At 40.2% G+C, this 71,672-nt stretch overlaps 4 protein-coding genes across 6 annotated transcripts in view; 3 read left to right on the plus strand and 1 right to left on the minus strand.

Moving 5' to 3' along the window:
* Window positions 1-7,034: 7,034 nt before the first annotated feature.
* Window positions 7,035-13,979, plus strand: LOC146978093 (chitin synthase chs-2-like). Its single transcript, XM_085790813.1, has 19 exons — window positions 7,035-7,914; window positions 8,135-8,318; window positions 8,455-8,550; window positions 8,962-9,123; window positions 9,205-9,379; window positions 9,519-9,620; window positions 9,701-9,842; window positions 9,925-10,125; window positions 10,222-10,337; window positions 10,494-10,662; window positions 10,834-11,013; window positions 11,094-11,372; window positions 11,461-11,620; window positions 11,704-11,732; window positions 11,828-11,892; window positions 12,139-12,249; window positions 12,342-12,556; window positions 12,644-12,737; window positions 13,602-13,979. Exons 1-19 carry the CDS (start codon window positions 7,092-7,094, stop codon window positions 13,803-13,805), a joined length of 3,507 nt encoding a protein of 1,168 aa, XP_085646939.1. The 5' UTR covers window positions 7,035-7,091; the 3' UTR covers window positions 13,806-13,979.
* An 8,521-nt stretch (window positions 13,980-22,500) lies between these two features.
* LOC146978094 (formyl peptide receptor 2-like) lies at window positions 22,501-31,382 on the minus strand. The gene is made up of 3 exons (XM_085790814.1): window positions 31,268-31,382; window positions 25,193-25,370; window positions 22,501-23,543 (listed from the first exon to the last, which is right to left on the minus strand). The coding sequence occupies exons 2-3, from the start codon at window positions 25,361-25,363 to the stop codon at window positions 22,653-22,655; spliced, it is 1,062 nt and encodes a 353-aa protein (XP_085646940.1). The 5' UTR covers window positions 25,364-25,370; window positions 31,268-31,382; the 3' UTR covers window positions 22,501-22,652.
* Window positions 31,383-35,848: 4,466 nt separating this feature from the next.
* On the plus strand, window positions 35,849-51,152 carry LOC146978095 (myelin-associated glycoprotein). 3 transcript variants are annotated; one of them, XM_085790318.1, is made up of 12 exons: window positions 35,849-35,952; window positions 36,214-36,270; window positions 37,399-37,607; window positions 38,478-38,631; window positions 39,937-40,094; window positions 41,049-41,202; window positions 45,238-45,374; window positions 45,479-45,617; window positions 48,693-48,795; window positions 48,955-48,973; window positions 50,719-50,796; window positions 50,894-51,152. In XM_085790318.1, the coding sequence occupies exons 2-12, from the start codon at window positions 36,222-36,224 to the stop codon at window positions 50,963-50,965; spliced, it is 1,272 nt and encodes a 423-aa protein (XP_085646444.1). In that variant the 5' UTR covers window positions 35,849-35,952; window positions 36,214-36,221; the 3' UTR covers window positions 50,966-51,152. The 3 variants fall into 3 exon arrangements, with proteins under 3 accessions (XP_085646444.1, XP_085646446.1, XP_085646445.1); XM_085790320.1 differs by having other exon boundaries at window positions 35,857-35,952; window positions 36,151-36,270; XM_085790319.1 differs by lacking the exon at window positions 35,849-35,952 and having other exon boundaries at window positions 36,027-36,270.
* A 9,436-nt stretch (window positions 51,153-60,588) lies between these two features.
* Window positions 60,589-71,672, plus strand: part of LOC146978096 (uncharacterized) — an 11,120-nt gene continuing 36 nt past the window's right edge. The window contains exons 1-5 of the mRNA XM_085790321.1: window positions 60,589-60,679; window positions 69,453-69,619; window positions 70,388-70,480; window positions 70,590-70,757; window positions 71,333-71,672. The exon at window positions 71,333-71,672 is cut by the window's right edge and continues 36 nt beyond it. Coding sequence (XP_085646447.1) covers window positions 60,673-60,679; window positions 69,453-69,619; window positions 70,388-70,480; window positions 70,590-70,757; window positions 71,333-71,506 — 609 coding nt within the window. The 5' untranslated portion in view covers window positions 60,589-60,672 and the 3' untranslated portion in view covers window positions 71,507-71,672. The remainder of the gene's footprint in view (window positions 60,680-69,452; window positions 69,620-70,387; window positions 70,481-70,589; window positions 70,758-71,332) is intronic.

A 71,672-nucleotide genomic window follows, 5' to 3' on the forward strand; every position in this document is an offset into this window, starting at 1 on the left:
CCTCACTGGAGAACTGTCATGTGCCAGCTTGCTTCAAGGCCTCAGCCATTGTTCCAGTTCCCAAAAAGACAAGGCTCACAGGCCTTAATGACTACAGACCCGTTGCTCTGACTTCTGTGGTCATGAAGACTTTTGAGTGCCTCGTCTTGACCCACCTTAAGGACATTACAGTTCACCTACAAGCCAACAGATCTGTAGATGATGCTGTAAACATGGCCCTCCACTAGCACCTGGACTCCCCAGGATCCTACGCCAGGATACTGTTTGTGGACTTCAGCTCTGCCTTCAATACGATCATCCCAGCTCTGCTCTGTGACAAGCTCTCCCAGCTTAATGTACCTGACTCCATGTGCAGGTGGATTACGGACTTCCTGACTGACAGACGGTAGTTCGTGAGGCTGGGGAAGCATGTCTCTGACACCCAGACCATCAGCACTGGATCCCCCCAAGGTTGCATCCTTTCTCCTCTGCTGTTCTCCCTGTACACCATCAGCTGCACATCTGGACACCAGACGATAGTGCTGACGACACCACCCTCATCGGCCTCATCTCTGATGGGGACGTGTCGGCCTACAGCAGCGAGACGGACCCTCTGGTGTCATGGTGCAGCATGAACAACCTGGAGCTGAACGCTCTGAAGACAGTGGAGATGATAGTGGACTTCAGAAAGGACCCACCTGCCCTCCCCCCTGTCATCCTCTGTGACTCTACAGCGACCCTGGTTGAGTCCTTCTTCTTCCTGGGCACCACCATCTCCCAGGAGCTCCAATGGGAGCAGAACATCAGCTCCCTCACCAAGAAGCCTCAGCAGAGGATAAGCTATACTTCCTGCTGCAGCTGAAGAAGTTTCACCTCCCTGTGAAGATGCTGGTGAACTTCTACACAGCCACCACTGAATCCATCCTCACATCCTCCATGACAGTCTGGTGTGCTGCAGCTACAGCCAGAGACAAGGCCAAACTGCAGCGTGTCATTCACTCTGCCCAGAGGGTGATCGGCTGCAGCCTCCCATCTCTTCAAGAGCTGTACATCTCCAGGACCCGGAGACCAGAGCCAGAATAGCTGCTGACCCCTCTCACCCTGGACACAAACTCTTCAAGCCCCTCCCCTCTGGCAAAAGGCTCCGGTCCATCCGGACCAGGACCTCACGCCACAAGAACAGTTTCTTCCTCTCTGCAGTCAGCCTAATGAACAATGCCCCAGTTCCCCCTAAATAACCCTAAACCTATGGATGTAACATGCTATAATGTTAATGTCATCTTTACTCACTACATCTTAGCCTTCTTAACCTTGGATGTATATATAAACATTAAAAATGTTCCCTGTATAATGTGATTTCACAAAAGTCCTCTGCTACTTCCTGCTAACAGCAGTATTAAAGCCGATTTTCCCCCTCGCTCCCTCATGCACCCAGTGGAATTAGCGTCAACTAGTGGTGCAAACAAATATTATCTGCAGGGCCTTTCTGCAACTGCAAAGGCACTCTAAATCATCAGTAGTGGCACACAAATTATGAAATGTGCAACATCGGAGAATGGCCATAATTGGTGTATATGGCATTTTTATGGTCAAAATAGTGAATGCATGATAAATATTGTTAAGCTACTCTTGTGCGAAGGTTATCATACCAATTAATAATCTGGACATATATAGGAATAATAAAATAGCAACAAGAATTTGCCCACCCTTTCGATTGCGATTGGTGGTCTGGCTCATGGACTACTTCTGGTGGGCAGGAAAGACAGGGAGAGCAGGCCAGCTGAAATCTGCTCTATTTTTATTGGTTATCATTCAGAAAACAGTAACCCAATCAGAGGAGAAGCTCAGAGTCTCCTCGCTTCTGATTGGTTGATACCGACCTCCAGACATAAGTATAGAGAGCCTAAGCGGAAGCAGGAAGTAACGGTCACCATGGGACCTCAACTCTGAAAAACTCGCCATTCAAATGAACGGGACGGAAAATTTTATTTCGTGATCCGTTTGAATTGTGCCATGAGAAAAAAATATGTCCTCTACCTGTTTAAAACATCACGTTTCATCCCGAGAAATCAGCCGTTTGTTGTAAAGCTATTGTAGAATAAAATTCAGAAGAATCTGTAAGCAGAAAGACTACAAGTTGCGTAGGTGACGTCACACACCAATTGCCGCCCTTTCCCATGTCAGTTGGTGACGTATTTTTTGTGGGACACAGATCTGTAGTCCGTAGAGCGGTCTTTACACAAAATACATTCTTCTGTTGCCGTTTTATGATAAACGGCTGATTTCTCCTCATGAAACGTGATGTTTTAAACAGGTAGAGGACATATTTTTTCTCATGGCGCAATTCAATCGGATCAAGAAATAAAATTTTCAGTCTCATTCATTTGAATGGCGAGTTTTTCAGAGTTGAGGTCCCATGGCGCCGTTACTTCCTGCTTCCGCTTAGGCTCTCTATGGCAATAGGCTTTCAATTTTAGACTTGGACTTCAGCTGTACTTAATGTAAAGCAAGTCAACTTACAAACTCATAGCTGTTAATTATTATAATTTTCAGAAACGTATGCTTTTTGCATCTAAAACAATTTGTCTTGATGATCAGTCATCATATTGTGACCCATGAGTGGCCCACAGGGTCGGTATCATGACATTACTTAGATGTTTTGTGACAAGAAAACAACCTGGGGCATTTTCAGTTTGCTTGTAGGGGGAACTGTTCTGTCAGGTCTGACTGGTTATGGGAGCATAAACGCAATTGTATGTGTTCAACACATTGTCTGCCGTTTCCTGATGCTGCCCTCTAGTGGTGTGTAGATGTTGCTGAATTCAAGAACATGTATGCTGAATTCAAGAACATGTATGCAAATGTATAATGTGTAGTTCACTTTCACATCTGTTGAATTTTATTTCCGCAGCCACTAGAAAACTGTTGGTGAATTTTTATTTTGATCTGTCTTTGGGGAGAGGCGGAAAATAGCAAGGCTTTAAAACAACTATGTAATTATTCATCATTCATACAGCATTCTTCCTACATTAATACTAACCAGTATGTCATTGTAAGTGTTTAGCAGAGTTAATGTCTAACTTTAGGTTGACACGCCCTCCTTTCCATGAACCAGTCTGCCATCCAGTGCTGGCCTGCTCTCTCTGCCTTTTCTCCCACCAGAAGCTGCCTTCCTCAGCTCTTGTTAACATTTCTGTTTTCCATATTCTGTGTTTTAAACTGTTTTCTTGTCTGTATACAACATCTATCGCACGTCTGTCCGTCCTGGGTGAGGGATCCCTCCTCTGTTGCTCACCCTGAGGTTTCTCCAATTTTTCCCCGTTAAAAGGGTTTTCCAGGAAGTTTTTCCTCAGTCGATGTGAGGGTCTAAGGGCAGAAGATGTTGTTTAGATGCCATGTAAAGCCCTTTGAGACAAACTGTTTGTAAAAATGGGCTAAATAAAATTGCCTTGCCTTGCCTAATAAAACATCTATTAACACATTCACTAACCATTAGTACATGTCTAAATCATTGTACATATAAATTTTATTATTATTATTATAACCTTTATTTAAATGGAACATACATGTTAATCTAAACTATCTGTTAATCATTTTCTTATACTTTTAAATAAATATTACATTATAATACAATTTTTTATTATTATATAGCATCGTTCAAAACCAAAGTTACAAAGTGCTTTACACTGTATATACTTCTCAGGTGTATTGTTTGACTTATTTTTGTGATATTATTTATGTTTGTGTCATTTCAGTTTTTTTTTTCATTCATCATTATCAAGATTTCTAAATTCAGCTGTTTTTCCTGTTTGATTGTTTCATTTTTTTTTCTTAAATATATTACTTAGTCTTGTTAAAAAAAAGTATGTAAATATATGATTTATAAATGTTGAATGAACCATCATTTATCTATACTTTACAGACTAACTTGAATCAATGAGGGAAGAATACATTATAACGCCTAATATTTAATTAAAATGTTTTATAATGCTTGGAGAGCAATATCAAGTGTCAGAAAGAAAGAAGAAAAAAAGAAAAGTTATGAAATGACTGCACCTCTTAGCCATAAATCTATTGTAATGTGTCTATTTTCATCTATTCTCAAAAGTAGATTGAAACTTTAGTTTTGTATCTCTTGTTCTGAAATCACATGGCACCGTGAAACAGTGACACTGCTAACATGCTTTTCATGCAGGCAGAGCTCATTTGTATCACATTTGTCATTTCTGCATATGATTTGTATTCACTACACGTGAATCTGATGACGCTGTGTGTGCAGTTAGAACTATTGAGCCCAAGATAATTTAGTTAAATGATACATTGGAATTTCCTGAATGTTGGACAGCAGCAGCGTTGACAATAAATACTTACCAACCACGAGAGTAACAAGGCTTGTGGATGTTGATAAAAGAAAATAAATCAATACAACCAAATGAGGATTTGTAATAAAAGAAGAGCCAAAAGAAAATTTCATACAAGCAACTAATAAATGCATCTGGCCTGTAGACTTACAGCTTCCATTTAGTTCATTTAGATGCATGTTTTTAGTCATTACAAGGCAAATAACCCAAAGAGAGCATCATATTACTCTCAGAAATGACTACTTCAGCATCGTGAAAAGATTATTTGTGATTCTGACCTGTTTTTCTCTGAATCTGTGTTGAATTGATTCAAAACATTGTGTGTGTGTGTGTGTGTTGGCGACTATACTATTATGGGTGCATCTCATGCTACTAAATGTACAACGCTTATGGCACACAATTGTATACTGAACCAGATCAGGTCACTGTACAGAGGATGATTTATGATTTTAATCTGAAAATCTGGTTTGGAGAATGACAAATACAGTTTGTTCCATGTGAATTTGCTTTTGGAGTTTATTATTTTGTGCTCAGCATTGAGTATTCAACAGTTTTCCACCATGTTAGCATTAAACATGTGATATTTGTAAAATCACAGTAATTTGAAACTTTTTTTCCTCTGACAAGTTACTCCACAGTTACATCAAGGTAACTGTTACCTCACAATTGCATTGATAATGAAAGGGAGATTACAGTAACATGTTTGAGATTACTGTAAAGTAACTAGTAACTAGATCCTCTGATTTTGCAAAATATGATTTATTGGAAATTTATTACAATTACGAAATGTTTTTATTAATTTATATTTGTAGTTTTTTAAAGAATATGAAATCAACTAGAAATGGATCTGAAAGACAGTGAAATATTTAACTCACTGAGTAACGCTTGAAAACTTTTTTTCTGCATTAAAATTTACTTTGTGTGTGTGCACTGAGTTGTAATTTTGCTGCACGTAAAAAGTGGGAACATGTGTCTGCAGCCATGTCGGTGTACCAGGTTTACTTCTCAACACGTTTACAGCTCAAAGGTATTCAGAAACTTTGGTTCCACTTTACCTCGTCCCACTTCCAACATCCTTATCTTGAGGGTTGGCTCTTAATGAGGGGTTGAGCTTACTCTACTGTTATGGTGATGGCATGTGGATGAAACACAGTGCTCAGCAGCAGTCAATCAAAGTCATACAGTAGTCAGAAACATGGATGAAGACAGGACGCTGCTCAAGTGAGTTAATACTTTTTCTTTTAAAATGTTTTATTATATATTATTGATTTCATTTTTCTATTACTTATGGTGGAAACTCATTGTGAATCTACACTTTAACTGAAAGAAATACATACTGTAATTGACTGAAAAATTTGTGATTTACTTTGACATGCTTAATTATCTCATTTAATTTTTTTAAGCAGAACACACAAATGTTTAGTAGAATGTGGATGGGGTTGTATTCTTATAATCTTACTGGTACTGTATGGAAGAAAAACTGTGAATTGAGATTTTAAATAGCGCATTGTGGGATGTTAGGTTTTTTGTTTTGTTTTTTGGCTTTATATAACTGGTCTGGGGTTCACAGAAGTAAATTTGAATATGTATTCCAATCTAATGTATTAGGCTAACTTTGTGTAATTTGTCCTGATGTTCATTAACATTGTATTGTCTCTATCGAATAGACAGTTTACCGCTATATTCTAGCAATCAAATGGTTGACGATTACGTAAAGCCTATATTTTGCACTGTTCATGTGGTTTAGTTTCTCATGTTTGCTTTTTTGGATGCACAGAATTCAAACTCTTTTGAGTAAAATTCGTTGCAGGAGCAGTTGTGGCTCTAGATGTAACATGAACATAATGAGAGATATAAATCCAGCTTTACATTGATTGTTGATAGTTGCAGTAATTAACACAGACAGATAGTTAGATGGACAGATAGATAGTATCTACCTGCATCATTGCTACCTTCCACTATTATGTCTCCTGATGTTGGTGTCCTTCTCCAGGAGACCGTGGGACACCTGTCGAGAACTCCCTGTCATTGATGATGAACAAACGCCCTGGAAACTGATCAAACTACTGAAGACCCTGTGTCTTTGTGTAGTGGCTGTGTCTGTGTTTGGTTTGGCACTGTGTAGCAAGGTCTGTAACTTTTTTTTTGATGTGTATATTTGTTTGTGTGAAACTTAATCTATAGCCAAGTAAAAGAAAAAGTTGATATAACAAAACACTTCTAGATTATCGAAATAAAATATATTTTAAAAAGTCGCTGATCATAAATTGTGATTCCCTTTATCATTTCATGAAGCACTTATCTGCTCTGGTCTTTGTTTGCTTATTCAGACGTCTCTGCTGCTCCTCATCACCTTGGCCAATGAAGGAACAAAGACTCTCCCTGCAGAGCAGAAACCCGTCGCTCTTTTGTGCATCGGCTGCTCTCTCATCGCCTCCAGTGTTCTGCTGCTCCTCAAAAGCCTCTGGAAGACGTGTCACAAATCCGCAAAGATGCCAGCCAAAAGAACTGTGACTTTGGTGAGAACCCAGACAAGAAGTTGTAACTTTGTGCCTCCTTCTCAACAACCGAGAAATATGAAATATGAAATATGTCAATAACAATTTTTTTTCCTCTTCTTTCATCACTGGAGTAACACAAACCAAAAACATAATCTGATGTTGTAATGTAAATGTAACTCTGCTCCTTTTCCAGGTTCTGTTCTTTGAGTTTGTGGTGTCTGCGGGTGCAGCAATCCTCACCATCGTAGCGATGCCGCACTTGGACATCGTGACCAATGTGACGATCCTGAACAGCGTAGCCATCCTCTCTACCTTCCTACAGGTGATCTCTCAGTGCAGTGCCAAGGAGAGGAACCGCTTCCTGCTTCCGTCCATCACTGCCTTCCTCCTCCTTCTGATCGGTCATGGCGTGTTCCTTGCCTTATACATTATGAAAGATCCTACTGATATCAAGATGATCATTTGGGTGGGTCTGGCTGTTGGTGGGTCCTTCTTGGTGTCCTTCAACTGGTGGGAGAACTACTTCAGATTGATCGGCGAGAACAGCAGCTCCATCTTCCTCAAAAACCTTTCAATAGACATGAGGAGAGGCCAGAACATCCTGCACATCCTCTCCAGCCTGCTCAGGATCGTGGTGACTGGTAGTGTGCTGGGAGCCTACGTCCCTCTGTCAGAAATGGACTGGGAGGTGGTGAAATCCATCCCTAGTCGTGAGACAAGGATTATAGCCATCACTGTTGGGGTGCAGCTAATCTCCTCAGTTCTCTGCCACTGGTTCGCTGTTGCGGCCTGCAAGATGCATGCCATGCGACGCTGCTTCATCATGCCTCTGTACCTGGCTTCTCTGGCTGTCATGGCTCTGCTGGTCGTCCCTGTCATTGTTTACTATGAGGACTACAAAAACAGTGTGAACGGGACTGAAGGCATCAACTTCACAAGCTACTGCAGTGTGGTTGTGGATGGAAGAAACCATAGTGTGAATGGCAGCGTGTTCCCACAACTGGTCATGGATGTTACACACACACTGTGCTTCCTGGACATGTCCAACATAGCAGACATTGGAATGCTGACAGGTAATGAAACGTAGCCAGGTATAAGCTAATTTTACATGTAGACATGAAAACAAAGCAAACTACTTAAGAGTACCACATGCTGACCTGTCTGTCACAGTGCCGTTGCTTTGAAGAAGAAAAATCCATCTTTACAAACTTTCCACTGTGATGTTTGTATTGTTTTGTTTTTTAATCAATTGCATACACATTTCATTGGTCTTCTGTTTCTGTGTTCCCTCAGGTTCTGCTGTGGCATGGTGGCTTGGGCTTGTGTTGGCCACTCTCCACCTCTGGTACCTCAATGTATATCGGATTCAGAGAACGCAAGACTTGTTCGTCAGGAGGCTGTACGAAGGAGCCTTTATTGAACAGTCACTGCTACTCAACACCCGCTTTGACATCCAGACCAGGAACAAAACGAAGAAGTAAGTGTATTTAATGCTGGTGTGGGATTCTGTTCAATCAGTTTGTCAAGGTCTGCTTGGACTTGAAACTTCGCCTTGAGATTGACTGTGGATATCTATCAAAAATCAGAATTTACAAATCTTTTTCCATGTAAAGTTCCAGAGCATTTGATGCATCGATGGTCTATCTCTGTGCAACCATGTGGCATGAGACCTATGATGAGATGATAAACATCATTGTGTCAATATTTAGGTGAGTTTTTTGCTCTCATTTTTGCACTCTGACTCTACAGCAAAAGAAATGCAACCCCAAACATACTTACAACATTAACAGGACCAGTTCTGATGTACTGTACACACAGAAAATGTTGTGGCTGTCAGACAAGATAACTGCTGGAATCAACCCACATGTGGAAGTATATGGTCTCCCAGAGAATGAGTGTGAATTAAGCTTGTTGCTTTGCAACATACAAATTGCATTGCTTCTTATTTTGGATGAGTTGTCATGTCCTTATCACTGTTTAGACCAAATCCACACCCTTAAAACCCAGTTTGTTACTGTCAGATTTTAATTTTTCAGAACTTTGTATCCTCAGACCAGGCAGAAGTGTATTCTTCTTAACCATAGTAATTATCCCTCTTTGTGTTTTCACATCCTTTGCAGACTGGACAGGTATAGACCAAAGGAAGAATCAAAGATCCAAGATTTCTCCTTTGAAGCTCATATCTACTTTGATGACGCGTTTGAAGATGCATGCGGTAGTCAGGAGCGTCTCCTCAACAGTTACGCAAAGAACCTTGTGGAGATCATCACAGAAGTTTATGGGTAAGAACTTCAGCTCACAGATGGTTTAGAGTCATGAAAAATGAATTGCTATCAAAATGATTTATTGTTCTCTGTCATCAGCATCTTCACAAACATAGATGATAAGTTCTTCACAAAGAAGCAGCAAATCCCAGATCAGACAGTCATTAGGACACCATACGGAGGTCGCCTTGTTGTCACCATGCCTCATGGGAACTCCATCGAAGTTCACTTCAAGGACAGGGAGCTCATCCGCCACAAAAAAAGATGGTCTCAAGTAGGAAGATGTCAAACTATGAACGAGTCCATTTATAATCCTTCCATAGTTCAAATGAACATTATTTTGTTTCATAATCAGCAGTATTTGGACACATGCATTGTGAGAGATATACATTTTGGTGATTCTCATTTTGCAGATCATGTACCTTTACTATCTTCTGGGCTGGAAACTCATGACCAAATATTATGTGCGCTGGCAGGAGAGAGAGAATGAGAAGTATCTGAGAGCAGAGGTCCAGGTGAGATTAATAATGTGATGATCTTGAATAGGCATCCACCTAATTTCCCAAAAATGAACCAATTGTTTGTCTTCCATCAGAAAGAGAAGCACAACACCTACCTCTTGGCTTTAGATGGTGACACAGACTTCCAGCCAGCTGCTCTGATGCTGCTCATTGATCGTCTGAAAATGTACCCACGTGTTGGGGCAGCATGTGGAAGGATTCACCCCACTGGATCAGGTTGGCACCAAGTACAAAACGGAAAAAACAAACATTTGGCAAAATTGAGCTGGGATACAATACATCTTTGTTTCCTCCATAGGTCCTGCAGTGTGGTTCCAGAAGTTTGAGTATGCTGTCAGTCATTGGCTGCAGAAGACAGCAGAGCACGTGTTTGGCTCCGTGCTTTGCAGCCCTGGCTGCTTCAGTCTGTTCAGAGCAGAGGCGCTGATGGACGATAACGTGATGAAGAGATACTCCACCAAATCCATGGAGGCAAACCACTATGTCCAATACGATCAAGGTAGCAGTTGGTAGATCTTCCTGTACCTCACTCAGATTCTCAAGTCTGGGACCAATTCAGCATTTACCTCAAGAATGTATTTTCTGCTGTGTTCAGGTGAGGACCGCTGGCTCTGCACTCTACTACTGAAGCAGGGATGGAGAGTGGAATACAATGCTGCATCTGATGCATACACCAACGCGCCTGAAGACTTCAAAGAACTCTACAACCAGGTGAGAACAGCCTGTAGCCGATAAGAGGTCATTTAAAAACCCATTAAGATTTGGCATCTAAATAACTTCCAATCACATTAATGAGTGCTGCTCTCATGCTCTTATAAGTTGTCATGTAGCCATTTAGGCGTGCTAACGGCTATCTGCCATTTACAGCGTCGCCGATGGGGACCATCCACAATGGCCAATGTTGTGGATATATTGGGCTCCACCAAAATGATTTCCAAGAGGAACCCATCCATGTCCAAAGCCTTCATGTTCTACCAGCTCTTTGCCTTGATGTCAGCCATTCTAGCACCGGCTACCATCTGCCTCTTGGTTGCAGGTTGGTGTCAGTGTTGAGCGTGAGGCATTCATCTATAAAAGTGTTCCCTGCGCCTGTAGTTGTTTTAAATGTTTACTGAAAGTATATAATGCACATCAAATGAATGTTAAAGGCAAGAACAACATCTGAAGTTCAGCTCTGTGTGTTTTCTTCTACTGTTGTGTCCTCCAGGTAGTTTGGCCTTTGTCTTTAACATCCATGCTGCCGGAGCTCTGGTTATATCTGTGATACCCCCGTCCATCTACCTTATCCTTTGCTTTAAACTCAAGGCGGACACTCAGATCACTATTGCAGGAGTCATGAGTGTAATATATGCATTCCTAATGCTGGTGGTGATAATGTCTATTATTGGTAAGTTCTGTTCCAAAAGGTCCAACTTTATTACATTGTGCTTGAAACTGCTTTGATCCCAAAATCTTGCTCTCTTTCAGGTTCAATGGTGAAAGACAGAACCATCCTGACACCGACCAGCATGTTTGTCATCGTCATGGCCTCAATTTATATCATCACTGCTATAATGCATCCTCAGGAATTCCCCCTCGTGTTCTATGGCCTTCTCTACATCATCTGCATCCCCAGCGCCTATCTCCTCCTCACCATTTACTCAATGGTCAACCTGAACAACGTGTCCTGGGGCACCCGGGAGACCAAACCTGCTGGTGGGCCCCGTGCAGCGCCAGTGACCACCCCACAGACAACAGTGCAGAAAGGTAGGTGGCAAACTCTTGGTATATCTTACAGTGAAACACTAGCTCTGTCCGTGTAGGGCCAAAGTTAATGTTTACTCAACTTTTGCAGCCAGAAACATCGTCCAGCGGTACTTTGCGTGCTGTAAATGTAAAAGATCCACTCCTCCGAGTCCCAGTGTTGGCCAGGAGAACATAATCCAGGAACCTGAACAGCCTGAACCTCAAAATACAATTGTAGAAGATGACAGGATCACAGCAGAAGAGCAGAGGTAAGCTCTAAAGGCTGAACACTTAAAATTCATCAGTAATACAAACTTTGTAATAACACTAGTAATTTTTGTTTGTGCTTCAGCCAAGTGCCCCCTGTTTTTGAGGCCCAATGTAAGTTCCAAAAATTTGGTAAAAATAAGCATAATTTTCTCAATATTGGTAAAATTCCAACACAATTTAACGGTAACACTTGCTCTCTTCTCCAGGCTGGGTCACACAGCTAAAAGAGTTGTCCAGTGACATGCAACTGCAAGAGGATTCCCTTGACCAGGTGCTTGCATCTCATTTTATCAGTTGTATTGACTGTTGACTGCTACTGAATCCTATTTGAATTATCACTGTTCTACACATGGCAGTGATATGCTGCAATACTGTTTGCCAAGTGCTACAAAAAGCAGACGAAGAAAATTCAAGAACAGGACCAGGAGCTGAAGGTGCCTTTAAGAATGAGGAGTACAGGGGTGTCCTGCCCCATTGAGAGTAATTAAATAAGAAGGTTTTCTGTGTTTCTCTGCAGGAGGAACAGGAGTTCTGGAAAGAGCTTCAAGAGAAGTACCTGAAACCTCTTCCCGACGACAAAGAGAAAAAGAAAAAGATGGCCAATGACTTGCGGGAGCTGAGAAACAAGGTAGGCATGAGGAACTTGAATTGTGCTTTACGTCTAACAGAAACCTGCTGTGCAGTTGATTTTAAAGTAATCATATCGTCCTCATTAAACAGGTCAACTTTGCCTTCTTCATCTTGAATGCTCTGTGGTTAGTGGCGACCTTCACCCTTCAGATCTTTGATGCCGCATTTGCCATCAAGCTACCAAAGGTCGATCACAACCTTGAATACACCGGAGAAGACGTACAGATCGATCCCATTGCCTTCATGTTCATCCTGGGGTTTGCGACATCAGTGGTGATCCAGTTCTTTGCCATGTTCTATCATAGGTAACCACTTATACCTTGGATGTTTTTCTCCAGAGTGTTGTGAAGCTGATGATGTTCACTCACTGATCAAAATCTTTTTTGTTCTAGAATCTACACCCTCATCCATTATGTTGCCTTTATGGACACTGTGCCTCAGGAGCAAAAATCTGATAAACAAGACTTGTATCTGCTGGGCGAAAAGGTATTTACAACTCTTTCAATTGTTACCAGTGATGAAAAAATGTACAACCACCTACATTTACCTGTTCACTGCTCTGCAACACAACACTAACATTAACCAAAATATAGATGGGGTTGTGCATCACAACAGATGCTACATGAGCAATTCTGGACTGTTTTGGAGCAATTAATTAGTGTGGTGTTTTCAGATTAAATTAAAGATTAGCACATATGGGGGGTGGGTTGTTTGTTCTTGTTATTTTTTTAATATGGTTTGGCTGGCAGCTGTTGTTCGCGTTTCACCACAAAATATTTTATTAGTACAATGTTATAGGCTAGTTTCACCCCTGATTCTTACTACAAATACTAATCTTAGTCCATTACACCTTAGAGAGTTACAGAGCCTCTGTCTGTGCGTACAACATGTTTGATCAGTCCGGACAGGTGCAGCTTTAACACAGTCATTTTAAGGTATTGTAGCTCAAAACTTGACACAACACGACTTCAACAAAGCTCTGATAAAGGCAGGTTGTGAAATATCGCCGACGCCAGTACATAGTTTTATAATTATGTAATTCTAGCTTGTACTTCTCCTTGAAAGTCAAATTTTAACTATAACCTATAGGGCAGTGAAACGTGAGTTTGTAGGTGTTGGCCTCCACACATTTAGCAGAAGAATGTATCTTAATGAGCCCAATTTACCTCACTATAGTATTATCAGTGTTTTGCAAGTAAATCATGACAGAAAAGAACATTCAATTGCTCTGCCATCACTTTTCTTCAATTACTGAAAGTACCCCACCCTCCTCATGTGGATTAGACACTTGCCTTAAGTGTTCCAGGTGCAATGGCTTTAATTTGCACTGATGTTAATGTTTCTCCTCAGACCGACTCCAACACCGAATCCAACCCTGACTCCAACCCTGACTCCAATGTCGACATCGACTATGATTCCAACTCCGACCTACACTCTGATTTCAACACCAGCTCCCTGTCCTTGTCTCAATTGGACTCTGAGCTTGAAGACAATGTAGATGAGTTCAACTTAAATTTTTACAGCACGAGCACAGATGTAGGGACGATGGTGTGAACACACACTCTCACAAGTGAAAGCACCAGATAATATCATGTGACTAAATGTTACATGGTGAATGTTATTTATGAAGCATCTGTTGTGTCATGTTACACTGTCAAATTTGCTGCTTCCATATTTAATGCACTGTAAAGTGAGGAGGAATAACTGACGTTTAAAACAGTAGCTGTGAAAAGGGGTGGCTTTGTCTGTGTCTCTGTCCAGAGATGAGTTAATGAACTTCTCTACATGGTGAAAATCTTGTAGAAGTCTTAAATCAGGGATTTATTTAAAGAAGCAGATCAAAGAAGAACTGATGACCTCACTGATTGAAACTATCTGATATTGGTTCAGAGCATGTCAGGTGCTGTCCTGACTCTCAACTGGTTATAATCATGATGGAAATGTAATTATCTGTAATTTGTTAAATGTCTTGGATTTGCATGTGAGCTTCAAAGCATATGTGTCGGCTGCCTTACCTGCCAACAGCTTCTGTGCTGTGTATTTTTACTTGCAACAATGAACTGTCTGTATTTTCCTGTTTTGTGCGTTTTAGTTAGTTTAGATAAGTATGATTTTTTTTTGTGCTTGGTTGTTTTTATTCCAAATGTACAAATATGTATGTTTCATATTTAACAAAATAGAAGGAAGGGAAGATAACTGTCATTTTAATGTTGTTCATGGGAATTTACTTATTTCCCCTTTTATGAACCCTATTTAAGGAAATGTGACTTTATTAAACTCATACATTCAAAGCATATCATGCATGTCATACTCTTGAGTTTATTATTGAGATATTTTGCAGTGTGGAGCAGCAGCTACATCACAGTAAATGTAAATTTACAGTGTGTGTGAGTTATCCCTCTGGCGACTGTCAGTGATTTATCAGATCATCTTTGAGCTGACACCCTCTCATTCCAACTTCCTGTTAATGGCTAATTAGGTGTATAGTCAAACAACATTCACATACCATACATATATAATTACACTGTTTACTGTATATACAGTCATTATACTGGTGCCCAATTGTGCATATCTAGATGTGCACCTGGACAGTTAAGAACTCTGATCATGGATAGCAAAAGAAGAGGTAGGGGGTTCAGGTGCTCTGACATCACAGTGAAATGCTGCACATTTTATCTATCTTGTAAATTATGTTAATGCATACACCTGTTATTCTGTTTTTTTAAAGAAGCGAATGTTCAGTGCAGTGGTTAGCACTGTAACCTCACAGCAAGAAAGTTCTGGGTTTGATCCTGGAAACTTTCTTTGTGGAGTCATGCATGGATAATCTAATCCAAAAATGAAAATATGTGAATTGGTGACGGGAAGTCCTGACTGGTTTTAAGGATCCATTTCTGAATTTCTCAATAGGCTGTGTGATACTTTCACAGTATTATATACTATAATATAGAATCTAGAGCTGCCTTATACAGTAGTTACACTACCTTTATACTGGAGCTTTAATAGAAACATCTACCTTTACACTGTATGGAGCTTTCACACCTTCACAATCTAATCATTAACAATTAATAAAATTACATATTATGCTTTCTCAAGTTTGAAGGTTAGATTATCAGGCTGGCTTGTTTATATTTGAGCTACATTAGTCAAATAGAAACAATGAATTGCAACGTTGCTCACAGTTTGTTTGATGTGTAAATAAACCACTTTTAGCTATGCAATAACCTAATACTGGCAATCTGTCAATGTTGTGTTTGTGGTTTGTTGAGCAACTTTACATTGGCCAAATGTTTCAATGCATTGTCATGACAGTGTTGAGCAACATTAAATCACTTTTTGTGCTGCATCTCCACAGCAGATAGGCATCGACATCCATAAAGTGACAATTAACAATTATTAAAGTAACTACAGTGGAAATGATTGGGTAATTGAAGCATACCTTCAAAAGAGTATGGCCCAGCCTGTAATTCTCACAAAATGGCAAAAAAGCAATCATCTTTAGTTTAATTGACTTGATTTACTCAGGTAATTGTAAAGGTCTCACTGCCACATTTTTCACATGCTCCACTTGTTATACAGGTAGAGGACCCTCTTCACCTGAAGATGAGTCACTGTCACCTCTGACATACAGTGTGATATTTATGTACACTTGTACAAGCAGAAACCGGCAGAACAACACAAAATGTATCTGACGTCATATACATCTGCATTTTATGTTGCATTGTGCACATATGAATACTCCCTAACGCCATCAGACAGGAGAAAATAATCAACCCTGTGCCCTGCAAGTGAAACTTTTTCTAGTTTCACAATCTTGTGGTGTGTAACTGTATCAACACTGGTAACTTTGTTGCTTTTCTGACAAATAACTCATTCATATTTTTTTCACATTAGCCTATTGGTGTGTGTCGGAGCACTAGGAGATTTTGTGGGTTGAAATGTGGCCAAGGGAAACATTCTTTGGTCATTTGTGAATATGTGATAAATAAAAATGAAATTTTTACAATAAATTGTGTTTGTTATAATTATCCTATGAAGCTAGACATTTCCTCTAAAGCTCCATTCATTTCAGTTCTTCTTTATTATAAAGCAGCTCTATACATACTGTCAAAGTACCAAAGCCTCAGTCCACAGAGAAATGCATACAGCCTGTAATCAGAAACTGAGCCTTTAAACCAGCCCAACCCAGCCATCAGGACTTCCTTTGATTTTGTGATTTTGTGATGTCACAACAGCCCTGCCCACCTGGATGCACCATTCAATACTTTTCTCTGAGTGTTTTACATGAAATCTGCTCTATGTTTATGAGCTCACTTGGAACAGTCAGCCAATCAGGAGAGAGGCTCAGAGCCTCCTCTCTTCCGATTGGCTGACACTGATGGGCGGTTACTAGAGCTCCAGAGAGATTCTTGACAAAAAGCCTTCAAGTTTATAGCTTAATTTAACCTATACGTCAAGTCAAATTACAAACTTGTAGATGCTGGTGCCTTTTACATTAAATAAAATGTCCTGATTATGAGTCACAGTCAGTCAAGATCATCATGTTGTTCTGACCCATGAATGGATGTGGCCATGACTGAATTATCACTTCCTATTTACGTAAGTCCTCAGCAATCACTGGTGTCCCACTCCAATCTTTAAACTCAGCTTTCAATTTGATCTCAGCCACAAACCTGTGGTTTTGCTACCTTTGTCTCACTTCACATCTGAAAGGATGAAGCTGGTGCTCCACTGTTTATATTGGCACTAAGAGTTCAGATCATGAAACTGTTTTTAAATGCATCGGGCGGCCCTTTACTGCATGTCACTCCCCCTGTCTCTGCCTCCCCATTTCCTGTCTCTCTCAACTATACTATCAAATGAAGGCAAAAAAATATTTAAAAAATGTTGTGACAGAGTACATACAATAACCTGGGGATTTTTCAGCTTCTGTGTGTGGCCTGTGCAACCAGCAGAGCCGATCTGTCAGGTGTGACCGGTTGTGTCAGTGCATCGTTTAACTAATTATTAGGTCTAATGGGCCGGTGCTACCCTCTAGTGGCCTGTAGATGTTTTTGAATGTAAAAGCTTGTATGCAAATATTTCTCAACACATTTTCCCATCTGTTTAAATACTATAATTTATAAAGCATTCTCCCTACATTAATACTAAGTAGTAAGTCAATTACTACTACTACTAATAATAATCTAAACACATTCACTAACCATTAGCACATGGCTTAATCATTATATGTGTAAGTGCAGCATAAATGTTCATTGAAATAGTTTGTTAATCATTTACTCACACTAATAAGTGAGCTTATTACCAAAAATGACATGATATAATACTTGATTTATAAATGCTGAATCCACCATTTAAGTATGAAAATACAATTGTTATACATGAGTTTATTAATCCAGTTAAAATTGTATAACTTTGATTTGACATTATTTCGTCGTTAGTTACCATTTACTTTGCAGATTACAGGTTTACTGACCCTGAGGGGGTTGTTTGACAGATGGAAACAGACTATTCAAATTAGATTTATGGCCAAGAGACAGAGCAGCAATGTTACATAACTAACAAGGTTCACAAGCCATAACTCATGTAGATAGTAGCCTAATTATAACACAGTTTGCATAGTCTAACTCACATGTGGATGTTTATGTCCAAAAGATCAATGAGATGATCACTGGTAAATACAACGATCATAATTATTTTTCTGCATTTTCATGAACATATTTACATTTTTTGTGTGTATATGCATTTTACCATGAATCATGGGTTGAGCTTAACTTTACTGTCATGACGATGGCATGTGGATGAAACATATAGTGCTGAGCAGCAGTCAAAATCACACAGTAGTCAGAAACATGGATGAAGACAGGACGCTGCTCAAGTGAGTTGATACTTATTCTTTTTTTCTAGTACTGCTACTAATTTGAATCATATAAGTTAAGTTGAGTTATTACAAATACTAGTAATTTATTATAAATCTACAATTTAATAGTCTTTTATAAGTTTAAGTTGTTTTAAGTAAAACATAATGTGTTGCGGTAATTAACACGTCATATTTGTGGCTGAGGAAGAGTGTGCTGGAAGTTTTATGACTCCTATATTACTAGTTGTCATCTTATGTAATCTAATTATAATTAAGTTATCATTGACACATGCAGATAGATAGATAGATAGATAGATAGATAGATAGATAGATAGATAGATAGATAGATAGATAGACAATAGATAGATAGATAGATAGATAGATAGATAGATAGATAGATAGATAGATAGATAGATAGATAGATATCATTCACTCACTCAACTTGCACCATCAGAAAATGTTATGTATGCTCAAGGAAGACAGATTGGACCAACACTCTAATAATTAAATCCTTCAGTGTATCTTGAATTCCTTTTTATAGTTACAGTTTTATAGTTATGTCTGACTAATTGGGAAGTATGATTTTGTTTGAGCTTACCTGAGATCTTACCTGAGTAAAAAGATGCTTGTCCTTCTTTAGTTCAAGACATGATGAAGAAACCGCAGACTTGCGCTCTGCTCTCCAGTCTGATGGTTCGGGTTTAGGCTCGCCATCTTCAAAATCCACACTGCAGTAGATTGATTTTCTCTTAAAATGTATATTTTCTATGGTCTTAAATCAATTAGCTACCCATTTATTCTACAGTATAAAATTCCTCTTTTTTAACCAGTGGACACATATTCAATGGCAACAAAATCCCATATAGCTGTACAAATAAATCCATCGTGTAAATGAATAATAGCAAGCATGAACGAATCACTACACATTACACATAAAATATTAAATGAATAACATCCATACATGTTTTTACATAGATAGATAGATAGATAGATAGATAGATAGATAGATAGATAGATAGATAGATAGATAGATAGATAGATAGATAGATAGATAGATAGATAGATAGATACTAGACATGAGTTTACTGTTGGTAAACAACATAGTTATTAAACTCAAGAACAGCTGTCTTTCACCTTTATAGCTTCCACTACAGGTCTGCTGTACCAGCTGTGCTAGCTAGCTTAATTGCTGCATTACCCACGAAAGAACAATTAAAACTCAACTTAGATACACATCCATTATACCTGCCTCTGATTTCCTTACTTTACATTTTGTAATAGTACAACATAGGACATACATGATTAGGTTTCATATCCACAAAATAATGTAAACAACAGGATATGAACAACTCAGCTAGCATGTTAAACTGGAGGGTAGCCTATATTGCGCTCACCTGAGTTTTTTCGCTCTCAAAACAAGGGGCAAAAAGACGATGTTTGTCGATCAACTCTGCTCACAAAAGTGGGAATTCACTCCAAAAATAAGAACTCAAAGTATAATATCTATTCACTCAGTCATTATCTTAAACGACCTCTCGGTTGCGGCGGGTCTGCTCTGGTTTTTTACGGCTAGCGGGAAAAGAAGAAAAGAAAAAAAAAAAGGAAAAGAGTGGCACCGTCACTGTGTGTGGGATGAATGGACGGCGCACTCTGCTGGTAAAAATGTGGAACTACATCAAAATAACATGATGGGCTCACAAATGGGTTTTTTTTTTCATTGTCTGAGGCTGTGTTTGTATCACACGGAGCTTTCTGAACATTATGTGATATTGTCCTCCAGGTCCATGATGAGTTTATCAAAAAGAGGATAAAGTAGCCTAATTATTTCCTTTAAAAACACATTCTTAGACGTAACTTGACCTTGGGATGAAGCAGCAGGTACAGGTTTTAATCTCCAGTGTCTTTTACTGTGAACGTGAAAAAACACTTTCATATGAGTCAATATACTGGGATGATGTCTTTTAATCATAATATATAGCCTATATATGAACATAATATAAAAACAACAAAACTGCATGTTAAAGGAAACACTTATAGATTTCTTTCTTTGTCCATTATCTTGTGCCAGTCGTGTTTCATATCCCAGTTCAGTTCATAACTTAGAAATGTGAAGTTTAAAAGATGTTATCATGATGGTTTCACAACCTTTTTACTCTAGTTCACGTCCTCTTTTAACTTTTTCAGCTTTTCACAGGAGGAAGTGAGTATAGACACCAACACCATGAAGATAAATCTGTGGCCAGAATATTTTTGATTTCAATTTGATTAAACTGAAGAAAATACCACAATGTCTCAGTGTCTTTTTTTGTTTGTTTGTTTTTTACAAACACCTTGGTTTAACACCACCACCATCTTCCTCTAGTTTAAACCATAAAGTGGTTTAAACCATATGTTTTAATGCTGTAGTTCAATTTATCTACGTTTTATAAATGATCTGATAAACCACAAACGTTTCATAAAATAGCCTACTAAATACTAAACACAATCATTGAACACATTATACTGTATACTGTACAGTAGATTATTTTACTAATCCAGACCTACTTGCATTATTCAAGTGGGCAGATACTTTCCTTTTTTTTTTACACTAATCCAAACCTAAACATCCATGACTGTGTTTATAAACAACAACATGTTTATTATCAATGTGGAAATAATGTAAAATGTGGCTTTAAAGTAACATTGCGGAGTTTTTCGTCCTTAAAATAATGTTTCCAGACTCATTGCAATGGTAGAAAAATGGTTAATAGGATGAATGGTGCTGCCGCTGCAGCCTGAGCCGGCTCGCGTCGGCTGAAACTGCACTATGTAACTTCCCTGCACGGGTACGAAACACCAAATCTTCTTACACAGTGTAATTAAAGACACCACAACAGATAACAATGGTTTATTATCTCGTCTTAACACTGAAAATCTTTTGGACAACTATAATTTCTATGTCACAGCTTGTCTATAATCTTACAGCGGTATTTACAAGGTTATGTCACAACACTCTGAAGCTTATTATCGGTCATTACTGAGAATTATAAATCAAAATGTAACACTATGTGAGCTGAAATCAACGCTGCTAAACACAGCAGAGCAGAGCTAGACACCATAAAACCTGCAGAACATGGAGTCCAGGATAAACTGTACTGTACAGACGTTATGATGTAGCTAATCTGCAGAGCGAGTACAGCTGTGTTTTATGAGCGGGTTGCTAAGGATCAGACTTCGTCCTTATGCTTGTTAAGCCATAAAGGCTCTGCCCACATCTTCACAGTCACACTCGGAGTTGATGAACATGTCTGAGCCGCTCTTATATACAGCTGGACACAGTTCAGTTTCAGTGTAAATGATCTTCTCTGTACCAGTCACGTCTAAATCTCATCACTGTGTTTCCTGGTCATGGTCTCACTTCCTTCAGTCGACCTTCCTTCGTTCCCGTCTCCTCAGACTCCACGACACACTTCCACTTTTCATCCGACACTTTAATCACATGCATTGAAACACAACTCGGAAAAACCTGAACTCATTGACGAGCATATAACGCAACATCAATCTTTTCATTATATTAATGTAGACATTTATAATAAAGGATTGTTGCAATGAGACTTTACTGAAGAACTGATTTTTTAAGAACCACATCAACTATCTATTTGTTCATTACTGTATGTACAGAAGTTTGTGGGTTTGTGGATTGGTTGTTTTTACTTCCTCAAACAAAAGTCCTTGAATTATCTGCACATAGAGAACGATCTTATTGATGGTTTTAAGGGAAAATGCATGCATTCTGCTGTCTATACTAATTCTGTTTTGTTTATGTTTTTATGTCCAAGTTTATATACATATTTTTTCATTTCTATCCAGGAGAGAAGCCACATATATTGTACCTGGTACAGGACAATAAAGCTGATTCTTATTCTGATACTTCAAATTACCCAACTATCACTTTAAATCCCTCATGCACTTACTCTTTCTTTTTTTTAATAGGAAACTAAAGACTGGTTGATCAGCTACAATATGCTATAGATGATAAGATAATAACCCAGGCGTGATGCATTCTGGGAGTTGAGAACACACATCTATTTTCTTGCCATATCTTGGGCACTTAAACATAAATTCACTGATACAGTTTCACCCTGAAACAAGTTCAATCCTCTGAGAGGTTTTAAAGCAGAAGTAAGCGATCCGGTCGTTTTGGCTAACTTCCTGTCAGCCGATGGAGTTAGCAGTCCCCGCCCTCGTCCCTACGTCACCACATTCACGCGCATCCCTTGGCTGCACACACAGAGAGGACTGCCCCTTTATGCCGTTCTCTCTCCTCATTGGATAAAGGTTGTAGGATACAAGGAAAGTTTTCTCCTCGGCTTACAGCAGAGCAGAGTGACTGACAGACCCGTGTTTCAGACCAAACACTCTATATAAGTGATTGCTGTCGGAAGATATAACTATTTAAGACTTATATTAACACAAATATTACGCTTACTTCTGCTTTAACTTCCACTTCACTGAGCTGGGTTTGAAAAAAAAGAGAAAAGAACGTGTTTGATCCTCGAAGTTCAGACTTTGGCTACATCCACCGACGTCTGGCTCCTCCCCGCCGCCACCGAAGTGCGCCGTGATCCGCTGCTGTTGTCCAGAGAGCGTTCGTTGGACTGAGACGTCTGTCCGTCCACGTCGTCGGCCAGAGCCCGTTTGTAGACGCCGGCCAGACTCTGCCTGAAGCGTCCCCTCACGTCCAGCCCCATGCAGAAGTACAGCAGCGGGTTCACGCAGCTGTTGAAGTAGGCGACGCCCTTCGCCACGGGGTGCCAGATCTTCACCACCTTGTTCTTGCTGTCCACCATCTTGACCAGCAGGAGGCAGTGGTACGGCGCCCAGCACACGAAGAAGGCGACGACTAATGATGCTAAAATACGTAGCGGGCGGGATTTCCCGGACAGACGGGTGCGTCGGATGCCGATGCCGGCCAGGATGTAGCAGATGAGGATGACCATGAAGGGCAGCATGAAGCCGCACGTGAAGCGGATGGAGTAGAGCGCCAGTTTGGTGGTGTTGTCCCCCGCCGTCGCCTCCTTCACCTCCAGAGAGCACTTACTCAGGTTGTTCTTCCCCAGGTAGACTTGGCGGTAGACGAAGTACGGCACGCTGAGGATCGTCGCCGTGGTCCAGATGCAGACGGCCACCACCCGGGCGGCCAGCAGGGTGCGCCGCCGTTTGGTGAAAACGGGTTGCCAGACGCAGAGCGCTCGGTCCAGACTGATGACGGCGAGAAGGAAGACGGAGCAGAACATGTTGCCGTATTTGAAGAAGCCGTTGAACTTGCAGAGGAAGACGCCGAAGGGCCAGTAGTCGAAGAAGAGCTTCTTGGTGAGGGAGAAGACCCGAGTGAAGCAGAAGATCAGGTCGGCTATCGCAAGGTTCACCAGCCACACGTTGGTGACCTTCGGCTGAGGAGAGAAACATCAAAGGAAAGCTAATTTTATTGATCCTATTGGAAACATATTGAAAGTTTTATACTGTATACTAAAGTGACAGGCATGCCATTCAGAGAACTCCAAAAAAAAGGCCAGAAACGACTGTCCTGTCTGAGGAAACTCTCCAAGTTCCAGATTGGTAAGTCCCTGATGATTTTACTTTATAGCTCATAAATCAAATCTGTGCTACCTTTTCCCTCCTCTGCTGGTTTGGCAACCTTAACATCAGGTCAAAAAAATGCACTAAGCAGAGTAATAAAGACAAGTAATAAGATTTTGGGAGTTCAACAGTGCACACTTTTAGATCTTTTCAATAGGCAGATAATCAGGAAGGCTAATAGAGAGCCTAAGCGGAAGCGGAAGTGAAGCTCGCCATGGGACCTCAATTCGGAAAAAGTCTCTATGTACTGTAAGTGAATGGGAGTCAAAATTTTATTTTGTGATCCGATTGAATTGTGTCATGAGAAAAATATATGACCTTAACCTGTTTAAAACATCACGTTTCATGCCAAAATATCAGCAGTTTGTCGTAAAACAGCAACGGAAGGATGTATATTGCGTGAAGACGCTCTGTGGACTACAGATCTGGTGTCCCACAAAAAATACTTTACCAACTGACACGGGAAAGGGCGGCATGTGGTGTGTGACGTCACCTACGCCACCTGTCGTCTTTCTGGTTACGGATTTTTCTGAATTTTATTTTACAATAGTTTTACAACAAACTGCTGATTTCTTGGCATGAAATGCGGTGTTTTAAACAGGTAGGCACAAGTCAATCGGATCACAAAATAAAAGTTTGACTCCCGTTCACTTACATGGAGATTTTTTCCAAATTGAGGTCCCATGGTGACCGTTACTTCCTGCTTCCGCTTAGGCTCTCTATGCCATCCTTTCTGACAGCTCCCATCCTTTACACTCTGAGGTCCAGTTTTTACCTTCTGGCTCCCGGCTCAGACTTCCTCGTATAAAATGTAACAGGTACAAGCACTCCTTTCTTCCTACAGCGGTATCCCTTTTGAATTCAGGAGAGGATAGGAGGAGTCACACCTGATGGATTTATATTCTGTGGTTTCTCACATGCAGGCTGTTTTTGTTTCATTTTGTTTTCATGTGATGCTGATGATGTTGGAAATGATTGCACTTTCCCTACCTTGTACGGGCTACTTGAGTCGCTGCTACTGACTTTTAATCGTATGTCTTTTGTACTTGCTGCAACACTTATTGCCCAATGGGGGCACAGATAAAGCTGAACTGAACTAAACAACAGCAAGAGGCCCAGCACATCCTGAATCACTTCCTGTGTCTCATTCAGGCACTAACACACTTTTTAAATGCACTAGCACAGGCGCTATGTCGGCTGCTAATATTACACATGTGAAAACCACAACCAAGTGGCGCGAGAACGAGCGAGGGTAAAGCAACCAACAGGAAACAGTGGCGCTCACATGTTGTGGCGCTGACATGTTGTGACAATCTCTATGACACCTGTCTCTGAATTTCATATTTGTATATTATCCATAAATTATGTATAAGATTATACCCAAGGCCATAAAACATATTACACGCATCAGCTTTAGTCTTTTAGCACATGTAGCCTTACACACTCCACATGTAATATCCACCTTGAGCTTGAATCCTGCCACCCAGATCACCACAGAGTTCCCTGTGATGCCGAGCACAACCGTCAGCGTGTAGAGGACGATGGACACGTTGTCCATGATGGCCTCCACGTCCACCTTCGTCGGCTCGTCTTTGCTGGAAGACTTCAAGGCGATGGAGGAGTTGAGCGACATGGTGTGGCTGCAAACACAGAGAAGAGTGACAGGAAACATGAAGTGACCCGTCATATGAACTCTGAGCAACATGAATAAACTACACAAGGTGCGTACAACCTTTACACAATGGCAGCACAGAAAATGTACAACAAGTTCTCCAAAAGTCTAGGTACCGTACTTCATCAGGTTTAGGCACTAAAAGCACTTGGTTAAGGTTAGGAACTAAAAGTATTTGCTCGGGTTTAGTCACTTAAAGTAAATCTTTAGGGTTACACATTTTTTGTTTGTTTTGTTTATTTGTTCGCACCAAAAAAAAAAAAAAAAAAGACAGATTAAAAGCAGAAAGACAAGAGCTACAACAGGTGCAAGCCGAGCCATTTAAAAGGTCTGTTAAAGGGACAATGAGGAGTTCTCATACTACATTTACAATGAGCCTCTGCGCGCACGGTGAAATTCATCAAGAATGAAATTCAGAGGTTTGAAGACGATCACATACCGTCGTAGTTCCGACCATAAACGGCGATTAGACTGCGTTATTCTCATGACTCGCCAGGCTGCGTCCGCAAAACCGAAAGTAAGGAAACGCTGGTCGGCTCGCCCAGCGTTTCCACCACTAATTAAAATAACAAAATAACGATAGAGACAAAACGATATATTTATCGAAAATGGAGCCATTAACAAGTGTGGGTAGCGTAGATTCATCCACATTAACGTGAGACTTTTTTATAACCAAATAGAAACTCCTCGTTGTCCCTTTAAGGAGAGCTTGGTTGATTTGAAGATGGCAAACTTAATCAGTCATGCAACCTAACATGTTACCAGACCAACGAACTGACAGCTTGAATAGTGTAACCATGGGTCATATTAAAAAGCTGCTTAGGACACTCTTAAAATAAATACAACGATAAATCAGTTGTGTGACTGAGAGTTTGTGTCTGTTTCAGAAGCTGGTTTAAGAGGCCATGAATGCAATGTGGCTTCTAACTTCCTCTTTTACTGAAAAAAAAAACAATAACGCTGCCCTTGAGTTACAATGAAGGAAAATAAGAAAAGAGAGTCACAAGAACCAAGTCAGACTTTCTGATCACAAGCTGCAGTCTTAGTATGATGCTCTGGAAATAGACAAGAGTAGTAGACTGTGTGAGTGAATCAACGCAGGTTTGTGATGCTGACGAGTCAGATGTGTCCAGCTGAGTCACTGTGCTTCAGTGTCTGAGAATGTGCCAAGGTGTGTGTGTCTGTGTGTGTGTGTATGTTAATACGACTATATGTGTGTGAGAGAGATGAGGGTCGTACTGGCTTGTCTTCTCTATTGTGATACAGCAAACAAGTATTTGTGTATTTAATTGTGTAAATATGTTATTACAGGTTACTATTGAAGTAAAAAGTATGGGTCACGTTTGAGCCCAATAATGGATCGTTCAAGGGTGAAGATTAAAAATTCCTCTGTGTAATATGATACAGTGGAAATTTACTGTACATCAGCTTCCAATAGTCGCCGTGGTGACACTTTTGACTCAGCATTGATCCGCTCTGACAACTTAATAAGAAACACATAGAATAATTACAACACGTGTGTCATTGTGTTTGTTTTTACACTGTGAACATGGAGCTGATTTGGACACACAGGCTTTCTATAATCACAACTGTACAGATGTGTAGTAGTCGTTGAGATTGAATGTGTTGAGTTTTCATGTTATTACAAAAAACGACTGAGTCCTCCTGGGTCGTCATGTCAACATGTTGACATGGTCCCATTGCATGACTGAGTCTCTAAGTATTTAAGACCCGCAGGACTGAAATGCACAAAGAACAATTTGCTTTTACAGTAATTCAGTCGCCTTCGCAAACTTGAACAAAAACACAGCTGATGTTTTCATCTTTTTTGACGGGTTTGTAGAGCAGCTGGCATCGTGCACCAGTTATCTTTAAACAATTTGGTTAGAGATGTGATTGTATCTTTTTGTGCACACACTGCACATGCGGGTTACAGAGATACAATCAGTAACATCTGTAGTTCAGTTTAAGAATCAAAAGCACTTTGGCTAAAGTTAATAAACGATTATGGTAAAAAAACATGTTCACATATTTGGACTGGAGATGACTCCACGACAAAGAGACCGTGTATGCACCTGTACAGGAGGAAAGTGTTTGATTTCAGCACCTGAATTTTCACATAAATGAAGAAAAAAATGTGACTCCAGAGGCAAAAATTTGATATAATAGTTGGATTTGTTTGCAGTGAAGAGCAGCTGCTGATGCAGAGGAGCAAAGTGTGACCTAAAAGAGAAAATGATGAACCACCCACATTCTAATAAAGTTAAGTGAAGTTCACTGCAGACCCACAACCCCAACCTAAACCCCCAACCTAAACCAATAAAGACAGCAAAAATAATCACTACAGAAATAAAGATCAGAGCACAGCAGATGTGATATATCTCTTGAAATAAAAATGACCTTACCCTTGGAAACAAACACAGCTGATCTTCAAAGGACACCAAAAGGGTCCAGCTGAAGAGCTCTGAAACAGAGTTTCTGCAGTTTAGAGGAAGACCAGTGCAGTCCCTTCAAAAGGGAAATGAATAAGGCAACAAAACCACAGCACGGCCCCCTTCAAATAAAACCTCCCTGTGCCATGTGGCTGCTGATGGTGTTATAGAGCACAGAGACGACCTCAGTCATCTGACGGGAGAAAAAACTGAAGGGTCCAACTGGAGAGCAATAGATAAACATCGACATTTTGGTTCTGCAGAGGTTTGTTTAAAGCAGCGATGGTTGTTAATTCAGTTATCAGTGGATCAGCGGTGCTGGGATGAAAGTCTTGGTTTGGTTTCCTTTGAATATTATGAGATTATTCCACTGATGCAGATGCTTTGAAGCACAAGAAAATACAACAAAAACCCAAACTCCCAGCAATTAAATAATGTAATGAATGTAAACATGTTTCATAATGAAAAAAAAAGGAAGGAAGTGTTTGTCAGACCTCAAATCCACCCAGTCTTTGGTTACACGAAATGAGAAGAGAAACTTTTATTTTTTCAATGTCATGTTTCAATTTTTACATGTTACAATTTACAAAATGTCCCCAAAAGTGCAACCTATTGGCAGACGCTACAATTTCCAATTGTCTCCCAAACACCTCACATGCAGAGGACTGATCGACACTATAGTTCACAAATGTCCCCTCAACGTCTATCATGCAGAATATCAACAGACTAGTGTCAGCTCGGTGAGTTTCCGTGGTTACCTACAGTCACGCTGCCACTGAACATAAAAAAATGGCGATGCAACATGGCAGCCGAGGTTCGATGGCAGGTTCGACTTCAGTGAAATACATATTTATGAAAGCAATATTTGATTTTTGCAAATAAAAAGCCAAATATGTTACATACTGGGGCTTTAAGGGGTTTTTATAGTTCTTATTGTAAATTGTGTCAATATACAGGCCCATCTGGGGCCCCTTTAATCTTTTGGTCTTTTCCAGAAATGTCAAGAATTTGGAGGAAATATGAACAAAAAGATGCACAAAACTGAAGCATGTAACCACATAAAAGACAGTCTTTGGTTTCACTTCTTTTAACATTGGCACACAATGCTGCCCAACTTGCTGGTTCATGGAGATAAAAGTAAAAGTAAAACATGTCTGACAGTGACCACATATTCTTCTACCCTTGTGACAATTATTGTTTCAATCATGTGAAAAAACAGCTGCTGTGTGCGTTACATCACACCTTCAGATAGTAAAAATGGAATATACCCACAACTGACGTGTGATGTGGTTCGTGGGAACTTCTCAAGATGAAGTTCATGAGAAGCTGACGTTTCTTTTACCTTTAATCAGTTTGAATGCTGAAGCTTTCTTACGCTTTTTTGTTGTTGTTGCCAAACGTTTCAACATCCACAACAATGTTTTTCCCCTTTAATTTGGTTCAGTTTGTTCAGATAATGAAGATTTCAGGGGTTTGAGGTCTTCAGGTGTTAACGTTAGCAGTTCCAACTTTTAATTTAAACTACAGCTAAGCTAACTGTACATCCATGACAAGTTCTGAAGACTTTAACTTGGGTGTTGCATGAATCTCTTGTTGATGACAGATAAGACTACACAGATATACACATTGTAAAACATATATGATAAAAAAAAAAAAAAATTTAAACGTTATCAATGGCTCCATGGCTCTGTTAAAAACAAATGCACATGGCCGAGAGGAGGGTTAGCAAAACAGAGGAAAAGAGAACGGACTTGCATAGTTCCCCTTAAAACACAGTTGATCAGTTGTGGTTTCGTGGAAGGTTGCAGTACATTGACCACTCAGGGCCACCGTAGGAATCCTTAATGCACAACTTCAAGCGTCTTTTGATGCATTTTAACACCGTCACCGATGGTGCACGTGAATCAGCAAGCAACACACTGCATTTGCACACAAGTGAATTGCATTCCAGACTCAATTTAACTATCAATATTTTGTGCCAAATTATTCCAACCAATTATATAAAAATTAGGCTCTGTGTTAGAGCTGGACTCCCAGTTGAGTCATGAGTTCGAAAAATTGGGATTTGAGTCTGACTTCCTTCAACTCCGGCTCCAAGATCAGCGACTAAATAAACTCCTTAGGATGAAATGACCCGTGTGTGAATTATCAATAGGTTTCTCAGACTCTGGACTGTTTCTCTCAGCACATTCCCCAGTTTTACATCTGTGAGACGAACGGCCGTAAAATCAGATGGTCATTATCCGTGAAGCACGACGGCACATTTCGAACCAACCGAAAGTTTCAATAAAGTGGATCGACAAACAGAAGAGTCCGTTGTTGTTGATGGGAAATGAAAAGAGTGAGACGCTGTGAAGCGAAGAGGAAACACAACAAAATACCGAAGAAGAGAAACATTTATGAGGCAGAGGCTGCAACACTTGACCACAAACAAAGTTTCAACTTTCAGTATTGCTCTAAATCCACCACAAACCTCCACCCGCGGTTCAGTCCAACCCCTCTTGACTCAAGTGCTCCACAATGGGAACCGGTAAATGTATAAATATATAAATAGCCTTCATGAAAGTCAAACAATCACATTATCTTAAACAGACATTAGGACAATGAGTGTTAAAGTTGAAGAAAGAGCTACTTCATGTTTCCCCAGTGAACACACTGTTATAAAGGTCACAAGACTAAGATTTGGCTAGATAACTTTGAAATATCTCTAAAGGTTGTTTAGGTTAATGTCTAAATGCTGCTGAGACGGTTTCATGTCACAAACACTAGATGACCTCTGACCTAAAACCACCATTTGAACAGAGAGGGTCGTAAAGTCATGACTTCTTACAGCCCAAGTGACGTTATCTGTTTCCTGTGGAGCTCAGTGAGTCAATCAGTGGTTTTTAAACGTATTTAAACTGAATTTAAGAGGGAACTTTGTCAATGTTGTAAAGTAAAAATTGAGTAAATATACACAACAAATCTGTTCACTATTTATTTTTAAAGAACATTTCGTTTTTTCAGCACCGACAGAGACCAAAAAAACAACCCAAAAAAACCCAACAAAGACGATCACATTCAGCAGAAACAGCAGCAAGTGGTCTGAAGTGAAAGAGAGAAAATGACAACTAATACCTAATTAATCATGTGTATACATAGTTATTATAAAGAGTTGACAAATGTGCATTATGTTTGGTGTAAATTAGAAAAACTCCATATTGGATGAGTTTTCCCTCTGGAATAATGGAGATTATCTGAAGTTCATGCAGTTCATTCACATGGTCGTGTTTACTTTATGGTCAGTTCACAAAAACTTTGCTAAAGCTTTAACCAAAGTGCTTCTGCTGCCAGTGAAGAATCCACAGTTTCTTTTTCAAACTTCTTGTATCTAATTGAAAAAAAAACAACGAAAAAACAATCACTCATATTGATCAGATCTTTAGTTTCTTACCTGTAGACGATCGGTCAGACTGATCACTGCTCTGAGGTCAGAAGCTGCTGCTGTTCAGTGGTCAGAGGCTCAAGTGAAGACGCATCTTCATTAGCCGTGTGTGTGTGTGTTTATGCAGTTCCCCTGTGTCGCTGTTACTTCTGGTGGTTTTATTGCTGAAAGCCAAGCACACACACACACACATACATGCATACCATGCACACAACGCACACACACACAAACACACAAACACACATAGACCCTTCCTCTTTCACCCTCTCTTTTTATGTCATGTGTGTCTGGCTTGATCTTCCTCTTTTTCTCACACAGTCACACTCACTTTGTCTCTCTCTCCTTGTCACACACACACACACACACACACACACACACATGGATAAACATGCAAAGGGAATGACCGATTTGTGTTCATCAAACTCTAGAGTTATTACTTTCCTCCTCGTCCTCCTCGGCCAGTCAGATTGGTCCAGTCAGGGTTGACGACCTCTTGTTGTCACAGCAGAGAAACTTCACATTAAACTTCTTTATTCCTCTCAGGCCGGATGGATCTACTTCTTCTGACCTCTTGAAGTGGTCTCGTCCTTTTTTGGAGTTTTGATTTCCACCAAATCAAACAAGTGGTTTTTCAAAGTAAAAGTAAAAGACTTTTAAAACCTATTTTCAGCGTCGTGTCACGTCCTCTTCATAATATCAGAACAAGCTTCCAGTAATAGAAACACAAACAAATGACAGAGACCACGAAAGAGCAAAAGAGTGAGTGAGTTGTTGGTGCAGATGGATCTCACATCTCAGACTCTTTCACATGAAGGACCTTTAGTAACGTCACATGACTCAGACCACAGACCTCATCCTGCCATGCTCTGCCCCCGATCTGACAATAGTTTAGTAGAGACAAGTGTTTAAAACCCACAACTGAAATATTCACACATTTGTCTCATTGTGTCTCTGCTGTCTCTGCTCTAAGTAATAATGATGATGAGGGTTGAAGGGGGTCCCCAACATTTTCTAGAAATTTTTACCAATTTTTCTAGAATTGTTCAACTTTTTTTATTTTTTGAGAATTCTTTTTTTAAAATTTGAACACTTTTTCTAGATTTTTTTTAAAACTTATTTTTTTTTTGAGAAATTTTACCCCTTTTTTTCTAGAATTTTTTTACTTTTTTGTTTGTTTGTGTGTTTTAACTTTTTTTTTTTTTTGAGAATTTTACCACTTCTTCCTAGAAATGTTTGAATGTTTTTGGAGAAATTGTACCACTTTTTTTCCCAGAAATGTCTCTATAATATTTCCAAAAATTCACGCCATTGGCCCTAATTTGAATGTACAAAACTTTATTCAGTCTCGGGACAAATATTTGTGTATGTATCTGGTGTTTGCTTAAAAATTTTGTCCAATGGGGGTCCGAGGTCTAATTTGTGTCAATTTAGGGGTCCTTGATGTAAAAAAGTTTGAGAACCACTGCAGTAGAGTATAGGTATAGGTAGTAGGTATAGAACAATTAAAACAATCAGCGGCAAAAGAAATAAAGATAAGGTAAGACCAAAAAGAAAAGACAAATCAATTGTGAAAGTGAAAAACAAACACTTCTATGATGAGTATTTTCAAATTTCCAGTTGCTTCATGTGTCACATCACTTTCTGTCATGCCGTAATTTATAAACACCTGTGCTGTATCTTCATAAGTCCATTACAAGTGATCAATAACAACAGTATTTGGCTGGTATAAAATTTTAGAGTTGTGCACTGTTATACGAGTATGATGTTAAGTTAAGTGCCGGGTGCTTCAGTTTTTAGTAATAAAAGGTTGATCCATTACCCAATCAACCATTGATAAAAGCGTCACCATTGATAAAGTCTGTGGTAGTTTATCAATAGACTGTGGACCAGATGTGTGTGTGGTGTTTACACAGCTGGAAGTTTCCAAGAGGAAGAGGACTTGTCTCCCTCACATGTGTTTCCACCAGGGGATTTAGGGTCTAAATTAAATTCTAGGACGATGATCTCTATACGCCCGAGAAAGAAAAGTCCCTTAACGCATCGCTCAAACAAACAGTCACTGTAACTGTTGGGATAAAGATATATAGATACTATACTATATTTATCCTCGTCTTCTTCCTCTTCTTTTCTCCGTTCCTCTGGCCCTGAAAGATGTTTCAGTTTTTAGTCAGTTCCTTCTTCCTCAGCTCTTCACCGCTGCCACTCGGGTCACTGCGTTCAGGGGGTCATGTGGCGTGTGAGGTCACCACAGAAATACCCTCGAAGGAAGTGATTGAACAGAAAGTGTTGCATTCGAGGTTCCTTATAATCATAATTCACACTTTTCAGCAGGAGACTGTGTTTCCTCCTGACAGCTGCAGCTTCATGACCAGTGTCACTCAAGATTGATTGACTGATTAATGGATTGATTGATTGGTTGTTAAAGAGATAGTTCACCCAAAATTCAAATTTCACTCATTATCTACTCACCCTCATGTCGACTAAGAGCTGGGAGAAGTTTCAGAGTCCTCCGTGCCTTCTCTGAGTTACAGCGGGGCTCCGTGCAGCACTGCATGTCCATATGACGGTTGCGAACGGAGCTCTCTTTTCTTCTCACTTTTGACGCCGGCGCAAATCACGCGAGATTTGGACGGACCAGGAAGAGGAGTGCTGGGAGCTTCCGATAAAAAAAGTTTAAAATACAGACTTATTTAATTTTTTTCGGAACAATTTCTCATGTTGGGGCTTCGGTACAAGAGGGACATTACAGACGAGCACTATGGAGGTATTTGGATGTTTTTTGGTGAGTCTTTTTGGACGAAGAAAAGTGAGGCCCATTCGCAACCGTCATATGGACATGCAGTGCTGCACGGAGCCCCGCTGTAACTCAGAGAAGGCACGGACGACTCTGAAACTTCTCCCAGCCCTTAGTCGACATGAGGGTGAGGAGATAAATGAGTGAGATTTGAATTTTGGGTGAACTATCCCTTTAAGATGATGGTAAAGGTTGGCGTAAGAGATCAAACTGTGGAGGTTTAATGTTGTGTTGCCTTCACATGTCAGGCTCTGTGCATGTAAACACTGATTTCCAGTCGTTTTCCCATTGTGGGTCCTTGTATCTGTGTCTGATTCTCCTTCGTCCGCTGCTGCCATCTAGTGGCAGAAAGTGATATCACTTCATTGTGATTCTCTTCTTTACACACTTGATTTTGATTATCCTCTTTACCGTGTCCAGTCCAGGTCCCAATAAAACACACTGAACTTCCTGTTGATGTTTCTAATGTGGGTCAGTAGAGGATGTGATGATTTGAAATTTTTGAGTAAAAGGGAACTGGGACTGACGAAACTGTTATTATGACCCTGTTATGTTTGTCCAGGGGCAACAAGACGCAACATAAGTGAACGGCAAGAGCAAAAAATTACCAAAACGGAACACACTTTTTCTTTTTTTTTCTTCCTTTTTTTTTTTTTTTAAAGGAAATAAACCAAGTGCAAAGAAAAGGAAGTGGATCTTCAGAGTGAGTTCCAGTCAAAATAAAAAACAAAACACACTCCGGAAAAGCAGCGAGCGGGTGCACCGACCCACCTGAGTAGGTCACATTCACATTTCACCAGGTTCAAAGTCAGGCCTTGTCCACATGGAAACAGAGATTTCCCACAAAACAGTCTTTTTCTTGTTCGTTTTGAAAAAAATCTGTGTGTGCGGTGCTGTAGGCTACGTAACACTGCCAGACATAAACACCAAAAACAGAGAAGATGAAGGAAAGTTACCCCGCTCTATTCAAATGTCCAACATTAGAAGTGGATTAAAATGTTGACTGATGATGATTTAACAGGTGCAATTCAGTAGTTGTTACATTATGTCCATAGACTGTCACATCTAGTGGTGGGGGGTATGACAAAAAACAAAACACTGTTTCTGCCTTGATGATATGGTGAAACGATAAAAAAAAAAAAAAAAAGTGTGGATGTGGATTCACTTAAAGGGATAGTTCACCCAAAATTCAAATTTCACTCATTATCTACTCACCCTCATGTCGACTAAGGGCTGGGAGAAGTTTCAGAGTCCTCCATGCCTTCTCTGAGTTACAGCGGGGCTCCGTGCAGCACTGCATGTCCATATGACGGTTGAGAACGGGGCTCACTTTTCTTCGTAACAAAAAGACACACCAAAAAACATCCAAATACCTCCATAGTGCTGTAGTCTGTAATGTTCCTCTTGTATTGAAGCCCCAACATGAGAAATTTTTCCGAAAAAAATTAAATAAGTCTATGTTTTAAGCTTGTTTGTAGCGGAAGCTCCCAGCACTGCTCTTCCTGGTCCGTCCAAATCTCGCGCGATTTGCGGAGCTTCCGCTACAAACAAGCTTAAAACATATACTTATTTAATTTTTCTGGATCCATACAGTAAGTACATATCAGTAAAAAACAGTTTCTTATGGTGTCATTAAAAAAGGTAAAAACTGTTGATATTCAACAATATTGTATAATTCAAATAAATTGTTTTATTTAAAGATTATGAAACTTAAAAAAAAATCATTTGACTTATGAAAGTTTGGTTTTTCCACAAACACTTTTATTTCACCATTTCTTTCTGCTGTTGCACAAACACAGTTCGTTCCTGCTCTGGCGTTTCCTGTTTTAAATATTGATTCCTCTTTCACAGCGAACACGCAGAGGTCTGGAGTCTGCAGCTGCTGCTCATCACCTCACAGGTAAGCCACAGGTGTTTATGGATATGTGTACAGATGAAAATCACTATTGATTATATTTATGTTGTGTTTGAGGAGGAACAGACTGATGTTGCTCAGGGAGAGTTTTTGTTTTGATGTCTCACTTGGATCAGCTGTGATTTTTGGCCTCAGAGCAAAAACAATATTTTCTCAGCAGCAATTTTTTTCCCGCTCCTTCAGTTGTTTGTGTTTTTGTTTTGTTTGATTTTTCATGTTGGATTTGGACGCTTCATCTTCATCCAGCTGAGATCATGGGTGTTGGTTTGACTTTGGTCACTTTGCTCGTCATTGTGACGCAAGGTTGGTGGTTTTACTACTTACTTCATCAGGTTTCTTGATGTGGAAGTAACAAATATCAGATTAACAGTGGTGAAAAAGGATTTAAAAGTAAAAGTACTTATATATTATACTATGAAAATACTCTGTCGCAAGTAAAATTAACAATCTGGTAACTGTTCCTCAAGTATTGATGGCATATTAAGTACAAAAATGTGTCCTATGGATCCTATAATATATAATATCATCAGATATCACTAAGCTAATGATTAGATTAATATGGTTTGATCTGCTGGTTATTTTCTTGTTAAATGATTCATTGTTTGCTTTGTGGATCAATAAATGAGGAAAAGCAAATCCTCATAACAAAGAGAAGTTGTGTTTTATGAAGCATAAATAACCCTCCTCTGTTGCTCACCCTGAGGATTCTCCAATTTTTCCCTGTTAAAAGGGTTTTCCATGGAGTTTTTATTTATTTATTGGTTTATTTGGGTGGGACAATGCACATTAATGGACATATAAAAACATGTAAATGTGCCGGATTGTAGCAGCTAGTGCTAGTTTCCATCCGGAGTCCCAAAACATAAAAACAGTACAGTGTCAGAACAACAACAACATAGTATTATAAAAAACGTAATGCAGACAACAACACACAACTTTAACGAAATAAAACATTGACATTTTGACAACACTTCCATTGGTAGGGAGATCATAGAGTTTCTGAGAGATAAAGTGCAAAAGTGCAAAGGTGCCGGGCCAAAGTGACAAGTGCTAAAGTGCAGGAGTGCATGGGTACCAAGTTGTATTGCACGGTGCCCTAAAGTGCACATCGGTTTAGAGTGCCAGATTGTATTGCACTATGCCCGTATACACAGTTGCACAAGCAGGAGTGTGTAGATATTGCAAAAGATGTGATACATAATTGTGATTATGCAAATACTACTAGAACCAAAAAAGACATACACTGAAATAACATTATGTACGACTATTTATGGGTAGATGTGAGGGTCTAAGGGCAGAGGATGTTGTTACGATGCCATGTAAAGCCCTTTGAGACAAATTGTTTGTTTAGACATGAATCTGTTGGCTATTCAAATAAAATGGCCTTGCCACGCCTAAATTCTGTCCATCTTGCATCTTGTACCTGTGCAGGTTTCTTCGGTAAAACCTGGGACTTGAAGCTGCCTCAGAGCATCGTGGGAATCAGTGGCTCGTGCATCACGATCCCGTGTCGCTTTGAGATCCCTGACAATCAGGAGGAAAACCTCCTGAACTGCTCAAACAGTGGGATGTGGAGGAGAGGACGTACGTCTGGTCCCATTGTCATAAATTCACGAAGTCCCACAAGTAACAAAATAACAGTAGGTTCTGACTGTCCTTGTTTATCTACTTGTTTTGTTTTCACATCCTGCATGCATGCATTTCAGCTGGTGACACCTAGTGGTAGTTTTGAGTAACAACAGCATAATTTTCTTGAATTTCAGTGTTTCTTCTCTGCATGTCTTTTTACTGTATTTTGTTTTTATTTAAAAAAAAAAAAAAAACATTATTCAGTTTTAATTTTTTTTTAATGTATATTATTACTTTTTTTCACCAAAGCTGTGCTGGCAAAAGATTTGTTGGCCCACCACTTCCACACACGTGGCCTCGGGTCCACAGGTTGAAAAACACTTAAATAGATTATAGATAGGATAGATTATTAAAGGATAATTTCAGTTTTTTACAACCTGGACCTTATTTCTAGCATAAAATACTATCATTTTACTCACCCAGACAACTTTGGTGTCATTTGGAGTTGTTTTGACGAAATTAGCCCCAGTGGAGCGGCGCGTAAATCCGTGTAATGCGAGAACACGGGGCACGCAATGCAGCCTCTAAATACTAACACATTATCCGCCGCAGAACTCGTTTGCTGGATGTTGATAATATGCCACCACGGGCTCGGAGGGGAATAGCACTAGTGTATCATAACAAAATATTGGTGAAATGAACAAGTTTTGCAGCGGATAATGTGTTATTTAGAGGCTGCATTGCGTGCCCCGTGTTCTCGCATTATACGGATATACGCGCCGCTCCACTGGGGCTAATTTCGTCAAAACAACTCCAAATGACACCAAAGTTGTCTGGGTGAGTAAAAGTATCATATTTTATGCTAGAAATAAAGTCCAGATTGTAAAAAACGGAAATGATCCTTTAATAGATTCTATTGATTTTCTCTAACCCTCTCGTAGGGAATCGTTGTCGGAGACCTGTTGAAGAAGAACTGCACCACAGTTTTATACACCTTCACAAAGGAATTCAGCGACACATACTTCTTCAGGCTGGAGTGTCCGAACGCACTCTTATACACGTTCGATAAAGGAGTCAACATCAGCACTCAGACAGGTATAAATGGATGAGATGATGAGGAGGGTGAGGAAGATGAAATGCTGTTTTTGTTTGTTTGTGTGTTTGGTGACAAATGAAAGAAGGTTTCGTCTTCGGCCTCATAGCTGTGTGGTTTCTTAAACGATTCATGTGTTCATGTTTCCAAGAGGATCAATCTAACTGACCTAACACCTGTGTGACCACATGACCTTTTCTCAAGCTGATTTTTTTTAACTGAATTAACCACAAATGTCACAAAACACCAGGTTGAAATTTTAACTTTGGTTTGTGATTGAATACTTACAACACTTGCACTTTATGTTAATTAACAATCATTTGAATAGCAGCCATGGTGGTCGTCTCCTTTACTCATTCCTGAATTTGAGTTTATTTTTATTTTATATGGACCCCCATTAGCTGTCACATAGGCGCTACTCTTCCTGGGGTCCGCATAATCCTATAACAAAAACACGACATACCACATACAGTACAGTATATTAGATGATATCAGTTATTTGATCCAAAAAGTCAAATTACAAAAATTTCCAAAAGCTTCTACTTCACCTCGCTACAGAGCGAAGATCAACAACAACGGTGACTTCCTTTTGTGCAGCTACCAAAGTAGTGAACGGTATTTTTATAGCAAACAACACTGTGCTTCCCTCTTTGATACAGTGGACCATGAAGTATTACTGCACAGATGATCTGATTCTGCTATTAGTTGGTTTTCTAACTATCTATCAGACAGGGCTCAATGTGTTAAAGTTGATGGTTGCTCCTCTGATACTCTGGCGGTCCACAAGGGGGCGCCACAAGGCTCAATATTGGGTCCTCTGCTGTTTACAATTTATATAAATGAATTGGGGGAAAATGTTGAAAATGCAAATTTCCATTTTTATACCGATGAAAACAGATTTTTTTTCTTTTTATCTCAAGCAATCTGCCTGGTAAAATAAAGGTAAAATAAAATAAAAAATGAAACAGACTTTTGGATAATATTCCATGAAGAATAGGGTTGTGATTTATGGACACAAGATCAAATGTGCCATTAAATAGTTGATGTCATTTTAAAACACCTACTAATGCAAAGATCCTGACATTAATGTGTCTCTTTGTTTACTTGTGCAGCCATCTTGCTGCTGTATCCAATGTATTCTGGGAAAATTCTCAAACTTTGTTATTGCGTCCTGAAAAATCTTTATTACCATGGGGTTAAATTTGTTATTTTGGGTTGAGTGACAGTCAAACAGTCAGTGGTGTTTACCGAGAGTGAAACGCCTCCATCTTTAACCACGGTCTGCTCCTCCTCCTCCTCCTCTGCAGCCGCGCCCCCTCCTGTGATCATCTCTGCGAGTCACTTTTCCGAGGGCGACCAGGTGAGGCTGCAGTGTTCGGCCTCGGCGCCCTGCAGCAGCCTGACCCCCTCCCTCACCTGGCTGCCCGAGGACAGCTCCAGACAGGAGCAGACAGAAGTGCTGCAGGTGACGTAGCATCACTCACTTATTCTAATTTATTCATTTATTCACACATAGGCCGTCCTTCTCGACTTCAATGAGTATTATCTAAAAGAAAAAGGCACAAATGTTAAATTTAAGTTTTAAAATGAGCAAAATGATAAAACAATAGCCATGTATTTGCCTGGGACACATTTGATAATGATAATTGAGCTTAATTTAACAGCAGGACAGTGTATGCGGCACTAAATCAAAAACAGATCATATGGTGTGTGTTTATTTATACAATAGATTTCCTGGCACCGAGAAATAGTGATACCTAATTTATATTTTCTTTTTAATATGATTAATCTATCATTGCTATTAGTTTTTACAAGATGAAACAAATATAGAAAACACATAATTTATACATATATTTATTTCATATATGCAGTTACAGTTTATTTTTCAGTTTTTGAGTATTTACATAAGATATGATTCTATTGTAAAGCCACTAGTTATAAACTCATATGTAGTATGTAGTAAGCTATATAAAAATATATATATATATATATATATATATATATATATATATATATAACAAGTACATTTGCATAATGAATCACAAAATTTATAATTATTTTCTATTGCTGCCCCATCCCCCTGGAACTCACTCCCCAAACCCATTCGTATCTGCACACACCTCCCAACATTCAAAACTCACCTTTTTATATTATTTTTGTGTGTTTTGTACTGTTTTATTGCTGTTTTTAACTGTATTTCACTCTGACTTCACTCTATTTCATGATTTTTTTAAGTGTAAAGTGTCTTTGAGCATTTGTAAAAGCGCTTACAAATAAAATTTACTATTATTATTATTAATATCAGCATACATGTTGAGTATTGTCAGACCTCTGTTCAATTTTTCTTCCATCAACGACTACATTATATCAATCATGTAACAACTAATGAGGTTTTTTCCCGTTTCCTTTGTGAGAGCAGAGTTCAGTTGGACAGATGACGATGACCTCCACGTTGACCTTCATGGCCTCGGCCGACCACCACAACCTGAGCCTCAGCTGCTCTGCGTCCTACCCGCTGTCAGCAGGGGGCGTCGCCGTGACGTCCACCGCGTCCCAGAGACTCAACGTCCTGTGTGAGTCTGTTTTCACCACAACAACAGACCAGTCTCACAGCGCCACAGTGGCCTCTAGTGGCGCACGGGATAACTGCACTTTACTGTACTCTGCAGAAAAAAACTGAAACAGTGGCATCATGCAAAGGTTTGGGCACCCCGGGTCAAAATGTCTGTTAATGTGAAGATGAAATGATCTCCAAAAGGCATAAAGTTGCAGATAACACATTCCCTTTGCATCTTCAACAATATAGTATGTATTTATTTTCATCTTTTACATTTTCAAAAGGACAGGAAACTATCACAGTGTGTAAATTGTAAATATGCTTGTTTCCCATTTTTATTCTAAAACATTAATAATACACTGATATTGCTTCAAATTTTGCAAAAGAGTGTTTCATGTTTAACTTCATGCCTTTTGGAGATGATTTCATCTTCTCCCACCTGCTGAACTGTTCACATTTTCAGAAATGTTGACCTGGGGTGCCCAAACTTTTGCATGTCACTATTGGGGTGAAATTCAAGTATGAGAGAGAGAGGGAAACTTTATAATGACGTAGAATATGAGGTTTATGAGTTATTTACTTAACAGTGTTCAGACCAGTGTTTCCCAACCTGCAGAGGCTTAACAACAACTATGATGCATTAAATATGTATAGTATTTTTATGTTGCACTTACACATGTGTTACTACACAGATTAAGACACAATGACCCTTAAAAACACAACACACAGTCTCTTACAGTAAACCAGTGTGTGTGTGTGTGTGTGTGTGTGTGGCTGGGACACGTTCCAGCTGTTTAATGAGTCGTTTAAAAACTCTGTGACTTTCCCTCTAAACTTATCTGGAGGTTTCCTTTAAATAATTAGGCCAAAAAATGCCCCAAATTTCACAAGCCATTTCACAAGAAAAGAGGGAAAACAAAACTGTGTCACAGTCATAGTTTTGTTTTTGCTTTTTTTCCCATTAAACATCCCATCACAACCACAAATACATCCTGTGGCCCTTTAAAGACAGGAAGTCACAGTGTACGATGGATAAGGTTGTTGAGCCTTCGTCTTGGGTTTGCTTTCTCTACCATCTCTTGTGTTAGGGTCGGTTTTGACCCGTGTCTTATATCAGCTGTAAAAGCAATTATTTATCAACCCATTTGTTTCTCATCTCTTGGTTATGTTGTTAGGCTTCCTTATCCATGAAAAAGTTGGTTTTGCACTTATGATTATTGTTCTTATCGTTATAACCGTGTCAAAACAGACCCTAACAACACAAATTTCATAATTTGAAGTTTTATTTTGTTTTAATAGACGTTCCTGACAAAGTCAAAAAGCAATAAACAAATTTATGTGGTACTTTTATGCATTAAAACCTAAAAACTTGTCAGTGGCGACCCTAACACAAGAAGAAGGTTAAAGAAGCTCCACTGGGACCTGGTACAACAGAAAACACATCAGTGTTTTCCATCATCTAATAACATATAATTATAGGCTACATTAATATATTTTCGTAAAGAGCCTTGAGATAACTTTGTTGTGAGTACATAATCTGACTTAATTTGTTGATTTGAACTTTGAGATGTTGTAAAATGTTTATTGAAATATCAAAGAATCAAAAACATCCTGCCACAGATAACATAATTATTAAAGCAACTACAACAAACTTTTATCTGGATATGCAAAAGTCAGCACGGCAACAAATGAGGCCATGGGTGTGAAGATAAGCTATTTCTTAATAGTGTAACTCTTAACCTTAGGGAGGCAGTGGTGAGGATGTTCCACCGGACGAAACAATCTACAGCACTCGCTGCACGCACAAGCCAGATAAGCATCTTTTACGACAATACGCACTAGAGCTCATGGGAAAGGCAGTCTTCATTCTAGCAAAACACTACCGGTTTTGTCCACAGGGGTCGCCAAAATCAACACAAAATGAAAGTTCTTTGTAGATGCTTTAATCTTATTTAATATACTATATAATCTCTAATCACCATCACTTTCCTGCAAATTGCTAATTAAGTTAATTAAACCCTGAGATGGGAAAATCACCTGTTGTTTCATTAAGACCATATTCAATTATTAGATTAGAGTGAGTGGGAAACAGTCAAAGAAAGATTGTATTATATAACAGATTAATATTGCAGTTGTGCATTAGTGAAACTTTGTTGTGATAGAATTGAAACTTTTTAAATATATTCTTAAAGTAAACACATCCTCTCAAAACACATGTAACAAGAGACATTTATGTGCTTTTTTCTTTTCATTCTTGTTCAATAACAAACTGAAGATACTGATGACTGATGATGATCAGTCACCAATTCACACATTAATGACACATTTGACAAGTTCCTCCCTCTCCTTCCTGTCTTCCTTCCTTCGTGTCTTCGCTCTGACTGTGACTTATTGTCTATTAGGTTGATTTATTGTCTATTAAGTTGATGAGTGTGTTGAACATGGTATGACACACAGACAGAAGAAAATATAGTCCGACGTGTTTGAACACGGCCGCTCAGAGTGACGAGACCTCAGGGGGGGATTTTTTGTTTTGTGTCTTTTTTTGCAGAGTTGGACGTATTTTCTTTTCCCTGTCAGAGTTTGAGGAGCTGAACTTGTCTCAACTTGGTGTTGAAGTGAAGCGTTCAGCCACAGGCACAACACCGGCTGTGTGTGTGTGTGTGTAAGTCACACCTGTGTAGAAGAAATGATTTTGCAGCACAGGTTTTTAAATGATTCTGAAAGTCACAACTGGTAATTTATGGTTCGTGACCTGTAACAGGTGATAAACTGACTCTGGCTTTTCATAAACAACAGCAGTGGCTCAGGCGGTAGAGCGGGTCGTCCAATAATCAGAGGGTTGGAGGTTCGAATCCCGCTCTCTCCCAGTCTCTGTCGTAGTGTCCTTGGGCAAGACACCTAACCCAACTTGCCTCGTGTGAATGCGTATGAATGATCATGGTGGTGGTCGGAGGGGCCGTTTGGCGCGAAATGGCAGCCACGCTTCCGTCAGTCTGCCCCGGGGCAGCTGTGGCTACACACGTAGTTTACCACCACCGGTGTGAATGTGGTATGAATGAATAATGGTTGCTGTACGCGCTTTGGGTATTGGGTAACAATAGAAAAGCGCTATATAAATGTAATCCATTATTATTATTATTATAATTACCTAGAATAAAGACTGCAGACCTTCATTAATACCAGCATGCACCAGAGAAAAAATTTCTCCTCATGAACTGTCACTCCTTGGTGCAAATCAGAACCTGGTGGTGGGCTTTTATTGTTTGTTTGTTTGTTTGTTTGTTTGATTGATTGTTTTATTTTTAAACTGTGGACCATCAGTGAAGCCCACGACAAATTTCCCTATGGGGACAATTAAAGTATATTGAATTGAATTGAACTGAATTGAATTGAATTGGATCCAGTTGTCCTGTCTGATGTGTCTGTGGCTCCTCCTGCACAGTGGTGGACAGTAACAGAGTAAATTTACTTGAGTAGCCTACTGTACTTAAGTACATATTCAGAAGATTTGTAATTTACTTGAGTATTAGATTTCTTTGGTACTTATTACTCTTACTTGAATACATTTCCAAGACAAATATTTTTACTTTTATTCGAGTTAATTTCTAGGAAGGCTGAAAAGTACTCGTTACTTTCAGGTCTGCTCTTTTTTTTTCTTCTTTTTTCTAAAATCCTATTGGACACAAGCTGTGTTTGTCAGAGAAGGAAACCCTGACCCCTAAAAGCAGCACATCAGCTGGTTTCAAAGAGTTAATTCTCAGAAACAAGAGTTAAAAGGTCCTTAAATTAATTTAGAAAAAAATATAGTAATTCATTGATGTGAAAAATAAGAAACTTACTCTTACTCTTACTTTTACTTAAAGTAAATTTAAAAGCATGTACTTTTGGATACTTAAGTACCTTTAAAAGCAAGTACTTTTTTACTCTTACTCGAGTAACATGTCGACTGAGCTACTTTTACTTGTAACAGAGTAAATTTTGACCAGTAGTATTTGTACTCTTACTCAAGTACTGGGGTTGAGTACTCTGTCCATCTCTGCTCCTGCAGATGCTCCGAGATTCACCGTGGCCGAACTCAGCCCGTCTGGTCCGGTTTCTGAGGGAACCACGGTGACATTCACATGTTTGAGTGACGCCAACCCTCCTGTGAGCCGCTACAGCTGGTACAGAGACAACGGCATGGCGGTGAGAGACCGTCGTTTATTTGTCAAGTTACTTATTGTTTACGGTGTCTCACTGATTTTGCTTGACTTTGCTTTTTTTTTAAATAAAATAAATCTTCATCATAGCTCCATACCGTGGCAGAGGGAGAGACTCTGGTGCTGCAAATGAAGCTGGAGGACAGTGGGACGTATCTGTGTGAAGCTCAATCATTGAGGGGCTATCAGAGATCCAGATCAGTGGCTCTGGAGGTCAGCCCCACCAAAGGTAAACTTAAACCTTCATATAGTACATGTCTTCATGTATAAAGGTAGATGTTTGTGTTAAAGCTCCATACAGTATAAAGGTAGATGTTTGTGTTAAAGGTCTATACAGTATTTATGTAGATGTCCATGTGTAGTGTGATTATAAAGCAGCTCTAGGTTCTATATTAATACTGTGAAAGTATCAAAGCCTCAGTCCACAGGGAAATGCACACAGCCTGTATTCAGAAACTGAGTCTTAAAACCAGCCGTCAGGACTTCCTGTCACTTTGTGATGTCACAACAAAGCAGTCGCACTAATGCCCGCCTCCTCACCACCTCCATCAATTTGCAGAATTTGGTTTCTCTGAATGTTTTATTCTGAAATCTGCTCTATTTTTATTGGATCAGTCAGAAAACAGCCAGCCAATCAGAAGAGAGTCTCAGGGCCTCCTCTTCTCTGATTGGCTGACACCAACTTGTTACTAGAGCTCCAGAGAGAAGCTGAGAGAGGAGATAGACAACTACACTGAGATGGTTTTTATAGCTACAATCAGACCTTTAAATCTGCAGCTTCTCTACGTGATCCGTCTCTGAATTGTGCAACCGTTGGTGGACACCTCGTGGATTCAGAAACAGTCGGTTAATCTGATTCATTCACTGCCTGATGTTAAGAGAAAAAAAGCACAGTAGATACGGAGTCAAGACTCGACAGGGCGTTGCACAACAGACTTTGTGTCTCTAGACTCTGTTCTGTTTATGATGAGGCAACAGAGTGGGGCGACGTGACTGAAGTGCTCACTCCATTATGGTCACCGCTGTTGTCGTCACTGCATTCAGTGTGATTTATGCTCCTATATAATATAAAAAAAGAAAAATATAGAGTCCACACACTAGAATAAGCTCCTGGATATTTATTTGCGACGTTTCGGGCCATCAGATGTCACGTTTAGTTTTAGTTTAGTGTGTTTATTTCAGTCTTATAAAAACAAGTACAATAGACAAATATAAAAGTATAGATACAAAACGAAACAAAACAAAACAAAAACACAACAAATGCACTTTGACCGAAAAGGTGTATAGGCTGAAGCATCAGCTTATTTTGCCTATACCCTTCTTAAATTAACATCTTCCGTCCACTCATTTTATGAGCACACTGGTATTTATAATTCAGTTTTATATTTATTAATAATATTATTTTTAAATAAGTTTCTGAATCTGTTAAGTGTGTTACTGTAGCCTACAGAGTTTGATTTCTAATTATAGGTTATTCCATTGATTGACTCCTTTAATTGATATACATCTTTGTTTCACATTTGTTCGTACCTTTGCTATTGTATACACATAAGCCCCTCTTAGTTCATATCTACTGGTTCGAGTCTGAAACACACGGTGGCCCTGAGGGGTCAGGACGCTGCAAACTCCAAAACACAACACAACACATTAAAGTGAAATTCCGGCGTAAGTGTAAACCATGGTCAAACATACCGTAACACCGAGTTAGACCCCCCCTCGAGAGATCAATTTGCCCGACCGCTACATTCACGAGATCCACCAACTTCAGCAAATACCGCAATATCGCCACACACGGCGCTCTTAGGATCCACTGTCTGACCGCAACCAAAACGCCACCATTTGCCCAAAATAATGCTCAGAACTGCACCAAATGTCATCAATAGTACACACAGGGTCCCAGCACGTAGTACGAGTTGTCAAACATCTGCTAGCTTTGCCTGTTTTCTTTAGCAAGGAGATGCAACTCAACTCACCTACTTCTCCTCCTGGAGCCGCTCGTTCGTGAGGAAGCCCTGACGAGTCGATCACCGAGTGCACCGGAGTTCCGCAGCTCTTAAAAATGCTCATTTGCGCCTATATCGTGGCCAGCACTCGATAATAATAGTTATAAAGTGATATGCAAGATAAAAAAAAAAAAACTCTGATTGTATTTCCATGAGGTAATTGTTGATTGAGCTGCGGAACTCCGGTGCACTCGGTGATCGACTCGTCAGGGCTTCCTCACCAACGAGCGGCTCCCGGAGGAGAAGTAGGTGAGTTGAGTTGCATCTCCTTGCTAAAGAAAACAGGCAAAGCTAGCAGATGTTTGACAACTCGTACTACGTGCTGGGACCCTGTGTGTACTATTGATGACATTTGGTGCAGTTCTGAACATTATTTTGGGCAAATGGTGGCGTTTTGGTTGCGGTCAGACAGTGGATCCGGAGAGCGCCGTGTGTGGCGATATTGCGGTATTTGCTGAAGTTGGTGGATCTCGTGAATGTAGCGGTCGGGCAAATTGATCTCTCGAGGGGGGGTCTAACTCGGTGTTACGGTGTGTTTGACCATGGTTTACACTTACGCCGGAATTTCACTTTAAGGAAAAACACGCTTCAAATCCCACAACACAACACATTAAGAAAAAACGCGCAGCAAATGTCACAACACAACAGAAAATGTTTTCTGCGCGTTTTTCTTAATGTGTTGTGTTGTGGAGTTTGCAGCGTCCTGACCCCTCAGGGCCACCGTAGAAACATCCTCTGGACACCGTCTGGAAGCATATTATTATTTACTTTATACATAATTTGAGCACTTCACTCCTCATTGTGGTCCAACACCTAATTGTAATTGTTTGTAGGAGGATGTACAAGCCTTTTAATTGTCTCAAATTTTAATATAAAAATGTGACACAAAGCTGGATAAAGAAGTGAACAGCAACACTGAGGGGGGGGGGTTATGACGCTATGAGAAGCAGTTGGCTGAAAAAGACTTATAAATTTCAGAATATTTATCTGAGACACAAACTTAAAACACCCTCTGGCCTGGGGGTCGTGTTCACACCCAGCAGTGTCCAGCAGCCTCACACACAGACACCGTCATACAAACGTCAGAAACAACCAACCAGGGAGCATCATGAAGACAAAACTGCGCACAAAGGAAACAAGCTCTTCAAACGCCATTTGTCACTTTGTGCGGAAAAATGCAAACATGTCAAATTGTAAGAAAAGTGGTTGTGTAAATTGATTGTGTAATAACTAGTCTGTCACTGTGTGTTCTTCTTTGGGGGATGAAATTTGACCTGTTGTGTGTTTTTATTGTGTTTCAGGCTTGAGGATTGAAGACTCGGTGTTGATTCCCTACGTTCTGTGTGGAGCGGTGTTCCTCCTCTTCGTCCTGACCGTCACTGTCGACCTGTACAAGTATAAAAGGTAAAAAAAATAAATAAATAAATACGTTTTTCTGAATCATGACAGTGCAGTTTTTTCTTCCTCAACTTCTTGTTCTTGAAAATCCTCACCAGTTCCTTCCTGTGGGTTTTGTCTAATCCTTCTCCTCTGTTTTTTTTTTGTTTTTTTTCTGCTGTCAAGTCTTTCCAGGCGGCTGAAGGTGAGAGGAATTTTTTCTTTCTTTCTCTTCTGTTCAAACAGAGAAAGTGACAGACACCAGACGTTAACACACTCGATCTGATAAGTCGCCTCTGACATCCTCGACACGTCACCGTCCAGTCAGAGCAATCGTCTCGCCGACGTTCGCCGTGTCTTCAGCGCTTCATTTCAGCAGGAAATCTGGATGACTAATGGACGAGTGATACGTCATTTTGCCTTTTAGAGAGAGTCGTCTCTCCTCTGCTGCGTTCGCTAGATAAACAATCTTGATCTGACTTAGGAGGAGAAATTGGCAGCGTCTTAAAAACTGATGGTTGGAGCGACGCCAGTTTTCCTCATAATGGGGAGTCTCATTTCCAGTTAGTTTTGATGATTAGAAAATTATATCTGTGACAGAATAATCTGAACCCTGAGGCCAAATAGCCTATCCAGAGTCCAGCTCCATTATAACACTTAGATTCAACTTAAAGGGATAGTTCAACATTTTTGGCAAATTGGCCCATTGCCATAATCCCTATAGTTATAGCAGTAGGTTTGTTACCTTTATTTGTCAGTGCAAGCTATTTTTTGAATGGCGGAGCAGAGCCGTGAGCTGCTCAGAGCTACACTACGGAGGCTAATGGGATTTCTTGGTTTCCCTCATCAAACTCATCAAATACACAATCCAACAACTCCAAAACGCTCTACTGGACAAGTTGTGACCTGCACATTCACCACGCTATGAGATAATAACACAACGTTACCAGACAGAGTTGTTTTAGAGGTAAATGCAGAGACTGCTTGCTGAAAAACTGTCCCCGTGGTGAATGTGCAGGTCACAACTTGTCCACCAGAGCGTTTTGGAGTTGTTGGATTGTGTATTTGATGAGTTTGATGAGGGAAACCAAGAAATCCCATTAGCCTCCGTAGCGTAGCTCTGAGCAGCTCACGGCTCTGCTCCACCGTTCTAGAAATAGCTTGCACCGACAATTAAAGGTAACGGACCTACTGCTAAGACTATAGGGATTATGGCAATGGGCCAATTTGCCAAAATGTTGAACTATCCCTTTAAAGACCCACTCCCGTGAAAATCGTGTTTTCTGAGCTTTTCACATGTTCCTGTGGCATTTTTCTTGTGTTAGAGCACTTATCAGCAGAGAAGGAAGTGCAAAATTGCATTTCAGAGTTTTTCTGCCTTCAAACTGCTGTGAACCAATGGCAGACGCGAACTGGCAGTTTCAGGAAGACTGGAGTTGAGGGTGTCACAGCTCCAGGGGAGGGCACTAGTGCTACAAGCTCCCGCCCCGCTCTGCATCTGGCTCAGAGGTGAAAGCCTTCACAGCTCGGTGTAGCTGTCTAGGTATAATAGGTATAGCTCACCTGGTAGAGCAGCTTGCACCATGAGCAAGGACTGTGTTCCAGTCTGGGATCGAATCCCAGTGTGGAATTTTACGCTAAACGCGCTGAATCTGTAATTGTACAATGTCCAGCTGTCAGCAAGCGGGGGGGTGGGGTGCGAGGAGGTGGCTGGGCGGGTGCAGAGCAGCGCAGTCTCCGCCCACCCCCCAGAGGTACATTGCTAATGTGCATGGCTAATGAGCTGGTTTTAAAATGGCCGAAAAGGGTCGCGGGAGTGGGACTTTAAAGCTTCAACTATTTTGTTGTAGACACTGTTTTATTTCACACTCCAGGTTGTATTTGTTGCTCAGTTCCAGCTCACTGCCTTGTGATTAATAATCACATTTCATTTCCTTCTCATTTTCTCAGGAGTTGGAGCTGAAGGCAGAAAACGCCTACACTGACCTGAGGAAAGTCAGCGTCAAGTCTGAATACGAACAAATCCAGGTATCTGAGAATGAATCACATTCATCTATTCCTTTTCTTTTGTCTGGGTTTGTAGTTTGAATTCATATTTTTGTTATTTGTCTTTTATCTGCACAAGTTTCAACAGCAGAAAACGAAGAAGGCCACTGAAGATTCACACTACATGAACCGTGCCTCAATGAATGAATAAACATTACAGTGGTTTAGTATATTATATACTGTATGTTAAATGGCTTCTCCTCTGTGCTCTTTATCTGCTGGTTTGAAGCTCTGTCAGTCTGTTTTGTTATTCACCACCACAATATGTTTGAAAATTGTTTGATGTTGAAACTAAAGTTCAGCTTCTTAATTCTGAATCAATGTGATTGATTTATAATTCATCAAGAGTACGAAACTATTAAAGATGTTCAGCTCCATATTCATATCTTCTCCTGTTTTTTTATTTTGTGTTGATCCATAAGAAGAGTAGTTTTCGTTCTCCTCTTCAACTTTTTCCTGGAGTTTTGGTAACAGCAGGTGGGTGTCAGCCAATCAGAAGAGAGGAGGCTCCAAGCCTCTCTTCTGATTGGCTGGCTGTTTTCTAAAGTGATCCAATTGAAAAACAGAGCAGATTTCAGAATAAAACACTCAGAGAAACCAAATCCTGCAAAGTATTGGATGGTGGGTCCAGGTGGTGGTGGGCGGTTGGGTTATCTCTGTAACCCAATTTCTGAGTTACTGGTGTTGAGTTAAATTTTTGGGTTATTTTTCCAGGGTGTAACCCATTTTCAGGGTTATAAGGCTATCCATTTAACCCAATTCCTGGGTTGTTCAAGTAATTGGGTTATTTTTCAGTGAGTAACCCATTTGTTGGGTTAAGGGTTGGGTAATTCTGTGACGTAACCGGCCGGTTCATTTGAACAATGCTGTCTCCACCCACCACCACAGCTACCTTTGAAGATCCGTTATTTACTTTTTTTTTATGTGACGGCCGGAGCGCTATCACAACTGGAAAGCTGCTCTGTTGGAGACAAACCCTCACGCTCCATCATATTGCCCCCAGCCGAAGAGACATGGGTTAATTTTATTTGCCCCAGCTTCAGTCGGCAAAGTCTGACTGCTTCAGCTACAAGGGTCCATGCACCGCTGGACTGGACTTTCTCAGGCTGGATCGATACCAACTCTCCGAGGCAAAGCTACAGATAAACTGTAAGTATTTTAAAATGAGTATATTTGTGTTACTTTGGCCTAACAGTGGATGTGTGAGGATGAGCTACAATAATGTTAATGCAAAAAAAAGAAAAAAAGTTAACAATGCTTGTAGTTTATCATAGCAGCAGTCATGGATAAGTTTGGAGTCAATTAACATTAGATGTGGAGATTTCTTCCTTCTAAAATAGCCTGTGTTTGATTCTAAATGTGAACAGGGTTCACAACTGATGTTCATGGTTTTAAGGCTCAGTGTCTGAATACAGGCTGTGTGCATTTCTCTGTGGACTGAGGCTTTGATACTTTCACAGTATTAATATAGAACCTAGAGCTGCTTTATAATCACACTACGCATGGACATCTACCTTTATACTGTATGGAGCTTTAACACAAACATCTACCTTTATACTGTATGTAGCTTTAACACAAACATCTACCTTTACACTGTATGTAGCTTTAACATTACATAACTTAACCTTTGCTCATCATCACAGTTGGACAGTTGTTCCGGATCTAACTGTCACTTACTTCCTCTCCAGTTTCCTCGATGACCGCGTGCGCGTGTGTGCATGACGCACAGCGTGTTGCTGTTAGCGTCTGCAGCGCTAATTTCCTCTGAAATAAAAAAAAAAACCCAACAAAAGAAAGTTGAGGCCTCTGAGTCCTTTAATCTGTGACACACTGCGGGGGGATTTACTGCTGCTGATGCTGAAAGCAACAATGACGCCACCGTCATAATGGTGTCAACCAATCAGCAGAGGTTTTATTGGATCACTGAACTTTTTTGTGGTTCCTGACCTAATTTGCAAAAGTGCACAAAGAAAATATATCATTTCTATTTGCAGAAAGTCAATTCAAACATTCCTTGGCACCAGTTCTGCAGGCATAGATCTGTTGGTTTTCAAGGCAACAGTCAGACATCAGATGTGCTTTTGGAAAATTATATTTATATGCAACTAACTCCCAATAGCAGTAAATAGGTTTTGAGTAGCTCGAGCTCATTTTCTATAAATGACATGTTGCTAATTTTGGATGCAACCACAACATAATTTGGGAAACAGTGTAGTGCTGTAGTACATGCATGTCATTCCTAGCCGCAGCATCACCTGCCACATGTTGCTCTGAACATCTGGGGCAACATTTCTTTTTATATTCAAATGTGACTCCAGGGTTTTAAATTCCTTCAGCGAAGAGGGAACAGAGGGGAACAGATGACTTGCGATCCAGATTTATGAACTGAAGTAAAGCTGTAAAGAGACCCACACTGGGCTACAACTTACTTCAGCTTCAGTCGGAAAATGTGTCACCTGCATAACATAATAATTCTCCATTTGTAATGATGTAAACCTCCAGAAACAGAACCCAGAATGAGATCAGATTCGTCTCGGAGACAGAAAACCAAACTCCCCAGATCCTCCAAAAAATTCCTCAGCACTGACACCGAGGCACTGACACGCATGTTCCTTCAGCTCGGGCCTTTGATTTCACGCCTCGCTTCTTGTCTATAGGGAGATGTGGCTGTTGTCTGGCTGCTGCGCCACATTCCTGCCTAATGCGCCTAATGTGTTAAATTGTTTAGTCTGTGGGTTGGAAACTGACCAGGCAGTGAAAAAAAAGTGTTTGATCCCTAAAAATAGACTGAGGGCAAAACGCCAAAATGTCTCTTTTATGTGTCTTTTTTTATATATAAAGGGTTTAATCAGCAGAGGAATCTGAGCTGTGTGAGTATTTTAAATAACAGTGTTTGTTATTGATCACACTGCACGGCATCATGTTTTTATCACACTGCACGACATCATGTTTATATTACACTGCACGATATCACACAGTTCATCTGAGATGGTATGATGATGAGTTTATGAAGAAATCCACTGGTCGATAGAAATGAAATTGTAACAAACAACCGGAGACAAACAATTAGCCAGCTACAAATAAATAACACGAGATAAACAACTAATGAGACACAAATAAAACAGAAAGAAGACACGAACTGACAGAAACAAAACATGAGAGAGAAACAAGACCAAATAAGTGACCAGAGATTTAAAGGTATAATATATGTAGGAATTCCCCCCATCTAGCGGTGCGGTTGCATATCTGAACGTATTCTTGATGTTGCATTCACGTGAAATCGGGCAGACGTCAGACAGACAACAGACGCTGCATGTAACAGGATAAACAAGCGTCTATGTAAACAAGTGGTCCGCCAGCACGAGGCAAAACAATACAGGCCTGACAATATGTTGTCATGGTGATGTCGTATTGTTTACCTGACCCACGTTTTACCGTCTTTCTCTTGTGGAGTAAAATGACATCCGCCTGAATGCACCTGAATGCAGCACCAGTGCCTCCGTCCTTCCTCACACTACACAGTGGTGACAGTTTTAACAGGCCGAGCCCACAGCGCCGCTGAGTTTCCGTGGTTACCTACGGTCACGCTGCCACTCAACGTAAAAAAATGGCGATGCAACATGGCCGCCTCGGTTCGGTGCGTCGCCCACTTATGTATTTGTAACGACTTGTAACAACTCATTCTAAGGTACGAGAAAGCTTTCATTTGTATGCGGGTGTGATTCGGCTTCAGTGAAATACCTATTTATGAAAGCAATATTTGATTTTTGATAATAAAAAGCCAAATAAGTTACATACTGGGGCTTTAAGAAAAAAAAAAAGAAGGTAAATATCCAAACAGCAATAACTCGCAGTAGTGACAAACAACAAAAGACAAACAAACAAACAAACAGAAGCAAACTACAAAAAGGACACAAATAAACAACCAGCAGAGACAAACAAACAACCAGAGATAAACAACAAAAGACAAACAAACAAATAAACAACAAAAACAGGAGAAAGTTGAAAATCAACAACCAGAGACAAACACACAATTAGAAACAAACACATAAACGCCCGACCAGAGACAAACAACAACAACAGCTGGTTCGAGCCTTTTCTTTTTGAACTTTACAGAAAGTTTCACTGAAATAAAAGTTTGAAGCTCAAAGAAATGTTCATAAATGTTTTTTTTTCCTTTTTATTTTCTTCTGTTTTCATTGATCGTCTCAGATTCAACTTTTCACTTTGACACTTTCAGTGTTGAAGAGATTTTAATCTCATGTGGTTGTACCAAAGGTTTCACACAGAAAGTTGTTCCTGTTTCTTCACTGATCTGAATCGACAGATTAAAAGTCAAACCAACCTGAACCTGAACTCTCACTTTGAGCAACAGATCTCAGCTTTTTTCTTCTTCTTTTTTTCTTCCATCACTTGAATTCTTGACATATTTGTTTGTGTTTATTTGTTTTCTGAGCGTGCGTGCACACATGAAAGAAAGAAAAAAAGAAATATGATCTTTCTGTGTGGTCACACGCCACAGTCAGCGAGAGAAACCCTGCATCCGTCAGTCATTTGCATGAAGCCTCTCCCACTCATTCATTCGCTGCTGCATTCCTCACATTCCTCCATTCAAGAGAGGTCAGGAAAGAGAGACACAGAGAGGGAGGAGGGAGGGAGGAGGGAGGGAGGGAGGTAGGGAGATAAAAGGTAGAGGAGATATCCGGGACGTGGGTGGTTGGGGAAATGATGAAATAACTGGGCCTGACTGTGAAAACCACTATTGAGAATAAGCCCACCCCCCAAAAAACCCTCCGAAAACACACACACGCACACATGCACGCACACTCTTAAACACACACGCAGCCTCTCCATTACCCCATATGGCATTATCTCTCTGGTGACAAAAGGAGGACGAGCGAGTCAGCTCTGCAGCCGTTATGACGTCTCTCTCTCTCTCTCTGTGTTTCCATTCAGCACTTTCACTGGCAACTTCCAGTCGGTTTGATGTTCTAGTGATGAGTGAGGACGATGATGATGATGACGATGATAATGACCAGAACACATGCACATTGCACATGCATGCAAAAAAAAAAAAAAAACTAAGCAAAATAAATAAAGATTGAGATGAGTAGAGTCCTCTGTGTCCCTAGGGGGGAGGGAGGGGGTTGGACGAAATCGAACATTTGAGTTCATAAGAAGCAGGAAACTCGTTGCTTCTTGGAAATGCTGAAACGTCAGATCCTGACGCTGCAGCTTTGACTCGGGCCAAAGTGAGTAAAGTAATATGACGCTCCGCTGAACTTACTACTTACAGTTTTTCGGCTGACACTTTCATTCTTAAGACACATAAACAACAGTGACTAAGGACTTACTGAAGCAGGAGTTGAACCTGCTGCCGCCAAAAAAAAAACTTTCCGTTCATGCAACAACACACGACACACCAGCTGCAACAGTAAACAGGCCCCAAACAGGCCGGAGAATGGTCTTCATCATCATCGTGTTTACAGTACAGTATGTGAACCCTAGAAAATCTTCACTGTCAACACATTTCATGACTTTTTCCTGCAACACAATTAACCCCGTTCTGGCTGTGCAGAGGGGGAAATCAAGGAAATGAAGGTCATGGTCGTAGTTAAAGGGACAACGAGGAGTTTTGGAAAAGCGAAGCGTTTTCACACTACATTTATGAGCCATTTATGAGCCGCACCGTGAAATTCTTTGACCGGCGCAAGACAGACTCATGTTTTCATTCATCAAGAATTAAAGTCAGAGGTTCGAAGACGATCACATACCATCGTAGTTCCGACCATAAACGGCGATTCGGCGGCGTTATTCTCATGACTCGCCGCAAAACCGAAAGTAAAGAAACGCTGGTCGGCTCGACCAGCATCTCCGCCACCACTAATAATAACAAAATAATGATAGAGACAAAACGATATATTTATCGAAAATGGGCCCATTGGGAAGCGTAGATTCATCCACAGTAACGTGAGACTTTTTTTTATAACCAAATAGAAACTCCTCGTTGTCCCTTTAAAGGAGCTTGTGCAAAATGTTTGTTATTGCTAACGTTGCTTATGTTAGCATCAACAGGAGTGTGATTAAAGAAAAGTTGCAAATTCTGCATCAAACTTTCATTTCTTTCCTCTCCAGGACTTGGAAAGCAACATTTATCTTCTACTCAAGGGCATGCTTACCGCCATAGCCTATTTAAACCACATGTTGTGTTTATTGACTCTTGTGTCATATAACAAGATGCTACTTTCATAACTAGCTGGTTTAAATATTGAAAAGTCAACACTGACTTAACTCGACAAATGTTTAGAAACTCTCTCTGCAGCTTTAACGACTTTACCCCCGGAGTGCTTTTATGTAGAAACATTGAGGTTCATCCAGCTGCTTCCCGTAGCGGGTCCACATCCATCTGTTTTAATGTGTGTCTTCAATTTAAACACAAGAATGTGTGGCTGAGCAAATGTTTTCATGATTTACTGAGGTACAAAAAATAAAAAATGTGACATAAAATGCTTTAAAAATGCAACTTAAGCATCGTTCATGATTAATTGGGTCCAAAAACTTCCTGTGGAAACAACTTGTGGCTATGAAAAGTTTCCATAATCAACTTGTTGATCAACACTTTCCACACCTGAATGACATGTCACCTTCTCATCACTGAGCTGTTGCACAATGACGCAACATCTCAGGATCACCTTTTAAACCCGCATGACTCGGATAGTTGACTCTTTTAAGTTACTGTAATTATCCATGGATTTTTCCTTTTGATATTTGTTTCACATCGATGTTTTTTGCAAACAAGCTTCCACAATAAAGAATAAAATCAGGAAACACAGATTTAAATGCTCAAAAACTTGCAACTGGTGATTGAGGAAGTTGTTCTTGCTGTGTCACTATAAGAAATTACTCTTAACCACTTTTTTTTTTTTTTTAAGGTTTAAGTCTGTTCAGTTCCCCTGTCACGTAAAAAAAAAAGCTTTTAGCAAACACAGGGAATCACGCTCTGACGTAAATATGTAGGGGAAGCGCTGCAATGCTTCATGTCAGAAACCACATCAAGAGCTTAATGAGACATGAAAGGCCGATGACCTCAGTGTGTCGGAGGATCTGAAAGTGGAAACCAGTTGAAACCAGCAGAAGCAGGCTGGGATCGGACATAGTGTTACAGTAACATCATGACCTCATGATCTTTTTAGTTAATGTGTGAACTTGTTAGCAAACAGGTGCTTATTTACAAATGTGTCCAGGTTTGGCGCCAATTTTTTGGGGGACGTTTGGAAGTGACGCTCTTTTAGCTCTTTTAGCTCTTTTAGCTCTGTTTTTGGTCTCCACCACCAAATTTGTTGCTGCTGCTACATGTACATGCCCCTCTATGAGTCTACCTGCTGTTTGGTGATGAGCAGGTACAGGACTGTGGGGGTTTTAGAGCCTTTGTTGTTGCTGAAAACGACATAATTACCCTCTTTAAACTAAAATTAGCAGGTATGAGCAGGTTTTTTTGGGGGAAACATAAAATGGGTCATAAAAGCCGATTGACGTACTGCTTTTCCATGGTAAGTCGAGTTCGCCTTCCAGTTCGGACCAAAAAGGAGTGAGCTGATCTCCACAACGGACTCTGTCTTGAGTGTTTTTCAAACTTATTTGCAGGCTGCAGCTCATTGTTTTACCCCGGAGTGTCGTGTAGCTGACAGGTGTGTGTCTACACTACAGTGACTGTGCTCTGAGGAAAAGAGGAAAGAGTTTCAATTACTGTAGAGTCATTTGATCAGTGTGTGAGTGTAGATAGTTTACTTTTCCACTGCCGATTAAACCGAGATGTTTTTTTGACGACTGATTATTTGGAAAATCCAGGAAAATCCACTTTTATTCTCTGCACTTCCTCGATGCAGCGTCTTCCCCAGTTCATTCGCTGCGACTGCAGCTTCATCTCAATCCAAACTCCACAACACGGACATGAAGACAGAAAAGAAGCCACGTTTAATTTTAAATGTGGTATCAGGTTACACATTATAAAAGTTAATTATAAAGTAAGAATGATGCTTTGAAGACATAATTCAACACAATTTCTTCATTATGTCCGAACTAGAAACAATAATTGCTGCCACAAAGGCAAAATAAATCAACTTCCAGTAGAAACCACACTCACTTCACTTCAAATCTGAGTATAGATACAGTTGTGTAGTCCTTTAAAATTTGATTATGTCCGATCTCACCCAGAAACAACAAATTTCGCAAAAAAGCAAGAAAAAGTAATATATGAGAAACAACTTCCCAAAGAAACCACGCCCACTTTTGATGTTGGCTGCTCCCACTTCCGTTTAAACCTGAAAATGGATACCGTTTACTTCTTTTCACATAATGTTTCTTGATAATTTGATTATGTCAGCGGGAAAAAAAAAACGACTTCCTGTAGAAACCATGCCCACTTTCGGTATTCGCCACACACACTTCTGTTTAAATCTGAAAACGGATACCGTTTACTTCTTTTAACATAATGTTTCTTGATAATTTGATTATGTCAGCGGGAGAAAAAAAAAAAAGACTTCCTGTAGAAACCATGCCCACTTTCGGTATTCGCCACACACACTTCTGTTTAAATCTGAATACAGATACCATTTTCCAGCGTACGGCAATTGGGTGAAATGAACAGATAAGGATAAGAACATCTCTCTTCTGAACATTGCTCGTCCAGAATAGATCAAAACAGAGTCTGCGGATGAAACTGATGATTCTCCGTTGGTTCGTTACCACTTCCTCCTCGTTATCATCAAAACATTGATTATATCCGTCTTTGATCGGCTCCATGAGACTGAGACAGACTCTCACGCACTCAGTCTTTGCGCTATACTAGCTATACAGGGCCGACATCTACGGAAGGGAAGTGATACGCAAAGTGAAATCCAACTTCCACAGAATTTAACCTCAATTTCCACAGAATTATTTCATTTGTTTATTCAAATCTCTCTCTCTCTCTCTCTCTCTCTCTCTCTCTCTTATGGGCAGAGCGATGTTGTCCCAATGTTACAGGATGTTACACAATTAAGAAAATAAAACTTAACAATTCTTCCAAACTTTAGAAATTCCACAACCCAAGGAGATGAGTAACTTAAGTCTTTGGCTTCACATGGTTTCAGTGGCAGGAAGCCGGAGTAGGAGCTGCCCAGTTTGACCACAGCCTAACTCTAACTGGTGGAGCAGCTGGAGGTGAAAAGCATGTTCGGTCTCTGTTTACTCCACTTTATCTTTATCTTTTATAATATTTATTATTGATGGTCTGTGCTGCTCGGGCGTCGCCGCCTCATTCTCTCTCACTTCACGTTTACATATTTCTGTTTTTCTGGATTACAGATTCATTTGTTTAATTATTTATTAGTTTATTTATGTGCAAACATGCAGATAATTCAAGTGTAAATATAATCAATACATTATCTTTTCTTCTTCTTCCACATTTTATCGACTTTATTTTTTTTTTCTGAATGAAATGTGTTGTAGAAAGTGAAGTGATGATGACGTAAGAGGAAGAGGGGGAAGAAGAGATATGAATTGCTCAATTTGGTGTTTTCTGATTATTTGATATCACATATTTTTTTTCCTCTGTATTTGAACCAGATTCACTACAACAAACAGATATTTGTATCTTTCTTTTTCTTTTCTTTTTTTTGTGTCAGATGAAGGGGGGCAAGAGGAAGGGAGGAGGAGGAGGGGAAGGAGGGGGGAGGATGATGACTCAGGTGATGTGTCATACTATGCTATAAAAGGGAACTTTTACATTTTGTCCACACAAACACACACACACGCGGTACAGTACACACACTGGACTCAGGAGGAGGTTTGTTTACTACACAAAAACGAAGAAGGAAGATGAAATGTAAGTTCACTTTTCCTTTTGTTTCATATCTCTGTGTATGTGTGTGTAAGTGTGTGTGTAAGTGTGTTTGTGTGTGGAGGAGGGAGGCTTTACTGCACGTGGTGTGGACTTTCAGCCTGAGGGAGTTTGAAAGAGAAACAAAGAATGAATGAATGGACAAATGAATGAACAAATGAATGAATGAATGAATGAATGAATCACAGTGATAACTCCAGTGTTTCAAGGTTTTGCTCCATTTGAATTCAACAAACCACATGTTGATTGGTGTCACGTCGGGCTGTGATTGGCCGATCCTAAGTGTGTGGTTGTGGGTGTGTGTGTTACTAAAAAACTAGTCCAGTGAAAGAAAAAGTACCTGTAACTTAAATTAAAGTATAAATACAGCAATGTAAATGTAAAAATACTCCATATTAGTGAAAATCGTCATGTTCATTGTGTTAATCCTGAAGCAGCCGTGTGTGTTTGTACAACTAGGCAGTTTCAAACCTTTGGGAGGTAACGAGATTGATGCTTAATGTGACAGAAAAATATGGATAATCTTATATATTTGAATATTTGAGGAGTTTTCATTCAGATTCGTCAGATTTGTTCAGAGTTCAGTCAAATAAATTTAAGGAGGAAACACACGTCTAACCCTAAACCGGTTTAATCTTTAATCTCGTTGGTCTCCTTATTATTTCTGTGCCTCCACGTTGGCGGCCGGCCGGCCGGACGGACAGACACCTCTCTCTCTCTCTCTCTGTGTGTGTTGGTGGTCAAAGGTCAAATCTGAATGTGGCCTCATAAAGAAATAAGATGTTTTAGTAACGCTGATGTCAAATGATTTGACGTCACAATGTTGTGGCCGGAAACAGAGGTGGAGACGGAAGAGGAGAGGAGACAACCTACTTCCTGAAACTTTAGCTGTGAGTGTTTGTGTCAGTCAGGTGAAGAGGCTGAAAAATCCTCACAGGTTCGACTCCGACAAGTCAAACCTTTGTCCTCCAGTCAGTACAAACATGTCCATCCATCGTCCCCCTGCTGTTAGATGCTGCGTCAGGTGTCCTCCTCACCTGCACAGGTGTATTTAAAGGGATAGTTCACCCAAAATTGAAATTGCACTCATTATCTACTCACCCTCATGTCGACTTATAAGGGCTGGGAGAAGTTTCAGAGTCCTCCGTGGCTTCTCTGAGTTACAGGGGGTCTCGGCGTAGCAGTGCATGTCAATATAACGGTTGCAAATGGATACCAACTGTCTTCATAACAAAAAGACACACCAAAAAACATCCAAATACCTCCATGCTGCTCGTATGTAATGTCCGTCTTGTATTGAAGCCCCAAAATGCGAAAATGTTCAGAAAAAAATTAAATAAGTCTATTTGACGAACCGGGAAGAGGAGCTTCGAGAAGCTTCCGCCACAAAACAAGCTTGAAAGATAGACTTGTTTAATTTTTTTCGGGGACAATTTCGCATTTCGGGGCTTCAATACAAGATGGACATTACATACGAGCAGTTTTTTGGTGTGTCTCCCAGCCCTTAGTCGACATGAGGGTGAGTAGATAATGAGTGAAATTTGAACTATCCCTTTAATAGACGGTGATGCTGCAACTGAAGCTCGTTTTAATTGCCCTGATCCAATAATCTGTTTATGACATCACGTTATGCAACGAGCTGATTAGTCAATGATTTGTTTTTATTATTTTCTTTTTTGCAAAGCCCCGGTGATTAGTGATGACAACAGGAGCCAGGAAGCACCAGAGGTTGGTGGGGGGTGAGATAGGTGAGACGCATGAGTCAGGTAGACAGACGGTGATGTCATCGTCGCACATCACCGGGACGCTTTGAGCTGGAATGTAATTTGCTCGCTCATGTTACAGGGCGAGATCACAGGCTGTCAGTGAGTCAGCAGCACTGGAGGCAGCGCGGAGCCCCCGGTGGCCGGCTGTGGTACTGCAACCGGAATATTATAATACAGATAGATAGATAGATAGATAGATAGATAGATAGATAGATAGATAGATAGATAGATAGATAGATAGATAGATAGATAGATAGATAGATCCCAAGCTGGGAAATTACATACTCCATCATTGGTTAGAGCTGTGCCGTTAAAGCTTTGCTGTGCCCCTGGTGGCCAGCTGTGGTACTGCAACCGGAATATCAACATATCAAGATAGATAGATAGATAGATAGATAGATAGATAGATAGATAGATAGATAGATAGATAGATAGATAGATAGATAGATAGATAGATAGATAGATAGATAATAGATAGACAGACAGACAGACAGACAGACAGACTTTATTGATCCCAAGCTGAATCAACATACTTAATCATAGGTTAAAGCTGCCAGCATGGTTTTTATCATGTAAGGGAGAGAAATATGTCATGATTGAGATGTGATTACGTTAGGTTAGATAAGGAAAGTGCTCCATAAATAAAGTTTTATCACTCTCTAGATAAGGTTTTCTCAGTGTTGCGGCATGAGGGAAAGTTCAACGCGTACAGGAAGTGATGTAATGATGTGATTTATCCATTTTTCTGGTAAAACTTTGGTGGTCGATGAGTCCCGCCCCCTCACTGTTGTTGACTGACAAGAAAACTTAATAAGACTCCGGTCTCACTCCTCCTGAACTTTTCATCCAGGAAGAGTTTAAATATTTTGCAAAAAAAACTTTCCCAGAGAGGAAGAGAGAGAGAGAGAGATGGGAGGGAGAGTTATTTTTATGTGTGTGACGTCGACGTGTTCAGGGAACAGAGAGGAAACTTTGCCGATGGCCGTCCCAGCGGAGCAGAGTTACTGGAACCAGTTGCACCATGAAGGTGTTTAGTGTCCAGTTCTTTCTTGTAATTCAGTAAAAAAAACTCAGGGGAGAGAGAGGAACAAACAAAAAGTGCCAAGTCAGTGAGTGCAGAAAAGAAAGAAGCCAAGACTTCCTACTTCCTGCTGCAGTTATAACATGACAATGTTTATTGATTATTGACCAGTTTGCAATGATTGGACATTAGTGGAACCATTTCCCTGAACACATTACAGACTTAATGTCCCTCCAGTTTCAGCTCATTTCACTTATTTAGTCATATTTCCTTTTTGTGCCATTACATTTTTATTATTGTAAAAGTTGCAGTGCTGTTCAGACACATTAAAAAACTTCTTGGCATAAAAAAAAAAAATCAAAATGAATAGACAGTGTTTTCATGACATTGCATCTTATCTGCTGCATCTGCACCATAACTGTTCCTGCACTCTGCCAACGTGCCTCAACATGTCCCTGGTTTTTCTAATATGAGAATCCACAGATGTTGTCTCCCTTGTTGCAGCTGAGGGGAAAATCCCTCCTCCTCCTCCTCCTCTTCTTTTTTGGCCTCCTCCCAAAATAGCTTCAGCTCTTCAAGAGCCAGAGAATAAACTCTAACTTGTATTAAATGGTTTTCCGTCCACTGGAGGAGTGTGGACGCAACATTAAAAGCTGCAAAAACATTAAGCATCATTTGTTAAGGACTGAGTGATGCAATAAGTGTAGTAATTGACTAAATATTGAATTAAAGGGATAGTTCACCCAAAATTCAAATTTCACCCTCATGTCGACTAAAAGCTGTGAAAAGTTTCAGAGTCCTCCGTGGCTTCTCTGAGTTACGGGGGGGTCAGCGCAGCAGTATTTGTCCATATAATGGTTGTCAATGGATACCAACTTTCTTTGTCCAAAAAGACACACCAAAAAACATCCAAATACCTCCATACTGCTCGTCTGTAATGTCCCTCTTGTATTGAAGCCCCGACATGAGAAATTTTTCCGCCGGTGACACAGGAAGAGCAGTGAACCGAGACATTGGGAGCTTCCGCTACAAACAAGCTTAAAATATAGACTTATTTAAGTTTTTTTCGGAACAATTTCTCATGTCGGGGCTTCAATACAAGAGGGACATTACAGACGAGCAGTATGGAGGTATTTGGATGTTTTTTGGTGTGACTTTTTGGACGAAGAAAGTTGGTATCCATTGACAACCATTATATGGACATGCATTGCTGCGCAAACCCCCCCGTAACTCAAAGAAGGAACGGAGGACTCTGAAAATTCTCACTGCTCTTAGTTGACATGAGGGTGAGTAGATAATGATTGAAATTTGAATTTTGGGTGAACTATCCCTTTAATGAGGCGGTAAAATCCTCAGATATCATGTCTGAACTCTCTCTCTCCCACTGCGCCTGGTGATTGACAGATAATCTTCTCAGTGTGGTGGTTGGTTGGTTTTGGAGGAAGTTGAGGTTCACTGGAAGTTTGCGAGGGCAACAGCCGAGGAAACGAGGCGTTCACGGTGTCACGGTGTCAGAGTGCAAACACACACACACACACACACACACACACACAGGAAACAGAGTCTGACTCAGCATTAAGAGAAAATACTGGAACGGAAGCTTAGCCGGTCAGGGAAGCGCGTGAGACGTTCGTGGACCGGCATGTGTTGTTGCTGCTGATGAAACGACCCCGCTGGCTGGATCATGCATCAAAGAACATTCTCACTCTTGTGCTTCTTATTAAGCACTTCTGCTCCGAGCCGTTACGCTGTCGCAGCTGTTTGCTCTGCCAGATGCATGAGTGTGTAACAGCAGCAGCAGCAGCAGCAGCGGCTTCATCTGACGGAGTGTTTTGTTTTTCTGCTGACCCGCTCTTCGGTAATTTTCCAGTAGCCACACGGACCGAGTCATGCATCGACAAAAGCGTCGACTTTGTGTTTGTGTGTCATGAGCTGGTGGAAGTTGCATGAGGAGAGAAATCATGATGCAACTATACTACTTAATACTTAAGTGCAGCCAGCGCACTTATTCACCGATGTTTCATCCGTGAGTGAACATCTGTTTGTTTTCATTCTGAGTGTTTGAACTCATCGGGGGCCGATGGCGGCACAGTGGAAGTGAAAGGTCGTGACCTCTCTCGTCTATCACCTCGCCTTTACAGTAATAATCCGCTCCACCGGAAACGCAGTCGAAACAGACGAGACTCCGAAGTCCAAGTTCACACGGCTGCAGGCCGGCTGAGTGTGACTCAGACTGAGGTCGACTGCAGTCTGTCACACACTCATTTAATCTGCTTCGATTTTCAGACAGAGACGTATCTCGAGACGTTCTTATAACAAGACGTCGACACGAGTTTCAATTTGTAAACTCAGCTGTTCGTGTTTCCTGTTTAATTGTCCGGTTAATCCGGAACAGACGTAAACAAAACAAACAAAAAAACCTCATGATTCAGACAAAAAGAAAGAAAAAGTTGTCCTTGAATTCAGTTTTTGACTTTATCTCTTGTTAGTGGCGAAGTTCAACAGCACATACACACATGATACAGTGTTTGTGTTTATTCATTTGTTTGTTTTTGTGCAAAAACGACTAAATAGAAACCTCAGAAGTAAAATAAAAAAGTAGAAAAGACAGATAAATGAGGATGAACCTGACTTTAACTGACACTGAGGATGAAGAGACTATAAATAGCAGCAGAGGAACTCGTCAAGTCTGAGGAGAAAGTGGAGCAGAGAGTCTGACAGGAAATAGATTATTTCTATTCTTGTTTCTACTCTGTGTGTTTTTTTCACAGCTTGAGGTTTGGCTGCAGCTCCTTTCATCGTGTCTCGTCGTTCTACGGCTCATTAACTTTTACTTTTCATTACTAAAATGTTTGTTTCCTGTCAAGTCAAGTTCAGAGGTTCCAGTTCAGAGAGGAATCGCAGGAAGACACGGTGTGTTTGTGTGTCGTGGGACAAAGCAGCGCTGTTTTATTGTCGGCCCGTCTGACATTTACCGTGTGTCCGTTTAACCGGCTCTGACACAGAGACGCAGCTTCACACTTCTCCTCCTGACGCAGACGCAGTCGTCATCGTGTTTGTTTGTTGAAAGGTCGCAGACACAAAAAAGGTCAAAGTTTGACTAAATTATTTTACATACAAACTTTTTCCTGAGACTCGACCTTCAACAACAACAACGTCCGTCAGATGCAAAAAACCTTTCAGTGAGTTAGGATTCATTTATTGAAACACTTTTGCAAACAGTGACTCAAGGTCAAAACTGATTAAACCCACATGAATCCACTGGGCCGCCTTGTTTAAACTCATAAAAACAACAATAAATCCCATTTCTCAGGCCAATTCCAGACATAATTTTGATTTTTTCTGTAAATTATGTATAAAAAACACATAATCAGCATTACATTTGAATTAGCAGTCCTAATCCTGCAATATAACTTGACTTTACTTGACTTTATTCATAAATTTGAATGCGTAACATCTATTTTCATTCTTTCTACTATGTTTTTCCTCATGTAAAGCACACTGAGCTTCACATAATGTTATGAAATGTGCTATATAGACACATTTTTATTATTATTATGGATGTTAATAATAATAAAATGCATCTTTGCACTTTAGTGCTCAGACCCTAAAAATAACAAGTAGAAGCAGAAGGAGGAGGAAGTGGAGCAGGAGATTATTAATGAATCAAACCTGTATAATCAGCCTCTGTGTCACCGACTGGGATTTGTAGTTTTTTTAATATTTAATTCTTTCCTGCCTAATGTTAAAGTCTGTGAGGTCGTTCCTGCTGTTTGGTGTGTGAGCGGCAGTAAAAGTGTTTTAAGTGCCACACACACACACACACACACACACACACACACACACACACACACACACACTCTCCCTTTGACAAAGTGGATGTTTTCTCTCTAAAGAGACGCAGCCTGAGGCGCCGACTCGATGATGTCACCGCGGGGAGATTAATCTGAGTCAGAGCGCTCTCCTTTTCCAGCGAGAGGCCCAGCAGAGCCGGCTGGGAGAAAACACACACACACACACACACACACACACACACACACACACACTGAGACAAAAAAAAAACCCCAGCACATACCTTTCATTCCTTATCCCTGATCTAACACTAACGGACAGTTCAGCTCTTTGTTGCCGTGGGTAACGGGGTTTTTTTGAAACTGCATAAAGGAGCAGATTGATTTACAGACAAGAAAAGATTGACGTTGATTAAACATTTAAGGAAACAGATGAAGAGACAAAACAAACAGAGAACAAGGAATCATTCAGGCCTCAGAAACAACAGATGCTTTATTTTAATACAAGTTTAAAGCTGCACTCTGTGGAAACTGTTCATGACAACAATGGACCAAACTCATCTCTGTTTCCATAGAGATAAAGTGAGAGATCAGCTGTCACATCTCAGCCCCGCCCCCCTCGCCTCGTCTCATTATCACCGTTGGTTACAGCAGTTATGCAGGCGGGGGAGTAAAGTTACACCTGTGGACACGTCAGAGTCGCTAATTAGTCTCGTGTGCGTGTGTTTGGACTGAGAACCCACACAGAGGACATGCAAAGTCCACCTCAGGCCTGGAAATCAAACCTAAAACCTTGCTGCAAACCGCCTCTGCACCGTGCCGCCATACTGTTGTACTGTAGAAGAAAAAATGACTATATCAATCACCGAGTAATAGTAAAGAGGCCATGAAAGGCCATTCAAAAAAATCCAGGTTAAAGAGGTTATTTAAGTTAAAATTAAGCTTATAAGGCTTAAAAGGCTTAAGATGATATATTTATCATATTAATAGATCATTTTTGCACATAACAAAAGCAGCTTTTAGTTTTAGCAGAATAAAATAGAGATAGATAGATAGAGAAAACTTTATTGATCCCAATGGGCAATTCAGTTTGCAGTTGCACCTAGCCATGGTGAATAAGTACATAAATAAAAAGACACAAAACTTCCTAATTCGTCAGAGTTCGGGTTTTGTTTATGCAGTTTATCATTTCTATGCTGCAGTGAAAAGAAACACAACCGGTTAAATGATTAGACAGGTTGTAAACAAACCGTCAGTTCACTTCAGTCGGATTATAAAGAGTTTTTTTTGTTGTTTTTTTAAATTCAGGATCAAAAATGAAAGTGAACAAACTTAAAACATCAAAGGTCAAAGCTGAGTCACACTGGTTGTGTATTTTACTTTCTTATCTCTTATTTGTTATTAATAAGTTATTCATTCTTGATAACGCGCAGCTTTGTCTACAACCTGAACACTCAGTTTCCTGTCATCAATATGAAAACTGATCATGAATGTGGTTGTGCGTGCGTGAACTGACCTATTAGTGTCGATGTTTCCCCGAAATTTCATGCGATCAGTTTGCAGGAATCTGTACTTTGTGTGTGTGTTTGTGTGTGTGTGTGTGTTCGTCTCACACCCACACGTCCAGTCAGTGAAGCTCTGACCTATTTCACATCTTCAACCTGCTTTTATCTGACTCTGTGAATGACTGTTCATGTCTGGATCACAGGACTCTGCTGCGTATCTGAATTAGCTGAAAGTGATGAAGCTTCTTCATCCTCCTCTTCATCCTCCTCTTCATCCTCCTCCTCCTCCTCCTCCTCACAGCAGCTGCCTCAGGATTAATCCTTAGCCGTGTATCATGTGGTCTGGAGCTCAGTTTGGAAATTCAACTGTTTCTGTGCAGCCTTGTGGTTTCATAGTGATTCATTCAGCTCTGGGTCAATGAGAGGGGACAGAAATAAGTGCAGCCAGCCCAGTCAGTGTGTGCAGCCACCTGTCAGCGAGCGGCGAGCGCAGCTGTGAGCAGAATATCAGTCGGTTGTATCATCATCAGCATCGGCTTTGAAAACGAACGTTGAAGAGAAAATGGTTTAATAAAGGTCAAAAGATCAAAGAAGGACGAGTGAAGAAAAAAGAAAAAAGCCAAATGAATCACATTTTAAAGTCTGTTTTGTTTTCTCTTCTTTGTGTCTTTACAGTGACCCATGACTCCGCCTCTTACTATATTCTCCGCCTGCTGCTATTGGCCGAGCTGATCGTCCATTCGACTCCGCGCCCCGCCCCCAGCCCGCTCTGTGGCCTGTTTGGATCCATGGTCCATCAGGTGGAGAATCTGATGAACACCTCCAACAGACTGCATGAGCTGGTAGGACACACACACACACTCATTCATCCTGTTTACTTTTACCTATTCTGTTATATTATATTATATTAGCCTATATTATAAAATACATGCAATACAACTTCCTATTTATTACTCGGCCTAACATAAACTGCATTTTTTGCTGCTTTTTTAAAGTCCAGTGATGTTTAATAGCATATTATAATAAGTTTAAAGGAATAGTTCATCCAAAATTCAAATTTCACTGCATGTCCATATGACGGTAGCAAACAGGGCTCACTTTTCTTCGTCCAAAAAGACACACCAAAAAACATCCAAATACCTCCATAGTGCTCGTCTGTAATGTTCCTCTTGTATTGAAGCCCAACATGTGAAATTGTTCCGAAAAAAATTAAATAAATCTATATTTTAAGCTTGTTTGTAGCGGAAGCTCCCAGCACTGCTCTTCCTGGTCCGTCCAAATCTCGCGCGATTTATGCCAGCGTCAGTAGCTTTCAATTTTGGGTGAACTATCCCTTTAATAATAATTGTCTTTATAGAGCACCTTGCAAAACAAAGTGACAAGGTGCTTAACAATAAAACGGTTTGTGCAATATAAAATTAGACAGTAGTCTATAACATTAAAATACAGGAATACAGAATTAAAAAAACTAAAAAGAATCAGTTTAAGAAGGTCATGCAGACGATAAAAGTTAGTTTTAAGAAGTGATTCAAAAATATTGCATTGTTTGTACAGATAAATAAATAAATAGATTTGTGACCTTGTCTAACTTTGACCTTTGTTTCCAACAGTCCAGTGAAGAACTCCCAGACTTTGATGGTGTGAAGCACAAACTTGACCTTCCTCACATTCCACACACGGCGTCTCACTTCAACTCACTCAAGGTGAAGTTTCTACACCTGATGGATCAGTTTTTATGTAAATTGTTGTTATTATAAAAATAAAAACTCTTTGTGTATTTAGTTAACCGTGTATTTAATTATCTCCCCTCAGGTGAATGAGTCTCTGTCCCAGCTCTTCACACTCACTCAGTCCTTCAAGCTGCATGTGGACTGGTTGAAAACAGCGAGAGACAACTTCAGTTTGTCCTCCCAGTCAGCAGAGGGCGCCAGCACCCGGCTGCTCCGCCTGTCCAACCTCATCGAGAAGTCTCTGCAGCAGGTGAGGACACATAGAATAAAATAAAATATTATAACATTAAAATGAAGTATGTTTTTCTCAAAAGTTTACAGTTTTACATTGTTAAAAATTGTTTAAAAAATATGTTAAAATGCCTTTACTTTACATGGCAATTAATCAAAATTAATTTCCATGGGGCTTTATGCACAGCTCTACTACTTCCTACTTACATTATTGGACCAACTGATTAATCCAGACACACCTGGATTAATCAGTCGGTCCAATAATGTAAGACAGGAAATAAAGGAGCTGGCTTAATTTAGGAAGTAGTAGAGCTGTGCATAATAAAGCCCATGGAAATACATTTTGATTAATTGCGATGTAAAATAAAGGCATTTTAATATTTTTTTTCACCAATTCTGCATTATGTGCCTTGAATGTTTTTTTGCACAATTGCATAAAACAGTAAACCTTTGAGAGAAACAAACGCAGAGTTTTCAAAAAAGCATCTGAGGACGATCAACAAAATGACCCAACACTTCCACCTTTTTGGATTTGAAGTTATATAATGTTGTTGTTGTTGTTTCTGACTCCGCCCCCTCTCTCTCTCTCTTCAGTTGAGCGTGGACGTCCCTCAGTCGCCGCCCCCCTCCCTCCCCGCCGCCCCCTCCGTGGCCTTCGAGGTCCTCGAGTTCTCCGTCGAACTCTCTGATCGGTTAAAGCTTTTCTCCAACTGGTCCAAAAGAGTCTTACGGCAGCTGCAGAAAGCGGAGCGCTGCCCCAGACATTAACCACTGTTGTTTACTCACGTCTTTTTATACCAAGCAAGGACTTTTACCAGAACAAGTAGCAGCCGGGGATCATCATGAATTATTAACCCCCTCACCCCTCATTGGGATGAATGTATGAATGCCTTCCTCACTTTTCCTGTATAGCGCCACCGTCAGGTCAAAATGC

This window comes from Trachurus japonicus, chromosome 11 (assembly GCF_045865225.1).
Source record: "Trachurus japonicus isolate A0001 chromosome 11, Traja_1.0".
Taxonomy (NCBI): Eukaryota; Metazoa; Chordata; class Actinopteri; order Carangiformes; family Carangidae; genus Trachurus; species Trachurus japonicus.

Excerpts from the sequence above, each read along its gene's own strand:
- LOC146978093 (XM_085790813.1), top strand. The coding sequence starts at position 7,092 with ATGCCGCACTTGGACATCGTGACCAATGTGACGATCCTGAACAGCGTA. Across the intron at positions 8,551-8,961 it reads ATCATTGTGTCAATATTTAG|ACTGGACAGGTATAGACCAA; the intron begins GTGAGTTTTTTG and ends CATCCTTTGCAG. Across the intron at positions 12,557-12,643 it reads TTTGCCATGTTCTATCATAG|AATCTACACCCTCATCCATT; the intron begins GTAACCACTTAT and ends TTTTTGTTCTAG.
- LOC146978094 (XM_085790814.1), bottom strand. The coding sequence starts at position 25,363 with ATGTCGCTCAACTCCTCCATCGCCTTGAAGTCTTCCAGCAAAGACGAG. Across the intron at positions 23,544-25,192 it reads TGGCAGGATTCAAGCTCAAG|CCGAAGGTCACCAACGTGTG; the intron begins GTGGATATTACA and ends TTCTCTCCTCAG.
- LOC146978095 (XM_085790318.1), top strand. The coding sequence starts at position 36,222 with ATGGGTGTTGGTTTGACTTTGGTCACTTTGCTCGTCATTGTGACGCAA. Across the intron at positions 38,632-39,936 it reads CAACATCAGCACTCAGACAG|CCGCGCCCCCTCCTGTGATC; the intron begins GTATAAATGGAT and ends CCTCCTCTGCAG. Across the intron at positions 50,797-50,893 it reads CTGAATACGAACAAATCCAG|TTTCAACAGCAGAAAACGAA; the intron begins GTATCTGAGAAT and ends TATCTGCACAAG.